Raw genomic sequence first — 60,948 nt, 5'->3', positions numbered from 1 at the left:
CTGAGTAAGGCAGGATAACCACTTTTTTTGGGCACATTGCCTGCCCAGGATTATGCCAAAGAGAATCTCCAGGGAAGGCTTGTGACAGTCATCCTGCAGATTTTCTCTATATCTCAGCACATCTGCTCCCATCCTGACCTACTAGCCAAATTTCTTGCTGAGTTGTTACTGAGAGTGATATTGCAGGCATTCCAGAAGTGGAGGAGTCCAGCTCACAGCACACAAAATGCATACTGCATTTTCACCCCCTCCTCTCTGTGTCTCCCCATGACCGCACACAGCTAGCTCAGGACCCACTAATGGAGGAAATGGCATTGGTCCTGGACAAGCCAGAAGACCCACACTCTTCCTTTGAACAGTGTGCAGTCAAAGTAGTTCCAGCATTTTTCCATGTTTAGTACAATCTCCAAGAGAGAGGAAAGTGTCTGCACTATATCAGGTAGGAACACTCCTGATCCCTTCTGTTGCTGTTAAACAGTCACTTGGCTCTAGTTCCTTACTTTTTATGCTCAGCATAGCTCAAGGCTTCACTTTGCAGTTTTTGAAGTTTGTTCAGCTGTTTGTCATCCACCGTCTTGTCCCCTTCTGACAAGCAGCCATCTATCTTTCCTTCCTTACTGAGAAAAATCCCATACTTTCCTCTCTGGCTTACAATCTTTTACTATCCATAGCAGTAATGACTTACAAGCAGGAAAATTATTCAAAACTGAAATGTTTATGAAGTCAGAGACAGTCTGAAATTTTGGGATGATTTGAAGGAAAATTCGATTTTATATTCAACACGCCTGGGAGGAATAATGCTTATTCATTTTTGCTGCATCAGAACAAGCTGCTGATTTGTCCCCACCACACAAAAAAGCAGGTGATGTATGGCACTATACCTTGTGATCAGTGTCAGCCCAATGGATGCCCAGGACAGTGCAATAATTGTTCTGCAAGGGGATTTTGAGGACAGCCTTATTAATCTGCACCAGCAGAAATGGAAGTGACATAGCTAATTTTCTTTCTTTGGAGATGAGGTATACTAAAGGATATGTAGGAAGAAGAGTTCACTTCACACATCACTAAAAGTGTTTTCAAATGTTTTGTGAAAAGTGTGCAAGCATCCAGGAGCCGCTGTGCACACAGCAGCAACTCACACATATTTCAAGATGCTCAGTTCTTTAAGCTTTGCTACCTTGCCTGGGATGAGTGGAATGGAGCCTGAGACTGTTTTCTCCCGCAAAAGGATGCTAGCTCTAAAAGGTGGAGCTGGGAGAAGCAGAAGCTGTTTGGCACACAGGTATATGCACGTTCTGTGCTAAGGCAGGAGAACTCACTTCTCTGATGGGAGCTGCTGGGCTGTGGACCTTCCCTTGCTGAAGCAGGTATCTCAGACATGCCACCTAGCCACCTGCCAGCTGAATGATGCCTGGTGCCTCTCTTCCCTCCTGTCTGCCCAGTGCTGAGCAGCTCCTTGTTTCAGCCTGGGGTGGCAAGGAATGGGAGAAACTGCCTTGGAACTGTTTAATAACAGTGATGGTAACCTTTGACCTTACTGAATAGCAGCGCTTTTGACCTTTCATTTGTTAAATAATGCAACCACTTACTTCCCGATCCTTATCAGTGTTTAGTAATTGGGGTCAAGACAAAGGGGAGCAGAGTTACCCACCCGACTTTACTGAACCAGGAAGTATTTCCTTAAGCTATAGATATTATTTGTGATAATCTTCAGTCAGGGCAGGCAAAGACTAGAGGCTAGGTGGCTTGGAAGATCCATAACAGGCTAAAGAGCCTCTCAGCTGTTAGCATCTGGTTTGAATCCAGCTGTGGTTGACAGTGGCAGAAATTCATTATGATCTTGTGTTGCCTCTCTGACTCATGTGAAATGAGCCTGGCTTGCAGTTCTGCTGTTCACTGGACAATCATAGCCCTAACATAAAATACTAACCCGCACTCCTAGAGAAATCAGTGATTAAATGAGTCTACAAAGCCTGAAAATTCCTATTCCACTGAGCAAATCAGGCACAGGTAGGTGGCAGCGTGGACAAAAAGTCTGCGGTCACTCCTGTATGTTCTGCCTGATTCCCGTCAAAGAGAAGGTGGTTAATCTTCAGAAATCTGAGTTGCCTTTTTGTACAGGGTAAGTAAAGCTAATGGGTCAGCTTGTGTGCTGTACAGCCCATTAAACATCTCACTTGACAAAAACTCAGGTAACAACTGTTACAGGCAGCGGTCCCAGGATCAGTGTTCTCCTTAGAAGTGAACAGGAAACGGATGAAAAAGAAAGAATTTATGACTTTACAATGGATTGAAATGTAAGTGCATGCACATATTTATTTATATAACACACATATATAAAAGCTTAAATTTCCTGAAGACGTCAAACAGAAATTCTATTTGTCTAAGCAGCTGCACAATCTCATTACTTATTTATTGTATTTTGTGTTAAGCCAGACGGCAAGATTTTTTAGGGCAGGAGCTGTTTCCTGGATGTCTGTGATTCAGCAAAATGAGCTGCCAAAGAGCAATCCAAATGCTGTAATTTATAAATAAGCCATTTATTTATAGAGGTACATGAGCTAGATAAGATCACAGAATGATGAAATGTTAAGGGAATGGACCTTCAGCTCATCTAGTTCCAACACCCTCTGCTATGGGCAGGGGCACCTCCCACTAGACCAGGCTGCTCAAGGCCTTACCCAACCCTATCCAACACTGCCAGGGTTGGGGCTTCCACAGCCTCTCTGGGCAACCTGTTCCAGTGTCTCACCATGCTCACAGTAAAGAATTTCTTCCTAATACCTAACCTAAATTTCCTTTCTTTCCGTTTGTACCTGACACTCCTTATCCTATCACTACAGTTCCAGATGAAGAGTCCCTCTCTGGCTTCCTGTTGGTAGTGGAAGGTTGCTATAAAACCTTCTCCAAGCTAAAGAGTCCAAACTTTCTCAGCCTGTCTTCTTCGGGAAAGTGCTCAATTTCGTGGCGCTCCTCAGGATCTCTAAGAGTGACATTGTAAACAGTCAGTTTCAGAAGGGGTTATTTTTCCCTGTTGTTCGTGTAAGAAATAAAGCAAATGGACCCCTTTGATGTATCCCGGTGAAAGTGCAATACAATTGTACGCCCGCCTGATTTTGGACTTGGATTTGGATTTAGGCCTCCTGAAACTGGGAACACAGCGCAGGCAGACACCCATAGCCGCATCCCTGTTGGGATGCTGCTCGCCAGCGCCTCAGGGTCCCGGGCGGGGCGGGCTGAGCCCGGCAGCTCCGGCGCCGCCCGCCTCGTCCGTGGCAGCGGCGGCGGAAGCGCGGGGTGACCCCGGCCGGGCCGCGGTCTCCCGGCAACGCGGACGCGGAGCCCATGGAGGCGCTGTCGCTGCCCGCGGCGCTGTCGCTGGTGGCGGGCGGCGGCGCGGGGCTCAGCCCGGAGCTGCGGGCGGCGCTGGGCGCCTCGCTGCCGCTGCTGCAGCGCGACTACCGCTTCGATCGGGTCTGGTTCTGGGGCTGCATCCAGGGCGTGCGCGGCGCCTACTACATCGCCCAGGGGCTGGGCCCCGACCGCGCCGCGCCCCGCAGCCGCCTGTACAGGTGCGGGGGTCGGGACCGGGGAGAGGGGCCGGCCTGGGGCCGTGCGGGTCGGGGGGTGCTGTCCGGATCCGGGGAGGGAGTCTCAGGGAATCCCCTCAGCGGCCTGGCGAGGTTGCCTCGAGCCCTGTTCTTTACCGGGCTCGGCCCTGAGTCGTGCTTGTCGTTGGCAGCTTGAACTGCTTGGACTGGAGCCTCCTGACGCCAGCCACCGAGGAGATGCTTGCACTGGCTGAGGAGGTGAAGGGCCGCTTTCAGGGGGATCCTTCCTTTGAGTACAGCTTGGCTGAGATAAACCCAGAAGCTGCTGCAAGACTGGTTCAGAGTGGTAAGGAGGTAAATACAGCAAAACGTTTTCGAACTCTGTTCACTACATTTGTGCCCCTCACACTGCGCAGGTGGTGGCTTCTCCTCGCTTGTAATGAGCAGCATGAGCGTGTGGTCAGGCAAAGGATACCCAATTTCCTCTTGGGTAGAGCACAGTGCTTATAACCAAGGTTGCTTATAACCAAGTGCTTATAACACCGAGGTTGCAGTTTCAATCACTGTATGGGCTGTTCACCTAAGAGTTGAATTTGATGATCCTTATGGGTCCCTTCCAACTCAGAACATTCTCTAACTCTGGTCTGTAATTCCGTGCTGTCATTGTGTAGCAACAGCTTCTTGACTGAACTCTTACTTTGGTTTTTGCTGGAGTTCAACAGGCCTCAGAAATACTAAATATGCTTCATTATGCACAACTGGTATAGATCGTCACTGCGGTTTCTGAAGTTTTAATAGTAACTGCAGGCAGCATTCTTTATAAATGAATACATAAGTCATAAGTAGGTGAATTGAGAGGGAGGAAAGAACAGATGAAGGGATGGATAGTTAGATGTCTGGTGAGTCTAAACTTTCTGCTCCTAACTGTGTTTTCTGTCCTATGTGATGAAATGTCTTTTGAGGTCCTCTTAGTGCCATGGGACTCCAAGATGATACGTCTATTGTGTCACCTCAAGTTTATTTTCAGAAATGAAAACAAGGAAAGCCCTGCCTTTAAAATTTCCCTATTTTTCTTTAAAGCCTGTGATGAAGGAGGAGGCCCGCCTCATAGCTACCATAGAACAGATAGACAGAGCAGTTGGTATCGTTCCCCGGGGGGCATTTGTGAAGACTCCTCTTGGGTCTGTGCATGAAAACAGACACTTTGAAGGTAAATTCTTGATTGTCTTTATCAGGATCAACTGTACTTTGATCATAAACTAAGATGACTTTCTCTAACTGATGTTTTGATTTCAGTTGGGTTTTTTTTCCCCTTGGATAAGACGAACAGGGAGGAGAAAATCCAATGCCACTAATGTTCAGGTGTATGAAGGTGGGAAAAGAGTCAGTAATAGTTCTGAGTCATTAAACTGAGTAATTTGTCTGTATAAGCTGTAGTTCATTGCAGTGTTTAGCAATTGCAGAAGTAGTGAATTGTCCATTTAGATACAGGATATGACCAAATGGGCACAGAAAGTTGTCCTCAAGTCAGTACCCATTGGTTTATCTGGAGCTGCAGTCAGTATGGTCTCCAATGCATCAGGGAGTGCTGACCCCTGTTTCTGACAAGCCTTCTGTGGAGTCTATTAGAGAAAGATTGTGATTCTGTTCTGGGCTGTGGGCATTAGAGAAACAGTGTTATACTTGATAGCATAATGTGTGTTATCCTGGTTCATTCATGTATGTAGTAATGTTCACCAATGGCTGTTCACAGGTCTGTCTTTGGTGGAGGCAAAAAAGTTAAGTTCCTATTTCCATTTCACTGAGCCGACTAACCTGAAGAATAAAACCCTGCTGGAAAAGGCTGACCTGGACCCATCCACCGACTTTCTAAATTCTCTGGAGCATGATATCCCACAAGGCAAAGGTAGTAAAATCAACAGATGCAATGAGAGGGAGGGCAATAGGGATGTTGAGTAGCCTTGGAAACACAGGGGACTGGTGTGGGTTACTGTAGAGGTGGTATGAGAAGCTTCTGTGACTCTGTAAAGGAACTTTATCCTTTACTAAATATTGTCATTACTTCCAATTTTAAGCAATTCTAAATGCTTAAAATGGAAAGATGTAAGTGTACCAGGGCTGTCACATCCTCTCAACAGGTCTGATCACACTCTGCCTCTGCCATATTCCCTCCTGACTTCTGTAAAGCCTGTGGCAACTGGTGACCCTATTGGGAGAGATAACTCCACGAGTGATAGAGAGAATTTATGTGGTTTGAAGTATTTCACACCTCTTGTTCCACCCAGTATTTCTCTTCTTTATCTAAATGGGCTCTCATTAACACCAAGCTGATATCTCAAAGAGGGTGAATTCAAATGTTCCTTGGATAAACTTTGTTGGAATAGTCTGCACTGTGGCAGAATTATACACCGTGAAAGGAGAAAAAAAACCAGGCATACTGGATTGTATCTTCAATTTACATCTCTGCTGTTCTGCTGGACAACTGCAAATATATTTAAAGTCTCTTCCAGGGATCCCTCTGGCAAGATATTTCTCTAAAGAAATGGGAGCGGCTTGTTATTTGTTTCTGTCTGGCTTTGCTGATTTGCTGCAGTTTTTTGGATTGGACTGAGTGTTTTCATGTCCTCTGTTGAGGGAGATTCTAGGGAAACAATTAAAACTTAGATTTTTTTATTTTATTCCTGTCGAGGTGTAGTAGGATAGGATAGTAGGTGACTGTGTCAGATGGAATTGAGTGGATGGACAGTGAATTGCCAGTGTTGTAAATAGCTTTTGAGATTCTCCCTCCCTCCCTCCCTTCCTCTCTCTTCTTACCCTCTCCTCCCAATCGTCCTTTTGGCAAAAAAAAAGAACTGGGAATGTGAGCTCCTGCCTGAATTCTGAACATTTTTGACAGAGCATAAACTGCTAAAATCTAAACCGCTCTTCAACTTACTGGGAGTGTCCTTATGCAGCCGTTTTCCAGAGATGTAGTCTGGACAGACGGCACATCTTTACATACACTGGCTCATTGAGGTGGCCCTTTTGACTCAAAGCAGAATTGCAAGAGGGATTAGATCCTGGATAGCTCCTAAGAAAATTTTATCTGCAGTTTTGTATGGTAGTTCAGGTTTTGCTACTGTTTGCCTTCCCACTGCTCCCTCCCTCCCTCCCTCCCTTGTGGTAGGGAGACACACCATGTGTTAGACATGAAGATGGTGGCTTTGTTAAAGTCTTCAAATCAAATTAGTCTTGTATTTTACCTGGTAGCAGATAGAAAGTAGGGCTCAACTGTGCCACTGTTGTGATGGTGTTCCTGTGGCAGATTGATGTCTGTGTAAGCATGAACCTTTAGCCCCTTCCTGAGTGGATGTTGCTGTTAGTGTAGATTTCAGTATCCTTGAAAAAGTTGCCTTTGAAAGACTACCCGAGTTAAAGTGCAGCTGAGGCAAGAGAAGATTCTTCATGGTGCCCGTGCAGCTCTGCTTGCTTTGTCCTGAATTGGGGGATAAGGTGAAGGAGGTGAGAGAGCTAAGACAGGAATTGGTTACAGGATCATCAAGGCATGTAGCCTCTCTAATTGCATTCTATCACATGCAGATGGGAGCTCTGACATTAAAGAAAGATCAACCCAGCATCGTTTAACAAGCATTCAGTTTGCCTAAAAGTACTGGTTGCTTGTGAAAATGGGGTGGGGGGAACCAGGACAGACACAGGCTTTCTGCTGATTTTATCAGCATGGCTTAGCCAGATTCGCTCCTGGTTGTGAGATACTCAAACTCTGGTTCTCAGATTACTTTCCTTGAGCTCTGACAGTGCATGTTGGTCCTGACAGAGACGAAAAAGTAGACAGTGCTTTTTCTATTTACTGACATGTTCATAGTCTAGCAAATCCCCTCATTTTGACCTGAAGTTTTTCTTGCCTTTCCTGGTTAGATCCTGTCTTGAACAGTTACTGTCAGAGCAGAAGTAGGAATTCTCAAATTTATTGCGTCTAGAATTGTGACTGAAGCTAGATTCATCTCTTTTCTCAATAAATACATAAGAAGTGATTTGGGAGTAAGCGACATTGGAGTGACGCTCCCAGCCTGCATTGGCTAAATTCCCCTAGCATCTCAAAAGACCTAAAGAACAGAACTGAGAGATTAAGGGCTGATTTTAACCTGTCTAAAAGTAACAACTCTGTTGGAATAGTTTTCTCTATTAATTGGAGACAGCATCTGTGATGGCTGTCAAGGGGGTAACTGTCATAAGATATATGGTGTGTCATTATAGGAGAGCAGAGGTGTCTTACAGAATGGAAAGTTGGAGGCAGAGAGAACATTTTATATGACAGCTGAGAGGTGGGAAGAAAGGAAATTAAAATTGGTTGAATAAAGGCAACAATGGTAAAAGCAGAGTTTAGTGCAAAATTGGAAAACCTGGAGTTTTGTAACAAAACTGTCTGCCATTCTTATCTTTACCAGTGATATGTGGTGTTTGCAGGTTCCAGATTCTGTCTGTGTGTCTATCAGGTTATCTGTGTACTTTAAAAGTTCAGAATATGTTGCTGCTCCTCCTTTAATCATTCTGTCTTTTTTTTTCTTGGTGTCTCAGCTCCCACAGACAAGTGACTGACTTAGCTTTTTTTTTAATGCATATTTAAAAATTATTCTAGAGAAAAGTGGGAAATGAGAACCTTGTCTCAATAGCATGAACATGGAGGGGTTGTGATACAGATCTTCTGTCACCACAGTATCAGATCATGTAATGCTTAATCCTCATCCAAATGGCCAGCTGGCCAGAACGTTGCATGCTGGGATCTGTAGGTTTTGCTGGCCATATGTCTGCATTAAAGATAAGCTTGTTTGCTCTAGTCTAAGCAGACAATCTGCTCAACTTTATGCACAATTAGATGTGGCCTTTCAGCTGCTGGCACATTGCCTGAGCTGTCCTTTCTGCTGCATGGAGTTTGGAACCCTGGACATAGTATTTCAGGAACTAGGGCTGTGGCAGTTTTACATCTGCTTGTAGATAATGGAATGGCAAAGCAAATAGCAATAATTCCTAGCATGCCTACGGCATTTTCACTTGATGACTTAGTGTTGTGAAGATATGAAATAATAGACATATTTAAGGCATCGATAATAATGGGGGAAGTGAAAATGGAGGGGGAAGGTTAATCTCAGTGTGACCCTGGTATCAGATCAAACTGTGCCCCATTCTGCAAGGATAAAGAAAGGGGATGAGTGAAAGCCTGAGGTAGGAGTGTAGAATGGAAAGCTTGGAAGGAAGTGAGACAAGGGATGGAGAATTCAGGTCTTTGGCACTTTCAAACTGCAATTCAGAAAAGCAATAACTTGAGTCTGAGGGTTTGTTACAGATTACTGAATCAGATCACTTTGATATGGAGATAAGGGACACCAACAGAACACTGATAAAAACTGATGTAGGCGGGGAGGTATGTCTAGATAGGAAAAGATATGAGTGGAGATAGGCTTTATATGAGAAGACTTTCTTCAAAAGTCATGACCCCCAGTTAGTGAATAGCTGCTTTTGGCTGAAAACCTACCACAGTTCACTTGTAGATTAAGAGTAGAAATTAGAATAAAAAAGACATATAAAAGGAAATGCAGAAGGTTTGGAATGATTAATGATTGATATAAATTGGAATTTATAATGAATAGAGAATGACAAAGGGAGCCAGAATAACTATAGTAGTCTGTGACAATAGTAAGGCAGATATTTTTTTAAACTATATTGAGAAGAAAAGAAAGCATAGTAAAGGTCCTGGTAACTATCACTAAATGGTGATGGTAAAACGACTGATAAGCATGTGGAAGGGCAGAAGAGCTCGATTTTTTTCTGTTTTCTTTTTGGAAAGAATATGGACTTGTATCAAGCAAAGACAATGAAATACTGTTTCAGACAGTTTTCAGACTGTTTGCTAAGGGAGGGTAGAGTTAAACAACATTTACTGTGGATCAAAAACATTAAAATGGCAGAGTCAGATCAGTTACTTCTGAAATCATTATCTCAGGAGACTTGCGGCATAATAATCTTTAATAAATCCTGGCATTGCAGAATTATTCCCCTAAATTGAATCTTCCTTAGCAGCTGTGATTCAGAATTCAGTGAATGGGTGTTTCTGGGAGAGGTCAGAAAGGGACCAGTGCCAATATTAATATCCTTCAACTTATTTATAAATGATCTAAAAGTAAAGGGTTGGTGGAGAGACAAATAACGACAAGGCAGGATGGATACAGACATCTGGAAAACTGGGCTTACTTAACTACAGTACATTTTGGTGTTCATACCTGCAAAGCCACATGAGGCAAGTAAGGACTGAAAGTCAGAATCTGGGAATTGTATTCTAGAAACTGTGGCTCTGAAAGGAAATCCAGGCACAAGCCACTGAACATCAGCTTCCAGGCTGATCCTGAGACTTAAAAGGGTAACTTGATCTGCAGACACATAAACAAGGGTGTAGCAACTAGGAACAGGGGGGTGACTTTACTTTTGCATATACTGTTAGTGGAATCATAACTGGATTACTGCACATTGAAAAACTGGAAAGAGTCACAAAATTATTCAAGGGCTGGTGAGAGACATAAACAGTTCAATCTGTTTATCTTGAGGAAAAGCCTGTGAGAATGGCTGTGTTACACTGTGTAAATACTCTGTGGAGTTTAAGTATTAGGTACTGAAGATCTATTTATTATAGCAGAGAAAGGCATAGCAGGAATCAGCAGCTAAAAATTATATCCAGAAATGAACAATGAGATACAATTTCTAAGAGTGAAAAGATTACCAGTTAGCAAGGGTAATGGATGAGCCTATGTCTCTTGGTATCTTAACATCACTCTGGATGTCTTCCTGGAAATTGTTTCAGTCAAATGCAAATACACATTGATAGTCCCAGATATGTGTAAGTGACTTCAGTTTAATGGGCAGTGGTTTGTAGGAGTCCAGATTCCTGGTATGCCTGGCCATAAACTTGATGGCAGCCATGGAGGGTGATGTTCAGCTTGGACTTCTTCATTGTCAGTGACAGTAACACAAAGGTGACAATGGGTTCCAAGTGCAAGTCAGCTCATTTCAGCTGCATTGCTTTCTGAACTATGATATGTGAGGGCTCAAAAGAGGGCTGAGGAGATTCCTGACTTACTGCCTGACTTATTGCTGGGAGAGATTTTATAGCATCAGTCTAAATGGGTATACAGTGGCAGGATGAATCAGTGAGTCTTGTCTACTTGCCATTTCAAGATGAAGGTAAGGTAGAAGAAGTGCCTAGACAGAAGATCATTCCAGCTCCTTTACCATTTGACTGTGGAGAAAGTGACAGCCACTTGGATTGTAGCTTTTTCTTCACCCAAAAGTGCAGTAGTTTTGGAGCACTCCTTGTACAGCATTACAGACAAAGAGATTTGTGGCCATTTCTTTAGCTGAAAACTTTGAGCATGAGCTTTTCTGTAAGCTTGCTGAGCAGTGGCCTTGGTTAGAACAGTAACCTCCTGTCATCTGAGGTTCATTAGCACAGTCTTTATCAGTTTAGGAAAAGCTGGTGCCTAATGGGTCCTTGAAGATGGAGGGGCTGCCTTTCTAAGTGGGAGAGAGTTTCTGTGGCTGCTCTCAAGGGCCATTTTGGTAGCCCCATCATGGCTGTCCCAAAAGTCAGGGTGCAGGAAGGAAGAAGGCCAGGAGGCACGACCCTGCTTTATCTCCGTACATTAACACAGCTAATTAACTTGCTTTCGATCCCCCTCCCTCCTCCCTCCTCCCTTCAAGGCGATTAATCCCCTATCAGCCTCGGTCTCCAGCCATTTGAAGAGTCTGTGTCTGCAGAGGTATTTACAGCCCCCAGCCAGCCACCAGAGGCAAGGGCCCTTTATCAGGGCTCTAAGACAAATGGCTGCCTATCTCCCTAGTGGCCTTGCAAAATCCAGCGAAGTGCTACGCTGTGCTGGCCACCTACTTTCACCCAGCCTCCCTTCTCCACTAACATTTCACAGATGTGACCTGAGCCCTCCCCTTTCATTGCTTAACAATAAGCAGCACCTCCCCAGCTCTGTGAAAGCCGAGAGCAAGAGCACTTTACTCCTTAGCCTGCCAAGAGCCACACGGGGACAAGGCTTTTCAAGCTGTCTCACTGAAATCCAAACGAAAAGACTCATAATAAATGAGAGGGCAGTACTTGTTGTTTGCAAGGACAAAAAGAGGTAGCGAAAATGTAGACTGAAATACCTAGCATGGCTCACAGCTATCCTCATTCTTCGCTGGGAGATGTGATCCTTAGGCTTGGTGAATGTGTGAAACTGAGCTACAGAATCCCATGGAGTTACCTGACATTAATACAAGTAGTTTTGACAAACAAGCTTTAAAATACAGTGTTAGAGATTGAGAAGACCAGATGACTGTGCATCAGAACAGTAGGATTTCTGATCTGAAAATCGAACCCAGTAGCTGGCTTAGTGGATTGTTAGTAAAAGCATTGGTACCTGAATGTCCCTGTTCAAACTGAAGTCAGCCATCCCTAGAAAGAATTCCAGCATGACTCTAGCTGCTGCCTTCCAGCAGGGTGCACTATGGTGCCAGCATTGTCGGTGCTGAGCACAGAAAAGGAAACCACGAAAAAGTAAAATGAGAAAGAAAATCACCCAGAGCGGCATCAAATCAAGAAAGAGGTATGTCCTGAGTTTCCAGACTGTGTGTGGCATACTGGCCTCCTGAACTGAAGGTATAGAGAAGATATTCTCTCCCTTTCAAGCTTAGCCAGTTTCAGGAATGGTCACTAAGCTTTTCTATGGCTTTCTCAGCATCCTTAGAGATCACATGCATGTGAATGGACATACACAATATATGTCCCCTACATTCTTCAACAGTAGGGTCACTCTTAAGTTTTACCAGTGATATGTAGAGGCTGTTAGGGGGATTCCTGCAGTGACCCAAGAAAGTTGTCTGGGAGCAAGACAAGATGCTATTCCTCCTACCAGCTGGGGTGCTGCCAGTTCAGGAGTTCAAGATCAGACTGGAACCTCTCATGTGGCAGCATGGTAGGAGGACTCCTGGGCCAGCTAGTATTAGAGCTTCTGACTGGCTGATCATGGTCTGCTTTGATTAGGAGCTGTTTTCCTTGGGCTTTGTGACTATGGATAATAAAGCAGCATATTCACTGCTTTTTGGTCCTGGGTCTGTATCACCTCAGGCTCTTGTTTAGTCAGACCTTGGATGAGTTTATACTGGAACAGGGCTGCCCATCAACTGAAAGCTGTGGTGGAGTCCTTCACCCTTCAGACTGCTGTAGGGAAAGAATGAGGACAGAAGCAGAGTTTTCATAGTAACTTTCCGAGGTTGAAAAGGTTTTTTTTTTCTCCTCAGTGAAAGAAATCATGACCCACCCTGTCTCCATTTAAGCTGCTGGTTCCTCGGACGTGAAAAGGAGATGAACTTCTTGCTAAAATGATGGGAAATGCCGGTAAAGCCTTATAGAACCAGAAGCTGCAGGTTTATCACCACATCAGTCTGCCTTGGCCTAACCTATTCTCTAGGGAATGATGAAAAATTACTTGTGGGGAAAATCCTAGGACAGTTTGTGTGTCACTGAAGTCAGAACGAGGTCAGCTTTTGCTAGGAGGGATCTGTTTCTGAAGGGGCTCCAAGGAGTGGCAGCTCCTGCCTGTGCAGTCATTGGCATTGGTGCCAGCCCTGTGTACAGCTTTGCTTTGCTGTTTGCTGCCCATTTGGCCGCAGTGCTTTTGAAAGGAAGAAACCACATAGCATCATCTTGTTTTACTGTACACAAATGTCATATGGATTGAAAATCTACATGCTGAAGGGATGTGTGGCAGTGTGTAAAGGGAAAAGGACAAGTGACAGTTCATCTTTGGTTATATTTGTAGAGCAGTTATGCTGAGCAGAAATAGCTAGGCTATCACAGGCATTAAAAGATGCTTAGCCTTTAGTGTTCAGAATTAGCACTGCGCTGTGCTATGTGGAAATGCTCAGTGTGACATTTTTCTCAGAAACTGGTAAACTCTTTGGGTAATTTGGTCCAGAATCCGTATCTAGTTTAGTACAAAAACATCAACAGTTTATAATCCATGCCATCTGTTCCTCATCCCAAGCTCTTTTAACTAGGCTTGCTAATTTGATGATGAGGTAAGAATTACAACTGGGGGACTGAGAGGGCTTGTGGACTTGCCCCTCCTGCAGGAAAGCGAACTGGATGTGCTCTAAGCATTTGGTGGGTTTTGAATCCCAGCATCGACTCCTTTGTGTTTTCTCAGAATTCAGAGATCAATGTGAGGTTCTTTGCCCCTAATCCAGCCCCTGTTCATCATTATCACCTCCTCAAAGTGGCCAGTGCTTTGTTACCAGGAGAGGAAAAATCTTACAAGGTGGCCATAATCTCCTCTGAGAGTCAGACAGATATTCTCCCGTGGGTAAGAAAGTGACAGTGACCAAAAGCTCTAGGGGAAGCAGGCTAGAACAAAGCTGCGCATTGCATCCTTTCATCAAACTGTTAATCTTTCTTTCAAAGACATCACATTTGTTTGGTGACAAAAGCCCCAAAGAAGCTGAATTGAGCCTGAAATCCTGTAGCAAGATTTAGAGGAAGCGTCTTTCATTCAGAGCAGGGAGGGGCGAGAGACTCCTTTTTCTTGCCACCAGCCAATGGGCTCAGAGAAACCCACGAAGGTGACGGATTAATGCAGGGGCTCCCCAGGTAGATGCTACGTGACTCCTGGCACGCTCCAAAAACGTTTCCACAGCGACCAGCTGAACAAGAAATATGGAGTGTGATGAGACCCAGCATAACTCGTGCTTTGGAAGGAGCTGATTTGCCACTCTGAAAGATTTCTAAATTTACTACAGAAAACCTAAGATTCAGTGATCTGTACTGTAATTGTCAGAATACAAATAGCATGGATTTTAATCAGTTTTTCCTACTCTTTATAAGTTTTGATTTCATATGGTCTTGCTGTTTCCTCTAGTGCACAGCCCTATTCCAAGTCTTTATTCTAATGCTTTCTGTGCAGTCTATGTCTTTCTCTTAATTAGAATCTTTTTGTTTGGTTTTGTTTTGTTTTATCAGGTGGATTTAGGACTAAAGGGCAAACTAACAGGGCAATAAGGGAGGCTCTAATTTGATGTGTATTACTTCAGTGCTAGCTTTTCCAGTCCTTCCTATTCTCTGGTGCTCATTTATTTCTGTGTATTGTCCCTTCTTTTGTGTTGGCATTGCTGGCTGTGCAGATTCCAGCTGGAAAAATAATGTTATTTCTCTCTAGTATATTTTTCAGCCAGATTATTTTCCCTACCTGACTCACTAAGGAGTAAATAAACACTTTTGTGGTCTCTGTGATGGAAGAATGATGAGGGTGGGGATAAGGGCAGAGGTTGCTTCAGCTGGATTAAGCAGCACTGTTGTCAGATGTCTAAATATCATTTAGGCCTGAATTTCATTTTTACTTGGAGGTGCCTGAATACCGTGTATCTGGGACAGCACTGCAATCCCTGGGTCTTCCTTGTCAGCAGGAAACAGGTTCTTCATGTGTAAATAGAAGGCCTGGGCCTGTTGAAATCACTTCTACTGCACAGGAATCCCCAGTGGAAGAGGATAATGGAGAGGAAAAGCCTCTAGAGTATGACCATTTTGCTTTGAGTTTTGGGCATGGTGATATTTGTGTGTCAAGGACATGGCAGGCATTAGGACCATGCAAGAGCCACTTGGCAGCATCTGACTGTAAGCTGTGCTTTCTTGGCTCTGGAGGCTTTTAAAAATAGTACTGAACCTGCAACCAGTCTGTGTTTTTATTTAATTATTATTAAATAGTTATATGGGGAATTGGAAATATTGACAGCAGTGTTAACATATGGGGTGCAGGTGGTGTGTCAAGCAAATGGAAGAGATTTAGTTTGCAGCCAGTAAGTGGCACGAAGGAGTTTGGGCCCCACACAGGACTGTTTGGATGTGTCCTTATGGCTGGTAGGCTGTGCGTGAAATGTCGGTGTGGCACAATTTATTGAGAGCCAAAGCACGGTGACCTTTGCTTACAGCTACTCGGTTTGCAATTTGTCTTTGTTCCCTACAGACAACAAATTAGAAGTAGGAAGCTCTTCCCCGTGTAGGATTTTCTGTTGGAGGGAAATGGCAGCTAAATCCCACGGGTGTAGTGAGGCTTTGTCAGCTCTAAGTGCCTGGGGTCATGCAGCCAAGCAGCAGCTGCTTTTGCAGAGGGAAAGGGTTATGTTGTCCCTCTCCGGGTGTTAATATTAGTCCTGTGACTCCATACTTCACTCTCACTCAGGACTAACTGCAGCAATAGATGTTGTAACCTGCTCTTGTGGCAGCATAATGTGTTAATGGTAAGTGCAACCATGCTGTGGCTGCTTTTCCCTTGAGACATTTGCTCCTTTGAAGAAGAATTGATAATGTCACTTTTATGACCCTCTGTGAGCTTTTGCAATGTGGAGCCTCTCTATCAGGCTGTCTAGCTCTTAAAGCTGTTTCTTCTCAAGCTTGCACTGAAATGAGGCACTGCTGAATCACCTCCAAAGCAGCAGTGTTATGAGAGGTCATACTGCAAGTGGACCAGTTACAGCAGGAAAGTTCTTCTGCAAACAACCCTCTTGGAAGGATTTTGTTTAAAAGCTCATGTCTCACGCACCTTATTGCTTCTGTGGATTACAAGATTCAGCCCATAGCTGAGGCAGACATGGGGGATGAGACAGGGATTTCTATTGGCGACTGGAAAGGAAGAAGAAGCTGAGAAGGAGGTTGACTTTTGAAATTCAGCCCTGGTGTTCTGGCAGCTGTTGAAGGGCCATAAAAAAGGCAGTGGTTTAACACAGGGTGAGCATCAGGATCTTCAAAGCACTTTCTTGTTTGGGAAAGATGTAAGGAACTCCTCAGAATTCCTGCCTGTGTTTGGAGGGGTGGAGGCTGCAGCCTGATCCAAAGTGGGATAGGAAGCTCCAGATCTTCATCCAGCGGATACTTTTCCCATGCTCTTTCCTCCCACACAGCAGCTCCCTCCCTTCCCTTCTGGAGCAGCAACAGGCAATACTTTCAGCACAGAAAGCCTGTTTGACTTTCTTAAGTTTGCTGGGTGCAGTCTAAATATTAACTTGCTCTTTTAAGAAACGTATTTTGAACTTTGGGAACCTCACCAGAGCAGTGTTACTGGTAGGAATCTCTTGTGTGAGAGCAATGAGCAGTTCCCTGCACCTCAGTGAGCTTTACATGATGTGTGCAGTTAACTCTGCTGCCTGATTTAGAGACAGCACACATGGAGATGCAAGTTAAAATCGGTATTTAAGTCTAGGAAATCCAACCTTAACTTGTTGTCTCCTAGTTTTAGTTGTATTTTCTCCAATGAAAATAATAATATTTTAAAATCTTTTTTTTCTTGACAACTTTTCTAGGAATCTTGGTGTACCTTACAGGCTGATGGTTTGAGCTTCACAGTCTCTCAGTAGGAGACATATTGTCTGACACAGGGACTGCCATGGAATATTCTCAGCCAGTGATGGAAAGGATTTGGACTCAGCAGCCTAATTCTACATTTTTACAGTAATACAGACCTGAAGCTATCTATGTGATGGTTTTACCACAACAACCATCTGTAATAGCACAGAAGTTTAAAAAACAAAAGAGAGAAAAAGAAAAAAAGAGAATGAAAGTAGCATTTAATTTTCATAGTTCTCATTCCTTTTTATATTGCATTATTAAATGCATTTCTAAGACTTTCTCTTAAGGAAGGAAAGGTAGTATATTTATTTTAAGCTATTATTGCATACTGTTCAATAGTTACTTTCTAGAGTGATTTACAACATCAATATTTCAAACTTCAATAAGAAAGGTGGGCCCTCCCAAAAAAAGGTAGGCCCTTCCAATATGCTCAAACAGCATGTTGTTTGAGTATTGTAGTATTGTAAGGTTTGAGCTGTGACAGAAGACAACACAAGTGTCCTGTATCTTTCTGAGAAAACAACTTTCTCCATGTCTCACGAGTTCAAATTTTGTTTTATGCAGCACCTCCTCAAATAGAGCTGATGTGGTGAGGTGTGGGGGAAAATAAGTAATGAGATAACAGGCTCTAATTTTTTTTCCTTTTATGAAAAAAAACTAAAGAACCCAAAGAGGTTCCAGAACTTTAATGTAATCTCTTCTTAGAAGATACACCAGCATTGTGTATCAAATGCGGTTTCTGAATGGGTTTCGTGTATTACACAAGTCCAGTCTGGAAAAGTATATTGAAAAAACACCTTTGATGATTAGAATAGAAAAAGGTCTCTAGGGATCCAGTTAGTAGAAGGTGGAAGATGGCACTGCTGCTACCCTTTGGCTCTGCAGAATAAAGAGCAGCTCTAGGATTAATCATCATTCTGGCTGAAAACAGGATGCCAGTGAAAATGACATTACAGTTCCAGACAGTTTTTTGTAAATTTTTCCTGTTCTCAACCTGTGTTGTGCTGGTCCAGATGGGATTGCCCTTACGTAACCTGCCTGTTTTTGTTCAGGCCCTCACTTCACAGGAAGGCTTATGCAGCTTCAGCAAAACTTTACTGTTCATATTTGTGTAGAACTACATGCAGAATGAAGGGCCAGAGAAGAGCTGGAAAGTATAACAATAATAATTAATATTCCCCAAAGATCTCACATTTATGAAATGACATATTCAAGCTCTTTGAGAATTGGCAGCTTGGACAGATGATAGGGAAATGTAGAAACTGTACATCACAGCCTTCAGAGATGTAGGTGAAAGTGAATGGAGCCATCTTCAATTTTATCTGTACATTTCTGCCAGGTGTGAAGGTGCATGGGAAGTTCCTTTGATCGGCAGAGTTAACTGCTGATGAATACTCTGCTGAGATTGATAAGCCTGTGTGTCACTGGGTAAAAGTTCTGAGGAGATCATGGATCCGTGTACTCTATTGCCCCAGAGCACAGATATGGGCATTTAATTATGTTGAACTTGATTTACTCTACCTCCTCTGTGAATTTATCCAACAAAAAGATGTCTAAACCCAGATACAGTTCCTAAGAGCATTGAAAACCCTGTTTTCCCTCTTACCTTTCCCAGTTGTCATGCTCCAGGCATTTCCTTTTGTTCTGTAAAAATGGTTTGGGGCAGAGGGTTCATCTGTGTAGGTGAACATATATAAGCAAGCTATCACACGTACCCAGGTTGTTAGATGCTTCCAGTATGTTGAGAGGCATTAACAAATTAGATAATCCCTAAAGGTTTTCACCACCCAGCAAGGCAAGGCATAGTCCTATTCTTGACAGACTTGCTTCTCAAAGGACTGGTCCTAAATCACAGACATTTAGAGTTCCTTATTGACTTATCTTTTTGTCAGAGAAACTTTATTAAAAGTTTACAGTGTGTCATCATCCCCTTCCCCAAAAACCAGTGTGTAAAGCTGCAGCAAGTACCAGCAGTATTTGGAAGAAAGACTTGTAGGTCATTTATACAAATTCAAGCTGAAGAACCATGTGCTGGGAGCAATCATTCAGAGGAGAAATTGAGAGTTACTTGTCGCTATTACATTCAGACCTAGTTGCCTGCTACTTGTTGATTAACACTCCTACACATGGTCATGCTACTGTCAGTAGCAAATGCTGGAAACTTTTAGAGACAAAGATGAAGAAACTGAAAGCTTGTCCTTTGACAGCAAATGGCTGCAGTGCTGCAGTCACTGGATGATCTGCCTTGTAGCAGAAGTGTTCCTCATATGGGTTTCCATGCTACCCAAGTGGTGGAATTTCTTAAGAACACACTGATCCCCTCAGTCAGGATTTGTAATCCCAGTGGCTGAACCATAACAGGCATTTTTACTCCAGGTGTGAAAAAATCCAGACCAGTTTGTGTCCATAAGAGTGGCACTGGAGAGACTGGATTGGAGATTGGGGTTGCCTTGTATGTGAAACCGCTGCTTGTGAAGATATTAGCTCATGTTGTATCTAGGACTTGTGTAAAGAATATCACAAGTGGAAGGTGGAAAGATGGCACACACCTGTATTGACTGTCTGATATTAAGTAGTCCTCTGTTTTACTGCAACCCTAGTTGTTTGTCTTTAGTGGAAATGTGGAAGAGAGTGAGTTAGAAGTAAGTTCTCCAAAGCAGAAATCTCCTGACTGCGAATGTCTGTTTTGTACTTCTGTCCAGTCTGTCAGGAAGGAGGTAGGCATTCTTGCTGTTCACTGAGTTCCACATTTGCACATGACTGAAGAGGGTACTTTGAAAGGCAGCACATCAGAGATGACACAGGACTTGCATATTATAGTTTAACAAACGTGGAATTTACTGAAGAAGGAGGCAGAGGAAACAGTGGTGTCCAAGAAACTTTTGAGAAGTACAGAGATAGGAAGTGAAGAGTTAGGTAACAGGTGAGCAGCACAATTCAACACCTGGTTTTACAGGGTTCTGAACTGTATTGTTCCTTTCTAATTCTGTAGCCACCTCATTAACATTTCCCCTCAACTTCCCTCCTTCCCTCAGCTACTGTAGTTTGCCATGAACTGCATGTGAGACAACATCTACTGCCAGAGAGCACACAAGAGCCCGAGGCTGCACGAACGCGGATTGCCCAGCTAGCGGCTGCCAGGCAGGCCTGACAGCCTGTGCTTCCTTGCAGCTGCTGGCAGACCAAAGCTCCAGGAGCTGCAGTCAGCCCTTGGGCCACATCCCAGGGAGACCTGCTGTAGGAACCTGGGGTGTTAAAGCCCTTCAGCCCTTTGCTGGATGTGACTAAAATTGGCCCAGAGTCACGAGTGAGTGGGAGCAGGAGGACACGCAGCTGACAGCAATCACAGAAGCCCTTCCCCAGGCTAACCATGACATGAGTAAGCATGAATCATAGCATAAATTGATGAGCCTAAAATTAATGAGCCTAAAATTATCTACAAAGATGAATACTGCCTAAATAGCTCAACACATTATGTGCTTTCTGCTTATTCTGGAATTGGCAGATTTTGGCTTTGGGTACAGATAGGCTGATTGCTTGACTCTAGGCCAATGGTAGCCTGACAGTTCCAACTACATTTTTTTTTAATTTGGGCCTGCTCCTGTTTTTTTTAGATGGAGATTCAGAAGCACCTTTCTTCCCTACTTTGTAGCCTCTAGGTATTACTGATTTGGTGCTGAAGTTGGTATTTTCTTCTCCTGGCAGCTCCTTGCCCTCCAGCACTGAATCCAAGCTGATTCTTCAGCCCCCTCCCTCTGGCACAATTCCCAAGCTGTCATGTCAGATGCAAAATAAATACTCAGAGGCTCTGAGCTCCTTGTATCCAGAAGAAACTGCATTTTCACACTGGCTCTGAACCTCTTCTGTGGAGCCAAAACAAAATTAATGTGGAAACTAATCCCTTTGCCCCTACCACGCACATCCTCTTCAACGGTGGAGCCAAGAAAGACTGAAGAGAATTAACCTTTTCCATATATTTCTCAGATAGGAAATACCCTACTTTTCATTCTCTCATTTTTTTTTAGTTGCTGCATCAGAGAAACCAGTGTTCCCTGAAGGAGGAAAGCACCTTCTTTCTCTTCCCACTACTAATGCTAGAAGTTTATTTTAAGGACAAATTTAATTCCTATGCAGGATTGCTATAGCTCATCTTGGCTCTCTACAGCTATTAGCTACACCAAGTAGGTGGCAGAGCTTGTTGGAGTAACTGCTGCCCACTCAGATAGAGCCAAGAATAGCTGCAGCCTCTCCTGGGGATCAGCTGTACCAGTCTGGAGCTTGAGGGTCCCTTCCTGTGACGCAGACATCACCACCATAGCCATGGGAATATGCTACGATGTGAACCCAGACAGACATCTGGAAACGAGGGCAGCCTGCAGGGCTGAACTGACAAAAGGAAAACAGAGCATCGACGTTTAAGTTCTCCCCGACTTCCCTCCTTTCAGGTGTCACAAACCCCAGTGCAGCCTTGTGCACTGTTAACAGGTCAGGCAGAACCCATGGCAGCCCTTCTCTCAGCTTAGGTTAACTTGCTGCAGGAGTGCTGCCTCTTCTCTTTTCCAGTGATTCACTTGCACATCTTCTCACACAGGCTCCTGGAGTATCCAGCTGGAGAAGGGGGGCAGTGTGGTGGTGCTGCGGAGCCTGCTGTGGCTGGGACTCACATTCTACCATGTCCCAATGACCAAGCAGTTCGGCTACGTCTACTTTGGCACTGGTGAGAAGAATCTCGATCTGCCCTTCATGCTGTGACTCTTCTGTCTGGGAGAAGGACTCAAGAACTAGAAAATATCTACATTTTATACTTAGGAAATTTTGTTTACTGCTTGTTCTAATAAAAATGTGAAACCTCTGCACTTTGAGCAGGATTCTTCTGTGCCTGGATGCTGGCCCTGATTCTTTTCCTAGGACTTCACTGTATGCAATCCTCCCTGAACTCCAGATGGAATTCAGAGAATCACAGAATACTCTGAGTTGGAAGGGACCCACAAGGCTTGTCGAGTCCGGCTCTTAAGTGAATGGCCCATATGGGGACTGAACACAACCTCGGCATTATTAGCCCCAAGCTCTCCCTGTGATGTGTCACTGCAGATCTTATAGATAGTGACAAGTGGCATTTTCTTCCCTGACAGGCAAGCTCTAGGTCAGAAATCAAACCTAGGCCATCTGTCTGATTACAAAAGCACCTTGCTTACACAAGAACTAATTTGGAAACATGAATGAATACCTGCTGTCATCCATGAATGACAAAAGCAGAGGGAGTCAGGGCAGAATGCTGATGTATACTGTAAGAGATCTGTATTAAACCCTGAACTCTAGAAAGGCATACTGAAGACAGTATTTTGCTTTTCAGATGTTAAGATTTCACCAGAATTAGAGGGGTCTTTCCAGCTCATGTCACTAAACTGTAGAAAAAAAACAGCTGTAGGCATCACCTGGTCTTGAAAAATGTGCTTTTTCAGGTTCATCTCAAGACAGTGGTTTAATCCAGTGCTTTTCTTTTAGCAAAGCTCACTGAGTAGAGCTACCTGGGCTAGAAGACAGAGTAACTTCTGTGTGTATAAGAATAAAGAAAAATATTTTCCTTTCTGAAGGGCTGTAGCTTTCAAAGCTTTATAAAACAGATCCAGTCAGCCAGAGATTTTATCTCAGTATGGTTAATGAAGTCTTGGCTCTGTCTCCCAAAGCAAAAGGTCTTGGCCAGCTCAAGGGGGCTGAATCTAGGGCTTTTATTTCACAAAATAAGGCTAAAAAGAACCATTTAAATCTAATTTGATTTCCTGGATAATACAGGTTTATCCTTACCTTTTGTTCCTGTCCATGCTGATGGTATTAGCAGATGATTCCAATAAAAGCAATACAAGGTTAATTGGCATAGTAGTACATAAAAATTTTGTATTGATTTGTAGCCCCCAGATAAATACCAAAGAAATGGAGCCAAAGCAATAATGACCATGATAAATTTAATGAGCCTTTCATACCAGGCCCATAATTAGCAATGGTGAATAGGTGGAAGATCTGTATGTGTACTACAAAGGAAGAGAAATGGTGCCACCTTTTAGTTACAAGATGGATAATCAGTTCCAAACTATCCCAGGAAGCAACCATATCACTGATATGGAAGATTTATGAAAATTTATTTGCTGGGGAGAAAAAAACAGGCGGTCATCAAGGATGTCAACACTGTGTATTTGCCAGATTCAGGAGTGAAGAACAAGCCAGGAATTCTTAAGGGGACAAGTAAAATGCACACCTCTTTGCCACTGCCACAGGTGTTCTGCTGAAAATTATGGATAGAACAGATGATAATTTAAAAAAATTAATTTCAGTAGTCAGTAACAATTTCTGTTACTGCTGAGAAAATACAGTGCTGCAGAGAAATTTTTCTTCCATCTGTGTCACAGGTACAAAAGCCCAAATGAGGCAAATCTGACTTGAAACACACCTTAAATGGGGAAACACCAGTCACTGCTGGGAAGAGAAGGGAACATCCTTTTCCAAACCTATTTGTGGAACATAAAGAAACAAAAGCCTACAGATGCTTTCTGGCTTTGAGGTAAAAGTCTTTGACCCTTGCTTTTATCAAATCATCCTGCACACTGAACTTTGCTTTGATGGCTCTTGTATTCTCCCAGAGGAAAAGATTACAGCTGTACACAATAGAGTACTAAAGACAATTTTGGAATAAGAAAATTGGAGATATTAACAAACTTGAAAAAAACCCCAGCAGAACAGTGGACAACATGTGCTTACTGACTATGCTAGTTCTGGCCACTAGTGGTTTAAACAGAGAGGCTTTTGTGTATATTTGATATTATCCTTCAGCAAAGGGTGTCCAACTGGATAGGGCTTTTTGCACCACTTAGGGCCCCTCTTCCAAATGGGCTTTGCAGATCTGACGGGCCAGCGGGTCAGGTACCTGTCAAAACAACACAAACACAAACAGTTTGAGACTGATCACTGAGAAAATGTTCCAGCTGAAGCAGAAGCAAGACACTGTAGCCTTTGCCTCCCCAACATGCATCTTTATAAAAGGAATAACCATGAGCAGAGCTCCCTCAATTCAGAAGGGACCACAGGAAAGGAATTTTTGTTTGTTTTGGAATTTCTAAGCTCATCTCTCCACTGAACCCACTGGCACCTGCTTGCTTCCATTTTCACAAAACAAATCAGGTGTAGTCTCCAGGCTGCTGGCAAGTTGTCCACCTGCAGCTAAACAGGAGTGCCAAATCCCTTCATTGCAACTAAGTCCAAGACTGAATGCGTCCAGCCTCTAGGGGAAGTGTTATTTCAACAGCTGGTCTCAATAAGGTAAACTAATTACAAAGGCTAAATTCTGTGAGAAAGCTTCTAAAAATGAATACATTTACTTTGGGGGGATAATTAGCTATTACTTCTGCATGCAATGGGTTTCTGGCCTAGTCTTGTATTTTTATATCTCCATATTTGCTCTAGTGTTCTCTGTACAATGCTATAAGAGCTTGCTAGTGCACGAAGTCAGCACCCACAGTGTAAGAGGTATTAAAATGGAATTATCATCACAACTACAAATCTCTGTGAAGAGCAGAGTCTGGCAAATATCCTCTGCTTTTTACCATTTGAAGTTTTAAACTTGGCTTTGCAAACAGGCAGGGGATTTCAGATCCAGAATCAGTTACTGGAAATCTTACCCTGTGGCTGGGTGGCCTGGAGTTTTGTTAGGCTTTAAATCTTTTGCTACCAGTAGAGAGGGGAATAGAGGTCCTTAGAGAAAGAGGAGTCTTTTCAGACAATGAAGATCCAAAGTAAAACCTTAGCATAATCTGCACAAACAATGCTCCAACAAATTAGAATTTGGAACAGACTGATAAACTTTGTCCAGCGATGTTTGCACGCCTCTGTTGAGTAATCCCATGGTCTTAATGTAACCTCAATCACTCATCCTCTCCACAAAAAGCTTTGTTACCTTTTATTTGCATCGTGCAAATTTGAGATATTAAGAACTTTGGACAGAGACATTTGTTTGAAGGCATTTGGCACATTCCTGAGAGCTACAAAGAAAGCCTGCTATGCCAGGCAGCCACAGACTGCAGAACAGCAGCCCATTTAGCACTTTTCTTCTTCCTCAGTTCTCCCTAATATCACAAACTGGAAAATTAATCACATGTGGAGCTTTCTGCCTCTGAAATCAAGGCACTTCCAAAATGCTTTGCTTTGAGGACTTTATGACAGTTAAAACACCTAGAAGCACCAGCAGGAGGGGTCTGGGTGACGACACATAGCAAGATCCAGCCACTTGTTTTCCTATGTGTGCATTAAACTTGTCCCTTCTGACCTGTCATGCTATGCTAGTGCATTAGTGGAATCCCTTACATAACAGCATTGGGACAGGAAGTGGGAGAGACTTTCCTGTCTCTAATTTCACATGCAAGGGGAGTTCAGAGAGACCAAACACAGTCCCTAGTTTGGAATGTGGCAAAGGACCATGGCAAGACAGCTTCTTTGGGAAGCTGTAGAGCTATTAGAGCACATGGGCTAGGTCTTCCTTTTCATATTCCCCTTGCTGCAAAGGGGGTGTAGCACAAATTTTGCTATTGCAAGACTACACTTACAGAAAAGGAGGGAAAAAATCCCAAATTGTTTTAATGCATCAGTGTGCCAAGTGCAATTCTGGTCACGTGTCCACATGATTACGGGAAAGTGCTCCTGTGATAATAAATGATCTCACTGGGAGAGTAGTGAATGTGTGAATGTGAGATACACATCAATGCTGCATGCAGGTTTAGACAGACAGTGGCTTTTTAAGAAATCCCTCTGTTTCTGTGTGGGGGCTGGAAGTGCACACCCCAATTCTGCATAGGAAGGAGGATTTAGTAATGGCCTGATTTTAAAGCTTTTGTTATTTCTCTTTTGAGCAGGTCTAATCCAGCCCTCTGGTCCAGGCTTTTGGCTTCCTTTGGGGACTGCAGGCTGGGGCTTTTCATTGTTAGCTGAAACAGACATTTGGACGCTTTCCCTTCCTGGAGCACATTTGCTTTTAGGGTTTTTAATACTTGCTTTGTCCCAAACTCAAACTTGTCCTATTTTGTTTGCTGCCTCTTTTTCTTTTTTTTTTTTTTTTTTTTTTTACCTTGATTCAGCAGTGCAAAAGCCTGATGCCTGGGAGCAGTCAGCCTACAAAGTTCCTTCTCCTCTTTGACTAACTCCGTTTCCTACTATTTCACAGATTTGGGGTTTTTTTTCTGTGAGTAAAAACAATCCACAAAACTCACAGAGGAGAGCTTCAAAGCTCAGCACACACGACTTCCCTGCAAACTGTGCCATCCATGTAAGGTAGGGCACACCCTTTACTCACCAAGTGCCCCTACTTTTCTTTGTATCTAATAAGGTTTGTCTTGGGGAGTTTTTATGATCACCTACAAACACACACTGGCAGAGTGTTTGAATTTTCTCAAGCAGCTGAAGGTGGTCAGGAAAGACTCTTCAGGTGGATGCCAAATGAGGCTGGTCCACAGTGTCCTCACCTGTCACTTCAGCGTGCACAGCTCCCACTCTAGGCAAAGGGGACATAACTGCCAGTCTTGGGAATTGTGACTCACCTCAGGGCTCTGCTTGCCCCCTTGACTAAGGCAGGGTTCTGAGCAAGAACAAGAATTCCTGGACTCCAAGTGCACAAATTTATGCAGAAAAACTGTGATAGGAACTCTGGTGGGATTTCCCTGATGGGAAATGGCAAGATATAATCAGGATGGAAACAACTGTGGTTAATTCACCTGCAGTCTTTGTAATAGCCTAAAATCTCTGTAGCATGTGGAAGTCTGTTTTCATGGATTCTATTCAGTGGACAGGCCTTCCCACTAGGAAGCTGCCACTTCAGACCTAGGAGTAGGCACAAGGCTTTCATGTGCAGGGTAAGGGAAATGGGAAAACCACATACACAGCTCAAGCAAAGGCCGTGTTGGTACAATTCAAGCCTGAACTTCTGAACCCTCACTGAATTTTTTCAATATGGCTTTTGTTTGGATTAAGAGCAGAAGGCAGAGGGCTACAGACTGCAGGAAGCACTCGATCAAAGTGCTGGCGAGACTGCCTCCTCCCTGCCACATCCCTTCCCATGACACCTCTTGGCTTTGCTCACCTGCAGCCCCTCTGGCTCTTTGCTTTTGAGTACACATGCTATGCACAACACAGTTCCCATGCAGATGAGAGGAACCACATGCTGCTGGAGTGAAATGCTGATAGCAGGGAAACCAGATTCTGCTCCCAGGGACAAGAGGTGTCCACAGAGCCTGAGAACTTTGTAATTCATGAGGAATTTGTAGGGAGCCTGCCTCTTGCTTAACACAGAACAACTCCTCCAGTTCAGGTGATGCAGGCGGGATTGACTAAGATACTATTTGTGCCAAGTTATGCTCTTCCAGTAGGAAGCTGGAAATGGAGAGGCAGCTGAGCAGTCAAAATCAAGTACTCCATAATCTAACAGCACCTCTTGCTGACAGACCCCAGAGTCAGGGAACCTGTGATATCCCCTCGTCCTTTTGGATAGGGAACAACTTCACAACACAGTGTTGTGTTTTAACCAATACTCCGGACTTGCCAGAAGAACATGAGTGCTACATTCATATTAAAAGAGCATCTAGATGCTGGCTTGAATTCAGGGACTGTTCTGGATAGACTGTTAGTCCACATTTTCCATGCAAAAACTTCCATGCTGAAAAGAAAACTGCTGAGCTATTCAGGTTTCCATTACTGAAAGGAAGACGTTTGACCTACAGCTGAGCTTGACTGTTTCCCAAATGGTTCTGGTGTGTGGTGGCCTGCACATACATTACTCTGGAGTATGAGAACAGTCTGTCACCCTACACAATACTGGTGAAATCGCTTAGAACTTCCTCAGCCTCACAGGCTAGTGAAAATATTTTGTTGCTGCAGCACTTAACTGGAACATGCCAGGCTGGAGCATGAACAAATGCAGAAATAACAGCAGGAAGTTTTGAAAGGGAGAATACAGGCTGAGGATGAGGGAACAATCCTTGGCTGCATGACAAATTTGCTTGTGAAATGATCCCCTGGAAAGAGCAAAAGCCCCAGACTGGGCCAAACATGAGGAAAATTAACTGTAGGGAGTAATTCTGCATTGACAGGGTAAACTTCATTTGTTTTCAATGTCCAACTTCTGCAGACAAATGATACATAAGAGAAGGTGAGGACATGAGACTCAAGAGTTCATGGATGATGTGAGTTACTCCCACGGCCAATTCTTCAAAAGCAGCATAGCTAGTAAAGTGGTAACATTCATGAGCTATCACTGTCAAAAATGAATCAGGCAGAAAGCAAAAAGGCAAAGAACTGAAGTCCAAGAAATGAGAAATATCATGGCAAGTCTCACCTGGACAGTGTTCCAACTGCAGAGGCTAGAAGAGGGAGATTTGGAATGCTCCCCAGTTGAATTCTGACCACAAGATGCTCTTATATATCTCCTACCACCCTCAGCTTAGCTGACCACAAAGCTTAGCATTTCACTTTCATCTTCTGCCTTCTTCTGCAGTTCCCAATCTCCTCCTTTGTGTTACATTACATCATGGATGAATGTTCCATACTATGCTAGACAGCTATATAACCAAGTACAAGGCAAGATTTGCAGGTCAGATATTCTCAAAGCATTCTGCTCCTCTTGAATTCCAGTAGTGGAAACAGGATAAGGAGATGGAGTGGGTAGAGGAAGGCCAGCTGCCAAATGACCCAGTGCAAAGCAGGGAAATCCTTATCGCTTTGCAGAGAAATCTGGGGCATGTAGAAGGGAATGTCCAAAGTTCGTACAATTGAGATAGTACAACCAGTTCAGAAAACAGAGCAGGAATTCTGCTTTTTGGAAAACATCACTGAATAAGCATCAGAAGAGCACCTTCTTGAGAGGCAGAGGGGTTCTGCATGATAAATCCACACTTCACAACACTAAATCAATGGCATGTCAGCACCCCTGACCCTTGTTAAAACAAGGCAGTTTGCTGATAGCTCCATATGGAGGCATGATACCTTTTAATCCCAGCTAGGTGCTAGCCAGTGCATGCCAGACTCTTTGGATTTGAAGTAGGCTCACTTTAATCAGGGTGACTGTGACATGGGCCACACATTCTGGCCAAGACAGCCACAACTGCAGTAAAAATATAACTGAGGAACAACTTTTATTTTAGTGCTTTCAAAAGTATACATTAATGCAGCTCCTCAATTCTTTATATACTTCCTTAGTACATTTGCCCAGGAGCCATAGAGTTCATCCTGTGTAGCTGGCCTTAGACAATGCACACATTGTCTAAGGGACACATCAGTTTTTCATCAGGCTCATTTGTCCCTCTTTTGGCAACAAATGAAGCTGCTCTCAAAAATAATGACACAGCCTTGGAAGAAGCCTGGCCACAGGGAGCACCAACCAGAACTTTGCCAAACAAGAAAAAAAATCCAAGAGATGGCTCATCCAAATGAAATAATCTGCCAGACTTCAGCCAGGCCAGAGTTGCTGCTCCTAGTCTACATGCAGTAGTTCAATGCTCTGTATCATGGCAGAGGCACCGGGCTCTGAGTCCCAACTGACACTGAAGTGATGAATCTCCTTCAATCTCAGGTGGTGTGAGTGGAATCAGTCCCTAAGGCTATCTTAGGCTTTAGTTCTGTCATTCTAGCCATTGATGGTGTAGTATGTCAAGAGCTCTACGATAAGCAAAACATTCTTCACCTCAGTGTAAGATGGCAGGCAGCTCCCAGACACAAATTCCCACAGAAGTGTGTGAGGTAACATCTGGAGTAGACAGGTCTTCTCAGAAGCCCTTCCTTTACAAAAGTGAAAACTTTCTCCATTCAGAGTAAAGAGACAGACAACAGATTACTTACATTACCTGTGCTTGTCTTGGAAAAGCTTTAACAAACTAATAACAAACATATTATGAGGCATCTCAGTTTCTCCCTGTTGACATTCCCAGGGCCATAGCAGCAGTGCAGAAAGGCACTGCTACCTCTCATCTAAGCAGAGTGGTAAAGATGGCTAGAACAGCCAATACAGTGATCTCAAAAAGAGATGAAGCTCAAAGATTTGGAAAACACATCACTTAACTGTGTAATGCACTGCCTGCTATAATGGGCTCTCTTTAGATCCTCTTGATGTCTTCTTGGCACTTAAAAATCCAGTGGACATAAACACAATGAAGGAACAAGCTAAGCCAGGTGAATAGTCCTGATATTACATGGTTAAAGGATGATGCAGACATGTTCTGATGGCATTGAACAAGGCAGCTTGTTTGACTCCAGAATTCAAGCCCACTTCTGCCCCCTTTCTCCCCTGTCAGTTCACTTGCATTTAGCAGCACCACAGATTGAGTGCTTCCCAAGTTACTGCAGACTCACAGGAAGCTTTGGAAACAAGTACAGAGGCAAAGACAAGGTAAGCTTGGACAAGTCATTTATGTGGGAAACTTCTGATAAGAGCTCTGGCTTCATTCCCAAAATAAGTACCAGCTAAATGACTTCAGCCATTCAGCATGTGGGTGCACTTCAGGCTAGAGGAAGGAAGCAATTTGTAACTCCTGCCTTATGCCATGCCAGCTCCTGCTCTAGAGAGCAACGAGGGAAGTACAGGTGGGGGTTCACATGGTCAAAATCCTTACAGAATGGCCAAGATTTTGCAAGGCTCCAAAACACAGAGCTTTCCCCTTCCAACAGGCTGATAAGACAGTATCATGAGGGACCAGGAGAACAGAACTCCTGAAGTACTCATGCACTTTATCCTTATTCTTGGGACGCATTTGTATAGAGTCAGCCCCACCATCAAAACTTTCAATCCCATTTCTTGATCTTATTCTCTTATCTCCACTCAGACCCCAAGGTCTGCCTACTTCAATGCTACTCCATATTGTCAGCAAACAGCTCTGCTCTCTTTTTCTAAACTGCTTCCACTGGGCCTGCTACATTCCCTCTTTGGGAAGAGAAAAACAAGGGTAGTGTAGGGAGGGGCTAGCAATGCAGTAATCTCTAATTTAATAAATTTAGAGGTGTAGCACACCTACTTGCATGCAGAATGTATCCGGAGGTATTCATTCTTTGTTCTTACTAAAGGTCTATAGAACAATTTGTAAGAGTCAGGGCATCAGATTTGGAGTCCTGGCGTGATTTCAGCAAGATACTGCATTTACCATTTCCAGTCTCAACCTGCTACTCAGGGTTGCAATGTGAATGCTAACAAGATAATATGCTCCACCCCACAGCTGCCAGATAAGACAGAGCTACTAAAGAATACTCAAGACTTGTAAGACACAAGGAAGAAGTTATTACAGTTGAAGTATCTGATGGCTACAGGGCTGCATCAAATGTGGAGTTCTCTAATTTGACCCTCACTGATACACATTATGCAGCCTGCCAGCATTTCCAGGAGCCTCTCTCAAATCTCCACTGTAGAGTCAGACCTGAAATGCAGGAGTCTCCAGCCTTGCAGTCTAAGCTCTCCCAGCGACAGCCCCATGGCCTCTGGTAACCCCACGGTTTGCTAATGCGAGGTTCCTACACAGCTCTGACATCCCCATGGAAACAAAGTGTGAGGTTATAAACAGGGGATTAGCACCTCCAAGCGCCCAGCACGGAGCAGGAGGCGGCTGCAGGCTTTCCCTTTGCCCACCAAAGGCCAGGGGCCATTCAGGCTGGGGAGGGGGAAGAGCGGGCAGAGGGCAAATCGCTGACTGGAGGAAACCAGAATGGGGCAGAAGGGAACACGCCTGTGATGGGCCCCTGCTGGCTGCTCAGCCTGCCCTCCTCACTGCTGCTATCATTGCACCCTCCTGCTGTTGGGGGTTAAACAGGCTAGGAGAGAAGGGACTGCTCAGCCTGCAGAGAAGAAGGTTCAGTGAGGTCTTACCAATGTTCCCAAGTACCTGAAGGGACGGTGTAAAGAGGAGAGGGGAGGGCTCTCCCTCGTCACTGGTGCTCAGTGACAGGACAAGAGGCATTGGGCACAAATTAAAAAAGAAATTCTGTCTGAATGTAAGAAACACTACCTTTATGAGGCTGGTTCTCTGGAACAAGCTGCCCTCAGAAGAATCTGGGGAACGTCTATCCTTGGATGTACTCAAAACCTGGCTGGACATGATTCTGAGTAAGCTGCTCTAGGTGACTTGGCTTAAGCAGGGAGCTTGGACTAGACAATCTTCAGAGGCCTCCCTCTTCCAACCTCAGCTACTCTGCACTGCTGTGACTCTATCTGTGGCATCCTCCTGTGACTGCCTTACTGATTGTTAGTGATGAGGAGGTGAGCACAGCTGAGGAAGGGCAGGCAGACTCTAACATGTGTGGCAGTTTTAATCTTGTGTGAATAAATGGTTTATATGAGATACGACTTGTCCTTAAAAGACTGCCAAGAAAATATTGTGACAGATCTTCTCCAAAATCGTGAGTACACTTGATGAACCCTGCTGCCTGAGGCATTTCTCACCCAGTTGTAAGGAGCTGCTTTTCCCTTTCCAATTTATTCCTGAATAAGAGAAATGTGGAAAGACAAGACTATTCACCTGTTCAGCTTGGGTTTCTTGGGAACATGCCCTTCAGGAAGTGGAGGCCTATGGTTTGGCAACAAACCTGAAACAGAAAAAGATGTGAGAATATTTTGCAGTGTCTCTTTGCTTCTACTGCATTCAGAAGTCACATTACACCTCATAAGCCAGGCAACAGCACAACAAAAGCTTAAATACATTAGAAAGGGTAGTTTATCTTCAGTCACTGCTGACCCTGCACCCCAGCCAGAGAAGCCGAGAAGTTGTGCTGGGTATAGGGAGGAAATATACACTAAAGACACTGTCACTTGGGCTTATCACAGAGGCTTTTACAGAGGACACGGGCCACTGGTGTCCCGTCAGATTCCATCTCCAGGATGGAAAATCTGACTATTAAAATTCTCAGTCCATTTAACTTGGATACAACTCAGGTACCAGGCACAAAGATCAGCACAATACTCTTGACTGTGTCAACCTGGGAAAAGTAAAAAAGTCATCACATGGCAGATGGCAGAGTTGCACGTTACTAATGGGGTAGGTCAAGCTTAGGTAAATCAAGTAATTTCAGAAGCAGGTGTTTAATCATTAGTTACTGGAGACTGAGTCATTTCCTAGATCTTTCTGCAACATTTGTCTCATCTACAGGGATAAATGTCTTCTGTCAAGGCAAGAGTCAGGACACAGAGAAAGCAGAACAAGTAGTCTCTGTTCCATCACCCTGTCCCAGCACTTGGACCATAACAAGTTTGCTGGGTGACTGGACAGTGACATCTCACTGAGCTATACCAACTGGGCAGGAGACCCCTCTCAAAGGGTTCAGTAGGTACCCTACAGTCAGAGGTTGTGTACCTGCACGGTGAGCCATCTGCACACACACAGCAACCTTCTTGTGCTCCTCCAAGCAGAGGCCTGTGATCCTTCGTGGCAGCATCCCTCCATCTGAACGGATAAACTGACTCAGCAGCAAGACATCCTGAGGGAGAGAGAAGGGCAAAACCATCAGTTCTCCAGCTACCTTCACTGCTGTGACTGCAGGTGTTGTGCTGAGCCTTGTGTTGTGTACAGAACTCAAAACAATGTAAAACAAACAATGATTCCTCCCTACGCATTTTGTCTGCAGCTTGGCAACAAGTGGCTTTTGCTTGCTGTCACTGCCTGCCAGTTTAGCTTAGTAAGGTCACTCAGATGGTTTGAGTCTTCCCCTGACTTCACTAGTGTAAACACATGATGTCAGCTGCAATCCCTGCTCCTTCACTGTTTCTCTACTTGCTCCAAGATTCTTGCTAAGATAATGTGTCCTAGGTACTAAGAGTTGCACAAGACCTACAGATGCATATTGTTTACACAACTTGAAATGCCATCACAGCTGCTGTCCTAAAGTTCACAGATATGTTAGATCACCTCTGACTCCCTCCTTGTTCCCTCAGAGCAGGATTGTTCTCTGCTATCTCCTCTTCAAACTTTTATCTAGTTTCCCATAGTGGAGCTTCCCTCAGGTCTCTCCAGAGGGGTGGAGATCAGGGAAACAGTCCAAGATGTTGTATGAGGAAGCTTTCTGTAAGAAAAGAATATGTGCTGATGAGAAAGGACTAATAGGATAAATTGCTGCAGTCAGTCCTTCAACTGTGCGTGCATTAGGTGGGGCTGTGACAGTCATGGTGCACGAAAGGAGCACTCGAAGCATGCTGAGGGCTCGTCTGTGATTCAAGAACAATTTAGACTACACTGCTGTTGACCTTTACAATTAAAAACCCTAGAAATGTAAAGCAGCCCTTTTAATAAAAACAATTTAAAGGGATCTCTAGGATCAGATAGTATCACAGGGCTGGAATGACGAATTTTTAAACACAGCAGCAACAGCTATTGCACAAGTGTCCCATTAACTGTACACAGTACAACAGCCCAGGATTCAGATCCATGCTCTCCATTTCCACACCAGAGCTAGATACCCCTCAAGAGGGTATTCAAAGATACCCCTCAGGTCAATATAAGTAGGCATTCTTGACATCCTGACATCAGCATAAGTTGGCACAAATGGACTCCAGAGACTTCCCACTTGTTATTTCCCCTTCAACAGACTTGTTGAGAGTTTACTTCTCCACGGCTGTTGTAAGTATGTTCCTAGTGGAGGCAGCAGGACCATGCAGAGGCTGCCAGCAGGCTGAGGGGAGCAGCCAGCAAACGAGCATCCTGACAGAGTGAGTTCAAACGGGGCATGGCAGAACTTTGCACTCCTCAGCCAGGGCAACAGGCAAGAACAAAGAGTACTTGTTGCTTTTCATGTTGGGTGATCCTGACTGCCAGTTCACAGATTCACAGACCTGCTCCTAACCCCCCACCCTTGCTGTTCTACAAAGAGCTCCCTGGAGCATTCTTACCTTCATATACTGGCCTTGCAAAAGCAAACAATCACGAGTGAATGTAAAGTGAGTATTCAGAAATCTAGGTAACCAGGAATTATTCACCCAGCCCACTGCACAAGACCAGCTCAGCTGTCAAGGGGGCTGCTGGAATTTAGGACGCCCTTCTGGTAATGATGGATTCTGACAGATGCTGTCATAGAATCATAGAATGGTTTGGGTTGCAAGAGACCTTAACAATCATTGAGTTAATCCCCTCCCTTGCCCTGACGGGCACTCTTTGTTTGATGCAGCTCAGGACAGAAGTGTGTTTCTAGCCTGTGAGTGCACATTGCTGGGTCATGTTCAGCCTCTCCTCCATCAGCACCGTCAAGTCCTTCCCAGGGCTGCTCTCCATCTGTTCATTCCCTGCCTGTCTTCATAGTGAGGGCTGCACTGACCCAGGTGCAGCATTTTGCACATGCTCTTGTTAAACCGCATGAAATTCCCACAGGCCCACTTGAACTTGTCCAGGTTCCTCTAGATGGCATCCCATCCCTCAGTTGTGACATCTGCAAACCTCACAAAGGTGCACTCAATCCCTTTGTCTATGTCATTAATGAAGGTACTAAATAGAACTGGTCCCAGTAAGGACCCCTGAGTCACACCACTTGTCACTGATGTCTATCAGACCTGAGCAGTTGACCACTACTCTCTGGATGTGACTATCCAACCAATGCCTTATGCATCTAACAGTTCAGCCATTGAGTCTATCTCCCCTCCATTTAGAAAGAAAAATATTGGGGACCACATCAAAGTATTTACAGAAGTCCAGATAAATGATATCTAAAGCCTTTCCCTTGCCCACTGATAGAGTCACTCCATTGCTGAAGGCCACTGGGTTGGTCAGGCAGGACCTGCCCTTGGTGAAGCCTTGTTGGATGTATCAAATCTTCTCCCTGTCATCCATGTGCCTTAGCACAGCTTCTAGGGGGATGTTCTGTGATCTTCCTAGGCACAGAGATGAGGCTGATAGATCCGTAGTTCTCAGGCTCCTCCTTCCTACTGTTTTTAAAAATGCATTCAAGTCACCTGGGATAAAATGCTGATTACAAGTGTTATAGACAAAATGTTGAGGGTTTTTATTTGTCTGGGGGTTCTGTGGTTTGTTTTTGTCCTTCCCACCCCCAATCAATACCATCCTCACTAATATCATGACATGGAGCTTCCCTCTTCCCATGGTTCCTGCTTTCTGCATCCACTTGTCTACAGTGAACACATTCAGACTGATTCTCAGATCCAGCTCCTTTGAAAACATGCCATGTCATGTGGGACCACTGACATTTAGACACTGAATTTAATACCTCACTGACACAAAATTACTGACCAGGCACCCTGCAGAACTATGCTACATCCAAAGGAGAAAAGCCAGCTGAGCAACTAGGAGTGGGCTCCTGGGAGGCCATCCATGGTTAAAGGGAAGCAGAGTATCCCTCAGCCCAGCTAAACATGGCCCTGCCAGGGAGAACAGTAACCAGGGCACCAGATGGTGCCAGCTGCACTAGTAGAAACTGGATGGAGGCCAACCAAAATGTCCAAGAACATTGACTTTTGACCACTCCTGAAATACACTGGATTGGATTCAGGAAACCAGAGCACGACTCTATCCCCCTTTTTCCTCTTTTTTAGCTGTCTGGATCTTCAAATCACCAACAGCTCAATCCGCCATTTAGCACATAACACTTCCCTAAGTGAAAAAGGACTGTTCAGCTCTAAGTACCTAGAAAGAGAAAAACTTGCAAGACCATGCTACTAGCCTGCTGCAGTACTCTGTGGAGAAGAGGAGGAAGAAAGCTGATGGCAAATTTGAGGCAGTTTCAGTCTTTGCAGCCATGAAAGCCTAAGTAGGCCACACACTCTTTTGAAGGGTGTGTGTGTGGTCCAAGTGATTTCTCATATTACCACCACACCTCATGGAGTCACAGGCTTGTTATCAAGTGTTTCCATGCAAAGAGGGTGGTGGGAAGCAAATGGAGATATTTTTTTTCTCCCTATGGGGAAAAAAAAAATCAAGAGAATCTGTTCTCTGTTATCATCTCTGACCAACAGTGTCACCAACTGACCAACACCCTGGTGTGGCAGTCATTTCTCGACTGAAATCACCAGTCATGTCCCAGCTGCTACAGCTCCAAATCACAGTCACGCTGCTTGGCTCAAAATGCTGCACTCTTGACCAAAGGTTTGTCCTTTTCTGAAGATTCCCCACAGTTAACAGGCCAGGTGCCTCTCCCAGAATATTCACACAGATGTATCTTACCACTGGGACAAAGCAGACAGGTACAGCCAACTTCATGGGGCAGCTGTGGAGGGAAGTGAACAAGTACATGGAGCGGTCAAATTAAAAAATATGTCTGGCAAGTTCTCATGGTGCCGTCATGTTCCATGAAATTCATATTTTGTGCTAGTGGACAGCCAAGCCTGTAACCACTGATTTGCTTTAATCACTGGACAGCTCCCATGAGGCTGGATCCAGATTCCCACCCCTGTAATCTGCAGCATTTGATGAAAACAACTTGGACTGAATTAATCTAGGGCTAATAGGCAAAGCCTGCAGTTCGATTTCCCCTAAATGTTGCCAAAGCAAGATGACATATTTACTGCCTACTCAAACTAATGATGTTTGAAGTGGATAAGGGGGGAAAATGAAAAACAAGTTTAGCCTCCACTTCTAAAAGGGCTGGACAAACTTGCTAGATGGAGCACTATACACCACATATTCTTGTGAATAGATGGTAACCAAAATGCAGAGGCACCTGCATTTTAATGTCTGCAGACACTTGGAAAAGCAGGATCCTTGACTGACACGTGATTCATTAAAACTTTTATTTACTGCAAGAACAGTTCTATCTGTGCAGCCAAATTACTACTGAGCTGTATCAGACAAGTCTGTCAGTCATTATTTCCAGTTATACAAGAATCTAGTTTTTCCTCTCTCCCTTACTCCTGGGAGCTGTACACCATTCTCCACACATTTTGTAAAATTGCAGGTTTCAATCCAGTTGCATTTGTACAATGACCAAAATAATTTTTTTATCTCTGATGGATATGAAAAAAACATCAACTGAGATCTCAGTTTCACTGGACAGACGGACACATGCAGACCACAAACTGTGGGAATTTATATATTAAGCTCTGTTATCCTGAGCCACACCAGAGGATCAGGATTGAACTAGGAAAGACAACTGCAGCCCTCTACACCCCAGCTGAGGCAGGTTGGAATCATGACCTGCTAGGGCTCACAATGCCTGTTCAATTGATTAATGACTCTGGAGACACTGGTGCCCCAGTTCTCTGACAGCCAGAGTAACTCATTATGCCACTACTTTAGACTGTGCTAGCTGCACAGGACAAAAGGAAAGTCCTGTGAGGTCATATTACTCAACTCCCTCAGGGGCTAATTCAACACTTCCCTTTTCATAGTGCCTCATTCAGTCCAATTACAAGCGTCCCAAGCAAAAAAGCTCACACTTTCCTTTCTGTGCAACAGACTGATCTCAGCTTATCAATCTCAAAGGAACCACCATCTATTCCAATCTCTCACCAAGCTCATCTTATAGGTTATGCTGTATGAATTAGGTTATATCTTTAACAAAAATAGCTGCTCTCAATTTACAGATATTTAGGACAATTAACCATCATTGAGAAAAATGTCCCACTGTTTAATTGCCCACAGAGTTAAATGCCTGCACTTCACTAAAGCATCTCAAGATTCTGCTGCTCACCACAGCTGCAGCAGAGAATAAAATAGCAGAGAGTACTTTAGTGCAGAAAAGGGAGATTTTAACATTTGAAAATCCTGAAAATATGCAACTTGTACAAAGCATTCAAAAACATAAGGGACAAGTGAGAAGTGGTCTACCCCAGAACTCAAATTTCTCCTAGTTCTAATCAGCCCCACAGAGGGATGCTTCTAAATATCAGGTAAGAAATGTCTACAATTTCAAAATACCACTTCACAGTGCTCTCTTTAGCTCTTTGTCCAGAAAGAACACTGGATATATACACACTAGATGCACATGCATTCAAAATCTATATGACAGCTGAGACGAATCTACATTCATAGATCGCCTCCCAGCACCACAATTTCTTAGATAAGAAATTATCTTAGTAATGATGCTCAAGATTGGCTGCAGAATCTCTCTTGACATTTTGTTTTCTCTTGCCTCCTTAATACACAGTAGAAATCAGGATCTAAGAATCAAAGTCAAGTGTGGAAGAAAACTCATAATTTAGTTCACCCTACAAACACATGTAAAACTCGTGTTTCACACTGTCTGTTGTGACCAATTTCTAATCCTGGAACTCAGACTCTACAGAATCACATTGTCTAAAACATCTTTGGTTCTTGATGGCATTATCTCTCCAGATACTCACTGGAGTCTTCTACCACACATGGCAGCAGGAACTGAATCTATGTAAGTCTACATATGTGTTTCCAAGATGTAATCCGCTGCCATAACTTATTTCATCCCTGAGCATCAGTTTATAGTTTCTCAATGGTTGTAAATGTGTGACTCACGGAAAGCTTTCTGTAAATCTCTAGAATTACTGAGTTTAATGATGCTGTTTATGTCTTGCATTTATAAGTCACATAAAATGATATGAACCTTAAAAAAGTATTTTCCAGAGTAAGTAACAAGTTGGTTTTGATCACTACACAATTCAGTAACCATGAAAAAGAATTGCAAGGAATCTCCGCATTCGAACACGGGCCACGCAAAACAGACATGATCCGGTTTTGTAGTACTTTACAAAATGGTATTTGTCATTTCACCTCATTTATTATGATCTGCAAATTCACTGTATATCCAGGTTTCCCATGTTGTTGAGAAACCAAGCCAGGAAACACTAAATACTCCCCTGCCCCCAACTTATTTCACTGTTTAATATTGTACCCAGCCTGAGTAAGAATCACCGACAACATCAGATTCTAAATGTCTCCATTTCTGCAACACAGGCTTGGAAAGATACTAAACGTATTTCATTTACACCTCACATCTGTTGTTTCACCTGACTGGAGTAATTGCAAAATTGCAATTTTGTCTGGTACTATTGCTGTATTCATATTCTTCGTAATTCATGAGTCTTAAATAGTCCTATCCAACAGGTTATTTGCTTTTACTCCTAGTTGACACCTTTTATTTAGAATTTGCAATGTTTTATTTACCAATCAGCAATCATCAGCATCATTCTCCCTCCACTCTTATCTGCTTAGGATGTCACTTGCAGTTTTCAAACCATTTGGTGATTCCCCAGAATTATTTTTTATGCTTTAAAAAAATCCTGTGAGTGAAGTAATGTATTTGTTAGCTAATTCCTTCAAGACCGTGAAGCAACATGCAATTCAGGCCTGCTGGTCTGTACCTAATTCAAAGCTTAAGTTATTTCTATATTTGTTTTTCCCTGTTGTTTTACATTTGCAAATTTCCATCAATATACAGATAGTAAAACATAATTTTTCCTTTGCATGTGTGCACTAGGACTACACACAAGCAGCACAGTCATTTTGCAACCAAAGTGGCTTTCAGTCCCCTTCTCCTCTCAATAATGGACTTTCTCACAAACATTTCTTTTTCTCCAATTTATTTGTATCCCCCTCTCTAATCCTATTGACATTAGCTTATTCTGAGTTTTCTGTTGCCTTATGTTAGTAACAGCATGTTCCTGTCTGGTTTTCCTCTTTTCTAATTCCAGTGTTGGGTTTTGAGCATGCAAGGAGGTAATTTAGTCCTTTTGTAAACTTGTGTCTGAGTGACCTCTTGTAAAGTTACATTCTGCATCTGCTATATCATGCTTCTTATTCTGAAGCATTCATGACTGTTGTGCTTTTGGTTTATAGCACTACAGGATTTCCTTCCCATATTCTAGGTTTAGTGTTAGTTATCCCCTCCTTAGTTAATAAACTTCTCATTAGCATTTCCTGCAAAATGCTTGAATAAAACCTGGGTTTTTTTCTTGCAATGTAAGTAAAAATGTATGCTCCTTCACACTCAAAAAGAGTTTTAGAAGCTGTATGAAACAGTTACTAACTTAGTGAACAATGACAAATGAGAAATCGTAGTGCTTGAAGTCATATAAATGACCTGGTCAAATCTTCTGGCCTCTCTGGAGCTTGGCCTGTATCCACTGACTAAATGCTACATTCCAGTTTGATTCTCTGGAAAGTGCAATGGTGAAAGACAGCTGGGCACAGAAGAGCTATGGCATGTCAGATCAGATGGCCATGTGAGTAATTCCAAATCTCCTATTTGATACAAGCTCATCCTTTTCCCCAGGAACACCATCAGCCAAGGCATGCAATTACTGTGTGGGAGGCTCTTGGGGCAGCCAAGAGAAGCAGAGCTGGAGTCAAGTATCTTTACTACACCCAGGAAAACTCGAGAGGGGCAGGTGTGTAGATCTGAGAGCAATACTTGTCCAGCAATGAGGGTTGGAGGAATTCCTCCATTAAACTTACCACATAATCGTACTTATGCTTCAGGTTCCAGCGACAGATGGGACACTGGCCAGAGGGGTTTGGAGGAGGTGGTGCTTCAGCATCCTCTATAATTCTCCCTTCAATCTAGGAAACAATTCAAAGCATGCAATGATCAGGCACAGCTTACAGCTCTACCTGCACCTGTGACTCAAGGAATACTGTTCATTGAGTCCACAGTACACTGACCAGTCCTGTGAGGATGTAAGGGGAACAGCACCTGCATCATTTAACTCACTTTTATAGAGATACAAGTCCTTTGGAATGCTTATGCCACAGACTATGGGGAGAAGGACAAATTCAAAGGGCATAAAAAACCCTTCGGCAAATTCTTGTGTATGTTTTTCTAAATGTAAACTAGTTCACCTCAGTGTGAGGTCTCATATTCACCTGAATTCCACTTATTGCAGTACTCTTGAACCACCATGCCTTGAAACTGTAGAGGCCCTTTAGCCAAAAGCTTTAAAAGAACTTTTCTTCTGGGAATATGAGAATGTCACAGAATAGCAGATGCATATTATAGCTGAAAACATATAGGAGCTTGCTGAACTATAAATCACCAGCAGGGAAAACTCTGAGCAAAATTTAAATTTAAGAAAGGATAGTTAGGAAATGTCTGTGGCGCTTGTAGATTTATTTTATAATACCAATATTTTATCCCGTTTAATTCTCTGAACAATTCTTTTACAAGATTATAAAATTATATTTTGTACATCACTATAAAGTGCTGGCATCTAATACTGAAATTTTCTCACAAGTAACATGCAAAGAGATGTACAAGGTGTGTAAAGGAAGAACTTGACAAATTTGTTTCCTATTTATAGATGTGCTACAAATGCAAAATCTATCTGCATGTGTACTTGTCTTTTTTTTTTCTTTTTTGAGGACTTACAGATGGAAACAAGAGCTATCTCAAATTGCACCCAAATGAAGAGAAAATATGGATGGATTCCAGACTGATGCTATTACACAGCAAATATATCCAGATCTCCAGGAAGAGTTATTTTCATAAAGGGCTCTGCTAATGTAATGCTTACTTTTTCCTACTTCAAGCCTCAGTTAATGTTTTGGACTTTTGAGAATATAATTTACATCCCCTTTGAAACTGATTGAGTGCAAAATACAGCAATCCACTGAGTGTGTTTTGTTGGTGTGCATACTCCCCTGTTGTTTTGGTTAAAACAACCTCAGGTCACACTTGCAAGCTCTTCTCTTCAGGTTTCTGGGCAAAGATTAGTAATTTTGCACTTGAAGGCAAGAAATAGATGCCTTCCATCGTACCTACTGCTACCCCTTAAACTTATTTTTTGTCGACAGTCTTAGGACATCTTGCTAACTGCCATATATTTTAGATATGTAGTATCAAATAGAGCAAGTTTTCTGCTCCATGCAGGTTTCAGACATGACAATGTCTACTAGCACAAATACAATAAAACTTTCAACAAAATATATTTTGGACGAAAATATTTAAGAGTTTCAAAGGCATGAACAAGCAGGTTTAGGGGAGTCCATCCCCCTCCTATTATTTATATATATACAGATTAACATTTAAGTGCACTCTCTTCTAGCTATTTCCAGATTCCTTCTTCACTCTCATCTTATATATATTTATATATGCGCATGTATATATGTATATAAAATATAAAATAAAAAACCTGTGTTATCTCTCTCCAGCCAAGGCATATAGTGCTACTGCCATATGCAAAGTGACCAGAATAATGCAATCTCCTTTCCCCTTCAGTAATTTCTGTACTTCTAAAAAATGACAGTTCTCCTGATAAAAGTATAACACATTAGATGGTGCTAACTACGCAAAGTTCTAATTCTACTACTGCTTTAATCTTTTCCTTCCTTCCTTAAACTGTAGCTAAGAAGATGCTCTTGTTTATCAGTTACTTCAGAACTTCTGTTTCATTTTCAGGAGCAGTTTTCCTTCCGTATTTAAGGTCTTCCTTTGAAAACACCCCTTTCACACTATTTTTTTTTTACCAAGTGTGTTATGAGATGTATCACCTGAAGCCAGTATGGCACACGCTGAGGTTAACAAACACAACACAGATCAAAGGCATGAGATGCGTGTGGCATGTAGGGGTACAGACACATCCTGCAATGCCTCATCCCACTGCCAGCACAGGATGAAGTGACAAAGCCAATGGCAATCTTCCCTAGTGCCTGTCCACACTCAAGACGATGCCAAATGGCACCAGTTTAGGAACAGAACCGTCTGAAGAATGGCCTCCAGTGTTTTAGACCCTGAATGCCTCTGGTCAGGGATTCCGACTTTACCCGGGCCGCAGCGAGGGGTTTGACGCTCATGAGGGCTCTGACTGGAGGTACCTGTCACCAGCAACAGGTGACAATCCTGTCCTTCAGCAGCCAAACCCTCCACTGCTAACTTGCACTCGCAGCAAATTCCTACCCTGGCTCTGCATTCACACCCTGAGAGCTCTTTCAAGCAGAAAAACGTCCCCGTTTCTCCTTTACTTGCTGGGTAGGGCACGGACACACACATGGCTGAAGGAGGGAGAAGCCACGGCAGAGGCAGCTATCAAGGAAAAGGGGTGCAGGGACTTACTGTTGTCGTGTTGCCTTCAGTCACCTCCACGACTGCAAAAGAAAAAAGAGACGGGAAGCCACAATGAGACCCATGCAGCCTGAACGAAGTAGCATTTGGGAGGGGGCGGGAGGAGAGGGCAAATTACAGTGACCGCAACCATCTCTCAAGGACAGCGGCGAGGCAACGGGGCGCGGGGCCGTGCAGAGTCGCCTGCGGACTCACCCTGGCGGAGGGCGCGGGCCGGCGGCGCGGCCCAGCCGCTCCCCAGGAGCCCGGAGAAGATCCGCCGCAGCCCCCCGCGCAGCAGGCTGGGCGCCGCCATCTTGCCGAGGCCGGCGCTGCCGTCACGCCGCTTCCGCCGGCGGGGGGGGCGGCGCTGCCGCTGCCGCCATTTCGGGGCACGTCCCGCCCGCCCCGGCGCCCGAGGGGCAGAGCCGTGGGGACAGGAGGGGAGGAGTGTGTTCTCCTGACCAGCGTCTTCTCCGCGGGGTGGTCCTTCTCACTGCTTTCTTTTGTTTCTTTTAAGTGTATTGTGGTTGGTGCTGGGCTTGGGTTTTCCTGGGGTTTTTTTCAGTTAGTTGGTTGGTTGGTTGGTTGGGGGCTTGGATTTTCTGGCGGTTGTATCAGCTCGGGATCACAGCACTACAGATTCAGCTAGGTTGGAAAAGACCTCTGAGGTCATCGAGTCCAACCCATGACTGAGCACCACCATGGGAACTAGACAATGGCACTGAGTGCCACATCCAGTCTTTCTTTGAGCACCTCCAGGGATGGTGACTCCACCACCTCCCTGGGTAGCGCATTCCAATGTCGAATCACCCTTTCTGTAGAGGAATCCCTCCAGCTGTCCAACCTGAACCTCCCCTGGGCAGCCTCAGGTTGTGTCCTCTTGTCCTGGCACTGGTGGCCGGGGGGAAGAGGCCGATCCACACTTGGCTGTGACCTTCTGGGAGTTACAGGGAGCGATAAAGTCATCCCTAAGCCTCCACTTCTCCAGCCTAGACACCCTCAGCTCCCTCAGCCATTCCTTACAGGACTTGTGCTCCAGACCCTTCACCAGCTCCACTGCCCTTCTCTGGACCCTTTCCAGCACCTCAATGTCCTTCTTGCAGGGAGGGCCCAGAACTGGACACAGCACTCGAGGTGTGGCCTCACCAGTACGGGGGGACAATCCCTGCCCTGGTCCTGCTGGCCACACCATTGCTGATACAGACCAGGATGCCACCAGCCTCCTTGGTCCCCTGGGCACAGCTGGCTCATGTTTAGGAGGATGGAGGTAAATCCAGTGGTAGTGATGCCTTTGTGTTGTGGAAGCCTGAGCTACACTCCTGCCACAGCTCCTGAATCTCCTAGCTCTCCAGTGAGGGAAGGCTGAGAGGTGGTTTTACTTCAACTATATGGCTGCTCTGTTTGGATGGGCTCTGGAGTGCCTCCTGCATCAAGGAGGGTTTCAAGCCAGCTGTGGGATTTGGGGAGGGGGTTTGTTTCGAATTACCATTATCACATCTGTATGTTCCAGGGATCCTGAGGTTCTTGCCTCTTCCTGCAGTGGTTTGTGCATTTCAGCAGGTGACAATTTGAAGCAGCGTGTTGCCCGGCTGTAAGTCTTGTAAACAGTCAGTCTAGTTTAAACACTTTTCCATTTTTGTTTGAATATCACTTGTCTTTGACAGTTTGAAGGCTGCTGAGAGATCACTTTATCCATCATCTTTCTTAGCATACTTCATCGCTTGACTTCTCACACCTGCCTTTGGTGCAAAGTAGCCTAGAGGTGCTGCTTAGACCCACATAGTCCACTGGCATTTCAGATACCAACAAACAATTTGTCTTAGATGGTAATGCTGCATCTTCGTGAAGAGCGTACTTGAGTTGAACTGTACTTGAGAGCAAAGGTCATTCATGGAGTTTCTCCAAGTGCTTGTTTGTTTTCTGTCATTTCAACTCTTTAAAAAAATCCAGAAAGTGAAAACTAACAGAGTAAATTAAAATCACTTGTGACTCATGCACGCTGATGGACATTCATGCCATTCTGTTTCATAAGGGGTCAACAGTGTTTATCCAAGATGTTCTGTATGTTCTGAGTTTGTATCTAAAATGTGGTGCAAAATGTAAACTGCAACATACACGTAAAATTTCTTGTAAAATATAATTTAATCTTTCTGGGGTAGGAGGTCCTTCCATCTCCTTCCTCTTGTGTGTTGCACTTGTTTCTTGTTATAGTCTACTTTGCAAATCTCTTTCAATTACAGGTCTAAGCTCTCAACTCTGGGACTTTCCAAAGAAGTGGGAATGAAGGCAGGGATTCTGTCCAGATTCTTGTGCTTTATGCCAAGCAGTGAAAGCAGGGCCATCCCATTTATTCAGAGAACAAATTAAGAATGCTTGCCGGAAGAGAACTCTTCCTCTCTCACTGCTTTATGCTATATAATGATTTCTAGAATCAGGGTGATTTTCAACTTGTCCAAAAGCTTAAATATAAGAGCCAAACAAAATATTTACTGCCATCCAGTCTGGGAATTATTTTCCTTATGAGGAGAAGGAACATCGCTGGGCACAGTGGTGTAGTGAAGTCACAATTTTATGGGTTGGTTGTTGTTTTCTTTTCTTTATTAAGTGAGTTTTATCCTAGGGGAAGAAACACCCTAACAGAAGAGTTTATTCAATGGCTTAAAATAAATGCAGTTTTTTCTGCTGGCTTTGCTGCCTCTTGTGAGTGGGAAAACTTAATTTATGGGATGGAAATCAACAGTTGATAAGCACAGTGCTGTCTCACCATGGTAAAGTTATGTAGACAGAGGATTAGTGGCTGTTCAAAAATTTCTCCATGTCATGGGCCTTTTGAAGCAGATACTTAAGCAGTCGTGTGGCTTTTGGTCAGACAGAAGGAGACCAGCGACATGGTGGTAGTTCAAATGCAGTAAGTACTCCACTTGCTTGCCTCACCTTCAAACAAATGCTGTCTCTAAAGGAGTTTAGGCGACAAATAATTTAATGCAAAGAAGGAAGATTGTTGCATTCTTAAAAACCTGCATGCTTGGATTGAGCTATTTGTCTCTTCTCCTGAGAATTTTTTTTTTGTCTCGTGCATATTTCTACAACTTTTAGCAGTGCAGACCATCGAGTCCCAAGGAGAAAAACAAAGCATGTGCCAATTTGAGTTGAAGCCCATAATCTCTTTCCAAATTTGGAAATTTGACATATTTCTGATTTCTTGCAGATAATTTTTGAATGTGTTTATTTCATCAAGCCCTTGTGTTCAGGGAAGAAGAAATATAGCCCTGAATACGATGTCCCCGTACATGAGAGAAAATAAAGTGATTTTCTTGCTGTAAGCTGGTTCAGCTGTAGTCTGTGATTTGTCAGCACTGTGGTGGGTCATCCAGTTTAGATAGAACTGGACGTTTCCAAGGAGCAGAATGCAATGTCACTGGCACTTGAAGAATTAGTCATTTTCCTTTTGAATAAAAATTGAACCTATGCTCCAAAATGTGGATCTGGTCAGGAGCAAGGAAGTACCATATTTTACTTGAGAAAATTATGCCCTAACTGCTTACAGCCTCCAGAGATTTTATGGGACTGTTCTCAAAGAAATTGTATTCTCTTGTTTGAGCTGCTTTGGAATTACACATTGTCGATGTTCTGTAAGGCTCCATTTTTCTTTTCATACTAATCTGTGTTATGTTCTTGTCTGAAAATGGACTATGTTTTGTTATTTTCCTTGTTTCTTGTAATGTATTAGTGTATCTGCTTCCATCTACAAAGAAACTTTTCTGGTCCGCTGGATGTTAATGGATGACATGTATATTTGCTCCAGAGCCTTACCCATGCAAATAGCATCTGAAGGCTGAGGCTGTTCCAACCAAACATGATTAAAAGTCATAGGAATCAAGATGGAAAAAGCTATTAGGTCAAGTAGTTCCCACACGCACCCCCAGGACCAGTGCAGGTTTGTTTCCAATGGTACATTCTTGGTGCTTTCCAGAAGGGGTCAGTGCAGGTCAGCGCTCACTTTGCATCCAACAGCCCTTCCCCCTTCTTGAAAAATTAGGAAACCTGAATCTGCTTACAAGCAGGTTGCAGAACGTCTAGAATTTATGTTAAAGTCTGTAGTTTGATGTTGGGCTATCAAAAGCCAAAGAAATGTGCTCCAATCCAACAACTGATAATCCATGATTTTAAATGAGGGAAATTAGTAAACTCTTCAAAATTACTTGTTAGATATGTACTTACATTAGATGATACAGATCCTGAGAACTGTTCTGGGGATGCTCGGCTGAAATGAGAGGGACACAGATTCACAGGTTTATCCTGGTGAGTTGTCCATACTTAGAAAGCACATATTACTATAATATTTTATAGTTACACAAAAGCCTGGATAATTCAAAATTCTGATCATAAAAGACAAATGTGACAAAAACTCTCATGAGTCTAAATAAGGGAAGAGAATAACAATCATCGTGCACCACAATACGGTTGTGTTGTCCTACTCAAGCACTGAGATACAGTAATGTCCTTGAAGGTTGTCCAGTGTCATTTAGGGCATGGAGGCTCCTGCAGGGTTCATCACATGTGAATCAGCTCTCTGGTCAAGAGTGGCCAGAGATCATCAGCAGGAAAGGCTGGCCCATTCCACACCACTGTAGTGTACCCCAAATGCCTGTGTCCATGAAGAAGTGACAGCTAGCTTCTCAAGCTGACTTTAGATGGTGGAGAAGAATGTCATTGGGAGAAAAATTAATAGTTGGAAGTGTGAAGGGAGTGAAAAGGTGGCTGGAGATGGTAAGAAGGAAATGCTGCAAAGGGAGTAGAGAGAGATGGCACTGAGATAGAAGAACGAGTGACTCACTTGAATACAACTTGTTTATATTTTTAAGGTTTTCTTGTTTTCCCAGTGGATATGGCTATTTTTCAAAGTAAAATAACCAAGGAATAATTTCATTACGTTTCCTTCCAAGATTTCAAGCTAAGTGTAAACAAGAAAAATCCAGTGGGAAAATTAATCTAACTTCCTTTTGCGAGAACATTTCAGTTCTGTTTCTCCCCCCACCACACTCCTTATATATTTTTGCTGCTACTGTTAATAGCCAATATCTGTGGCATTGATGACACCAGCTAAAATACCTCAGTGATGGCATTTATTAGAGTGAGAAGACTTTAGAATCCCTCAAAATTACTTCTGATATAAAAATGATAAGTTCTGAGCCACTCAGTCCTTAAAGATATTGATGACTTTTGATGCTTTGGGAATGTTCCATATGGGCAAGTTAAAATGATAGAAAACAACTGAACCACTTGCACTGGATTTGATCTCTGGCAATTCATATTTGGGCTGCATGAAAGAATCATAAGGAACAAAAACTCTGTAACAACACCATGGCAATCAGACCGGCAAACTTCCAAAAGCTTTAATTTTTCCAGATGTTAAGGGCCTTGATTTTCCAACCCAGGTAAAGGAGGGACTTCAGAAAAACAGGCAATAAAAAACCATTAAATTTGTAGTGGTTGGCTGGCATAAAGACAACTCTATTGCTGAGTGTTTAGATACCAATGTTCTGAAACACAAGCAGTCTTAATTTGCATTAAATGAAATCAGAGGCTTTATCTGAGACATAAATCAAGATATGTTTTATAAGTTTTAAAATACATTTGTATGTTTTTCTAATAAAAATATTGCTTCTTCAGATGTTTCCAGGCTGCACTGTAACAAATGCTGCATCTGCCTTCTACAACAAACACGCTTGTAAATGGCCAGGGTGAGCAGGAGGAGACCAGAATCCTCTGGTTCGTTCACATTAGGAGAGCCCTGGGGTGGTCTTTCACTGGGGAGTCATGGAAGCCTGAAGGCAGCTGTTGGTGTCAGTGTTCTCTGCTGTTGGCTGCAGCACGTAGAGCCTTGACTCAGTTTCTCTCTTGTTGCCACCAAAGCTTGAGATTTATTGGAGAGGCCTTGGGACAACATACTTTGTGAAAAGAGTAGGGGCTATGTCATAAGGATGAACTTTTCAATCCTCTTTTTGCTCATCTTCCCATATTTCACTCCATGAGATTGGAGTGGGGGAAGCCCGTGCTGTGCTCTGATGTTGGACCATGATGGGACGTGATGGGGAGATCTCCAGCAGGGTTTTACTCTTATGGCTCCTCCAGCCATATGGCTTCAATCTACTGACCAATTCTCTGTGCTTTGTGTGAGGTCTGTATGCAATTTAAATGGAGCCTGTTCTCAGCTAGTTTTGCCTTTTCCTTGTCCCCCTCCCCCACATGCACATATATTCCCAACTGACCCCTTTCATGCTTCCCTTTTTCTTTAGCCATTCGGGGAAATTATGCTGGCACCATACTGCAAATATATCAGCTGGATTCGCCTCAAAGTCCTTTACTTTTGGAGATTTTCAGTCATCTAACTCCTCCAAGTATTTCTGAGAAGAGTGCTCACTTAGCCAACTGTGCTGTTGATGTAGTTCTCAGAGTGGTATTTCTTTGTGATGCTGCTGTTTTCCAGCTGGATAGAAATTTTAAAACATGGCAGTTCTTGTACACACCTATATGTGCTACCACTCCGAGTCTCAACAGATTTGTCTAATCCACAGAGAACTGTTATCTGAATCTTGATTTATCTTTGCATTCTGTAAATCTGGAAAGAATGCATTTGCTTTCTAGGTTTTTGGGTTTGTTTGGAGTTTTTTTGGTTTTTTTTTTTTTTTTTTTTTTTTTTTTATTATTTTATTTTTTTAAATCTTCCAGTATTGTTCAGCATGAAAAGCCTCAAATATCACAACAAATAAAAGCAGGAAATGCTCTTCTCAATGCATTTTTATCACTTCGCATCAGAATTGCACTGAGTAGTAAACAATAGGGGACAGTCTTATTAGACAGTTGTATAAAGAGACAACAATAGAAGAGTGATAACAGTGCAAGACAGTAGGACATCTCTGTTTTGTTTTGTTTCAGTCAAACTTGCTTCCTGAATTGGCATGTTGGAAAAAAAGTTATATGAGCTGAAGTGATTATTAATGGTCCATTAAAATCATTTTTACTTCCTCCCTAACGGTATGTACTTTCTGCTTGGCAATCTGGTGCATTGCATTCTTAGTCAATTCTGTACTTTTATTAGTCATCAACTTGGAAGAGACCTGGTGGCTGCTGGAAAACTGTAGTGATGTCCTCCTTGCCATCAGGTGAAAACACAATATGATCTTGCATTTCCCTTTGTCTTCTAGGGTGGATGGCTGGATGCCTGACCTGTTTAGAGACAGGTAAGGGAAAAGAGAATTTCCAAAAGAGTACTTTCATGACACTTTTCAAATCTCCTGGTACATTGGACTGTAGGATCTACATGGGTCATGTTGTGCAGCTCAAAAAGCTATTCCACTACTGAGGATTACCAAAGTGTATTGCAGTGTCGTGCTTTTCATTTAATGTCTGTCAGTTTGTTTTTGGGAAAGATATTCTGTGCCTGTTTGTGTGAGTGATAATGACAAACAATTCCCATGTTGACATCCAATACATGGAAATAAAATCCCTTCCTGGCCTCAAAGATACTTGTTTCTGGTACGCTGCAGATCTAGTATATAAACTAGGAATTTTGTTTGTGTGTGTGTGTATGTGTTTGTGTATGTTTTTCTCCAAACAACAAAACAAAACGATTAACTGTAATCTCACTGAGTGCATCAGAGAAGAATACGAGTTTGGCGTGCAGCAAGAAAGCTGAGGCAGTGCTCGGCAAAGATGAAAGTGAGATGCTGATGGCCACAGTTTAACTGGGTTTTCATAAAACATGCTGTTCTTCACAATTTGGCTAGCACTTGATAGTTTATTTTTATGAGTCTGGCAAGACAATCAAACTTCAAACCATTTGCTTTGCAACTGAAAAAATGAGCTAGAGAGATATTCAGAAGAGCACTAGGACTCTTTGTCTCTTGTATTAAGAAGAAGCAATTCAGCAGCGAGGGAATGAGAGCCTCCAGCAAACATACAAGCACAGTTTAGCAGTAAATCAGTTCAGCTGCAGTCCTTACCACATGATATTCTGTAGTCGCCACTGGGGGGAATTCTGCTCATCTCCAGACAAGATGGTGACTTGAGTTTAATATTTATTTCCGTTTTTACAGATGTGCTGTCCAGTGATGGATGGGGTGTATTAACCTTCTACTTTTTCACACCTGGTCCACACCTGTTTGGGATCTCATTCTCTGTTCTACTGGACAGCAGCTCTTGAACTTTGTTGGATCCTGGATCTCGTGCCAGTGGAGGGTGATGAATAGCTTTGAAACTCTTGGCCAGAGAGCTTTTTGTTTTTAAAGTCGGAGAGGTTGGTAGGTTTTGTTTTGTTCTTGACTGAATATTCATTCTCATGACAAAAACATTTCACAATAAGCTATTTCCATTTGACAGCTTTTTGGCAGTACATGTGTGAAATAAGTTGTTTTTTTTGTAGTCCAGTTCTTATTGAGAGAGAATATCCCTTTCTCTAAAAGGCCTTGTCATTGACTATTTAATCAAAAAAGTTGTGGAGTAAATGTTACTCGGAGTCTAAACTCACTAGGGAGCGTAGAAGTCGATTCTCCACCACACTGTGAAGAATCTGTGCAGCTCCTTTTGAGTTAAGAAGGGAACTTTGGTCTCCAGGGCTGTGGATTCAATAGCATGAAATTCAATACCAAAATTTTAAACCAAAAAACAAATAGTATTGTTTTGAATCCTTTTATAGCATGTTTTTTTCATTTGCACTGCATGAGCTTTAAATATTACTATGTACGCACTAGCCAAATTTAGGTTGATCAAAACTAGAGAGGAGTTCAGAGAGACCCAGCTAAACTTACTGAAGAGGAGGCTCCATGGCAAAGAATTTCCCTGTAGAATGCCAGGAGACAGTGCATGGTTTGAGAGAAAACTCATTTTTTCAGATGTCTTGAATTGTTCTAATTTAATTCTATTAGTTTAGGAAAAGACCTGAGTAGTGCTACTCAGAGCACTTATAGTATTACTGTTTACTTGGTTGGGCAGTGTGTGAATGGCAAGTATGTGGAGAATCACTGTAGTTATTAACAACATAATTGAAAGCCAGAATAAACATGATGATGATTCAGGCTTCTAAGCTAAGGTCAGTTCAAATTCAAATGGCAGACAGGCTACTAAGTGGATTTTAAATCCTCCCCTCTCTAGTCTGGTAGGTTTTTCAGGAGGAAAAATACTGAACTATGGGCACCTTGAGACTGATATAGCAGAGGGACTCACATCAGAGGGTTCCACATATTCTGGTTTCTGTCTGTATGGGCTCAAGAAGGTGGTGAATTGGGACTGAAGTGCATGGAAGGAGCTGTGCTGTGAATGAGGGACATTTGAGGGAAGAGAGGGAAGAGGGAAGAGAGACATGAGGGAAGAACAGTTGGGATATCATGAGCAAAGGCCCAGGTGTGCAGCAGAGATGGGTTGTGGGATACCAGAGCTGAGCTGTGATTAATTTTTGAGTAGACCAGCATATCACTGTCACACTGGCTGTTGATCAAGGCTCAAAGACAACTGCTGGGGACAATATTGTAGTCCCAGGGCTGGAACAGTAGGGAGAGCTGCCGGTCAGCAGAGATTTTGTGGTGACATCAGGGAACAACAGAGAGAGGAGGGGAGGTGCCAGTCAAAAATTATAGATGTTAGCAGAGCTCAGTATTTGGACTAACTGGTTAATCCTGAGGTGCTTTCTTCTTCTTTGGATGCCATTATGTGTCAGGTTTCCCAGGTTTTTGGAGTTTTTTTGCAATTTTCCTTTAATAATTGGAATCTCCTTGAGCAGCAGGTGATCTAAACTATAATATAGAGGAATAAGCTTGGGAAAGTTTTGTTAAAAGAGAGTGGGTTACAAAAACAACCATCTCTGCATGGCTTGAAGCTGTCAGCGTGAGGCTGCCGACGCTGCAGCTGGAGGGGAACGTGACGGCTCCACAGCCTGAAACAGAGCAGCCCACACAGCCTGCAAATGTTATGGGTCCGACGTGGGCTTGGGGGAGGTGTGCCTGCTTTGCCAGGTGGGCCATGCATGGAAGTCAGATGCTTAAGTAGCTGTAAGCCTCTAATTAAAGCAATAATTTTGAATCACAGTTCTGCCAACAGTTTGAGAAGGGTGAGGAAAGTGCCTGAAAGTCCTGTTGGCCTCATCTCCAAAGTACAGCATGCTTTTGGGGGTCTGTTTCGAGCCTAATTTTTTGGCCCCTTGCTAGATGAAGGAACTCTTTGTGAGAACTGATAGCTCTCACTGCAAGTGGCTGCAGCATGCAGTTGTGCTAGTGTCCAGGCCTGGGGCAATCAAATAAAGCTAGAAGGAAAGTGGCCAGGGGCTGGGAAGTTTTGTGTCTCTGTGGCATGGGATGCTGGTCTGCCCAGGATGTCTTGGTGTCCGGCTCAGATGCAGTAGCTTTAGAGGAGGGGTTCCTGCAAACATTTTCATTCAGACAAATTGACTCGGTTTGTTCCTGTTGGCTTTGTTACTGTCTCCTCTGTGTTCCAGAAAGGGAGAATTTACCCTCTGCAAATGCAAGGCTTACACACAATTTTCCTGGAGCTCAGTCAGTCAGCCAAATCAGCAGGAGCTTTTTGGAAATGACAGGAGCCAACTGAGGTCAGTTTTGATCTGGTGGGAATTTTACTAAACCAGTATTGGGTAGGAGTCACTTTCATTAGACCAAATCAGTAGAAACTGCAGAGAGCTGGCTGAAAAGGTGTAATTCCTGAGGAGCTCTTGGATGAAAATCACCTCCTAGATGGAGTCAGGGCCGTGCCCATTTATTACGGCTAGGAGGGTCTTTGTTCTCAACCAGCTGAGCTAGACTAGTCTCTTCAGGATTTTTTTTTCAACTTTCCTCATTGCATACCAAGACCCTTTCCAAACAGGCAGCAATGGCCCTACAACTGTTGTGTAAGAAGCATCAGAAATTACTGTGCCCTTTGTGGGTGCCCAGAGGCCAGGCTGAAACCTTCTCTGCTCCCAGCTGCTGTCTCAACCCCAGTGTGTGGTCCTCACTCTGGCTGTGTGGAGGCTTCTCTTGATCTTCAGGGATACTGCAGGAAACTCTTTGCTCTCACTGTCCTCAGAGCTGTCCATTTGGAGAGGAGGTATCATAGCCTGGAATGACACACCAATGTAGGGAGTGTTACCCTGTGGAATATTCAGCAAGCCATGTCTCTAGCCTTGCAGCACCATGTGTAAGCATGCCCTGGAGTCTGTTGGTTGAGGTAGCTGATCCTTTCTCCCAGGATTATTTTGTGTTCTGTTTTCTGGGTTACATTCTGATGATGGCACAAATTTTCCTGGGGTTCTCCTAGGCTGTCCTGCTTCTCATGCCTTATCTGATCCATGTTCTTAGGTGACCATATGGGGACACAGACCACCTGGCCTCAATTCTCTGCTTGCTACAGACTTTCTGGATGACCTTGAAAAGTCATGAGGTGATTTTTCCAACATGTTTTTCTTGTGAGCAATTAAGGGACACATTTTTAGAAGCCAAAGTCAAACTCCAAAAGAATAGCAAGAATAAACTTTTGCATTCATGAAGAAGAGAGCACCTACAAAAGTGTGGCTTTAGTGGAGGAATAATAAGTTAATTACTCTGTGATCTGCATAAAAACATTGGCTGAGCCACCTAGGGGGAATATGGTCTGCATGTCTAGAAGCTGGACTGGGCATTATTTATTGCCTTCTTTTCCCAGCCTTGGGCCTTTTCCTTGTTTGTCCAGTGACAAAAATGGGGACAGTATAGGGTTGCATCAATTTGAAGATATCTACATGAGACATTTTGCTGGCACACACATCAGCAGCCCTCTTTGGCTGAATGACCTTTGCAGTGTGGGACAAGCCTTAGTCTTTTGAGTTTGTCAGGGACTTGACCATAACTGGGACATGAGTGTGCCTCTCTCTCCTGTAGGTCTGTATGAAGACGAGCACATTAAAATTAAGAGTTGCACAAACTGTAGCCTGGAAGGACCGTTGAAAAACTTGGATAGGTGCAGTATCATTTAACCAAGACTTCGTAAAATGTACAATTCATAAGATGACTTGAAACACGTGCACTTGATAAGTGGAAGTAAAAACAAGCAAAAGGTGTAAAGGTAGATCAGTTCAAACATTTCCCTAATTATAAATATACTTTGCAATGCTACTAAGTCACTTATGTTTGTATATGAGGAAGGAAAATGTAAAACAGAAGAGCATGAAGGTGATGTGTTTACGTCTAGCTACTCACCTGGCTTTAACATTGCTTTGGTTGTTGGTGCTCAGTCTTGTCTCTCAACCAGTAAAATCGTTGAATTGGGGATTATCAAGGAGCAAGTGTGGAAAATGCTACTTTACTGCAAATTTGAGGCCTTTCAGCAAATCTTTTTTAGTCTCTGCTACAGGGCTAGTAGTTCTGAGCCTTAGTAAGGAATTAGGTTTCTTCCAAAATAAAATTGTGAAATGGATCAAGCTTTATCCTTGAAAGCTACTGCTGGAGGAAGTTCTGTGACCTGATCCATTTCCCCACAAACCAGACTCTGTTATAGAAGCTTTTTCCAGCATGGTCTGTGAAAGCAGCTCTTTCTCATTAGCCTAAAAACTGATTGCCCAATTGACCTACCACTTTTGGCTTCCGGGAAAGGCCCTGATCCCACTGATTCCAAGAAAAATCCACCATTCCTTGTGGCTGCTTCCTAAACTCAGCATTTCACATCAGTGCATACTTGGCCTTTATATTTTCAAAGCTTTTTTTTTTTTTTCTTTCTCCTTCCAGATACTTGGGAACAGGAGGTTCAGAATGTTTGGTGATGCAAGAGCAGGGTGATGCCAGGGGCTGTATGTCTGGCAGCATAAACACCCTTGATGTATAAGCTGCTGGCAAATGAAGTTCATAGAAAGCCACGGAAAGACTATCTGGAAAATCAACAAAGGTGTAACATGCAAATTATCCACCCTCTTTTTTGTAGCTCTCAAAACAAATCCTTCTTCTGCAAGGTGGTTTGGGCATTTTAGGGAGTGGTAAGTGAACCACACCTCTTCTTCCAAATTCTTCTCACTGACCCACCACTAGGCCTTAATTCTGCCAAGCAAAAGTCTTTCAAAGTTCAATGTCAACAGACAAGTGTTGTCTGTTCTCTGTAGGGACAACATGTATCTGAGTGATCTAAAAATATCATTCAGCATTGAGAACAAGAAAATCTGTGTTCTTTATAGGCACCCAAGTTACACAGAGTAAATGAAATACAAAAATTATTAATTTGGTTCAATAATTAATTAATTGCTGGTAGCATTTGAGGACAGCATTTCAGGAAAGACCAGTTTTCATTCTTGGTTTCCTGAACTGATATAATGGAACTGTCTATCTACTTCCCTGCCTACCTCTACTGGGCATGCATGAGATTATGGTGAAGAATACAGACCTCAGTTAGATTCTGAGTTAGATTCTTTTCATATCAGCTATGCCATGCACAGAAAGCTGGGAGAGATCAGGGAGCCAAATGCAACTTTCTTGTCGTATGGGACAATCACAGTGTGAGTATGCTATGGGCAGTTCTCTCTTATAGTATTGATGGTTAAAGTCCATGGATTCTTATTCTGATGAAGAATCATGTAATAAAACAGAATCTGGGAAGACTTCTGCCCTGTTAAAGCATCTCTTCACTGTCCCTTTACACTCAGAGTCTTGACAATATGCATTGAGTTATGCAGAATGGCAGGGATGGAAGAAAGACTGATGAGTGATATGTAGTTTCCAGGCCATTTATCCCAACCCAGAAGTCTTTCCATCACACCTCACTTCCTATGTTTTTATAAATGACAGGGAAGAACTGGACTGTAGCATACAAGTCATGTTACTTTCTGTTGCTTTTTCTGTTAGTATATGTTGTACATTGAATTGTGACATAAACTGCAAATGTTCTGTAAAGGGCTTTTTTGCCCTTCAATACAAAGATTTCAGTCTGTGCCCCAGTACAGCTCTGCCTCTCTCTTTTAATGGGAGGCCTCAACACGGGGAAACACATCTTAAGAAAGCAGAACAACAGGGCAGGAATTAGTCGGATGCAGTGGAGAGCGGCTCGATACTAATGGCCAAATAGGCTCTGACAGCCTCACACCAACGAGCCACTCTCTTCTATGGGGAGTTTATGAGGCCTTGGCTTGTGTGGCCACCTCCACTTAGGAAATAAAATCAAAACCAGATTGATGCCCCCCTCCCAACAGCAGCTGCCTGTTTTTTTGCATAAATCATGCTCCCCGGCCCCTCTCCAGGGGAGCTCCATAAAATAAATGGATTCATTACATGCGGATTTCCTTTTCCTTCTTCTCTGGAGAAACAAAGAGCCTATTAGACACAATATGGAAATGCACATACACATGCACACACGTGCAGACAACATGAAAATGTGCACGTGCACATGCACTGTAGAAGCTCCCTCCCATCTCCCTGCACTGGGCAGTGCCATAAACAACATGGGCAAAGCCCCTTCTCCCCTTCTCCTTTATATGCACAGCTCTGCCGAACACACAAGCCTGCATTCATTCATGCAGTTCTGCAACTTGACTTCTAAACTAACAAGGACAGGAAAGCCCAGGGCAAGTTGCCTCCTCCCAAAAGGTGAAGGACTGCAAGTAAGCTGAGTGGGGTTTGCTTCCTTTTGCCAAAGCCTCCCCCGTGCCCAGGAGTTGTGTTTTTACCAAGAGCGTACAGCCCCGTCCTTCACAGAGCTAGGCTTGCTCATGGGATATCGTAACCACAGAAGCTGGGAGGCTGCCAGCTCTCCCTCCAGCTGAAATAGAGGAGGATGCTTTGTGGCTGAGAAAAGGGAGAGGGATGAAGGTAAGGAAATGGCTGGGAGCCCTTCATTCCTCTCATCTCCAGGTGGCGGCAATACTGGCACAGAAAAGAGCTGGAAAACACACCTTTCCTGGAAAGCTGTGTCTGTGTGCAGCAACCACAGATGCAAATCTCACACACCTGGTACTGGGGTGAGGGAGGCACTGGAAACCCCTTGCTAAGCAGGTTACACGAATTTAGGAGATGTGTATATTCACCTTCAAGATGCTGCTGTAAGATATTGGCCCCAGGACAAGACTGTAGTATGTGGGCATGTTCACACTGGGTCAGAGCCTGAGCTTGAGCATTAAATTGTTTCCCATGCAAATTATGAATGCCCTAACCCCAGGTCCAGCTCCAGTCAGAAAGCCTTTGGGGTTCCAAAAGCCAGGAATAGAGGGGAGGAGGAAGAGGAGAGCTGCTTTTGCTGCCTGGCCAGGGGATGCTGTGCCCTGAGACAAGGGAGAGAGACCAGAGTTCAACTGGAGGCAGACACAGCAGTGACATTTGCTGGGACAAAGCTCAGGGCTTTACTGAGGACATACTACTAGTGCCTGAGCTGGACTGAGTTTTGGTGTTCAAGGGAACATCAATGTCCTTCTTTTATCCCGAATCTATACTTCTGTGGAGCAGTTTAGCCTTTTAAGGAAGCAGCAGTGTAAATTTAGAATGGCAAATGGCATAGCATCAGGCAGGAGGCAAGAGAGACCCATTCAAAATCGAGGGCTGGGCAGAGCAATGTTGCCAGCAGAAGGAGTTCAGATTCACATGATCCAAGACCCGAATCTCTCAAATCATAAATGTCTCAGTAGTCTAAGAAGATACTGGTGTTTTTCTCAGACCTTCAGTATCGGGCTTTTGTGTTACAGTAGGGCCCTGTTGCCAGCTTTTCCTGGCAGCTATAAGGAGTAGGAACTTTTCCTTATATGATGTAAGTTTTCACATAATTGAGTGAGTCTGAGAGCTGGAGCTTTAAGAAAAACAGTGACTTCAGCAAGATGTCTGATGAAATCTAGGAAGTCAGCAGCATGGGGGGAGGCAGACACTGCAGAGGAGGGCTTCTGAAGAGCTGCTGAGCTGCCCTGCAAACTGAAAGAAGCTAGAAAGAACTGAGATATGAGGGAGCTTACAGCAGGTTGCATGGCCTTAAATTCAGTATTCTAAGCCCCAAGGGCTCAGATGTTTTAAGCTGGGATGACAAAAATTTGTGATAAGTGTAAAGTCATGAGCTTTGATAAAAGAATAAATGCAACATATTGTCTCTTTGCCTTGGTTTCTGAGCCCTAGAGTTGCCTTTAAACAGCATTTTTTAGTTTTTACGCACAGTGAAGACTACGAGAAACTTTCTTGTGTAGAAAACATGTTGCATTAGTATCACAATTTTCAATTTTCTTCACTCACAAACAGACTAGAAACTTGTTTTATGCAGATAATGGTTTCTCACCTAATCATCTGTCATCAGGTTCTGGAGTTTTAAGGAAAAATAGGAGCAGTATAATGAGATCCACAATCCATCACAAACACTGGCAATGCTACTTTAAATGGCTTCACTTCCTTGGTGTCTGCAAGGATTTTGTAGACACAAATATGGAGATTGCAATCTTGACCCTGGAAACACTGGAACCTTGAAATAGTCAAACTGGGTGAGCCCCAAAATCCATTTATTTCCAGATCCTGTCACTGATTATCTGATGCTTTCTCTGATGCCTTTGCCAGATGCTTCAGGGGAAAGTGCAAGAACATTGCAGTAGGCAGATGTAACATAATCTGTTCAACAACTAACATCACTTTCTGGTTGCTCTCTGTTGAGATGGCGTTGGGACCAGGAGGGTAAATTTTAGCATATTTTACAAAAGTGTTGTTAGCTATCATTAGTATGCTTTTTTGTTTCTTCTCATTCACATCATTGTCCAATCTTTTTGTAAGATTTGCTAAATTCTTGTCTTCTGCATCTTCTTGTGTTCAGCATGGCTGGTTAGTCCAGATGAGTGAAGGAAATCAGTTACTTTAATGAAGTTTGGACTGGTCACTTCCTTACCTAATTGAGTATCTGTTTGCCCTTGTGTGTCCAGGGACAGCAGCAACGCCCAGTTGCCTTTCTCTTGTGAGTATTTTGTATACTTTCATCAGAATGCCTTCTGTTTGCAAGAATAAATGATGCTGGGGATTTGTGCCAGCGAATCTCTTTGCTCAAGTCTGCCACGTACTT

General features: G+C 43.4%; 2 protein-coding genes across 2 annotated transcripts; one reads left to right on the top strand and one right to left on the bottom strand.

Annotated features, from left to right (window-relative positions):
* Window positions 1-3,345: 3,345 nt before the first annotated feature.
* RSPH9 (radial spoke head component 9) lies at window positions 3,346-22,963 on the top strand. Its single transcript, XM_058020847.1, has 5 exons — window positions 3,346-3,572; window positions 3,743-3,905; window positions 4,632-4,761; window positions 5,305-5,457; window positions 21,575-22,963. Exons 1-5 carry the CDS (start codon window positions 3,346-3,348, stop codon window positions 21,733-21,735), a joined length of 834 nt encoding a protein of 277 aa, XP_057876830.1. The 3' UTR covers window positions 21,736-22,963.
* A 190-nt stretch (window positions 22,964-23,153) lies between these two features.
* On the bottom strand, window positions 23,154-44,250 carry MRPS18A (mitochondrial ribosomal protein S18A). The gene is made up of 6 exons (XM_058020849.1): window positions 44,146-44,250; window positions 43,942-43,973; window positions 41,349-41,453; window positions 33,342-33,465; window positions 32,511-32,577; window positions 23,154-23,902 (listed from the first exon to the last, which is right to left on the bottom strand). Exons 1-6 carry the CDS (start codon window positions 44,243-44,245, stop codon window positions 23,758-23,760), a joined length of 573 nt encoding a protein of 190 aa, XP_057876832.1. The 5' UTR covers window positions 44,246-44,250; the 3' UTR covers window positions 23,154-23,757.
* Window positions 44,251-60,948: the final 16,698 nt, after the last annotated feature.

This window comes from Melospiza georgiana, chromosome 3, assembly GCF_028018845.1.
Source record: "Melospiza georgiana isolate bMelGeo1 chromosome 3, bMelGeo1.pri, whole genome shotgun sequence".
Classification (NCBI taxonomy): Eukaryota; Metazoa; Chordata; class Aves; order Passeriformes; family Passerellidae; genus Melospiza; species Melospiza georgiana.
The sequence above is the reverse complement of the archived record's forward strand: the minus strand, read 5'-3'. Positions and strand labels throughout refer to the sequence as shown.

Coding starts and splice junctions, on each gene's coding strand:
- RSPH9 (XM_058020847.1), top strand. CDS start 3,346: ATGGAGGCGCTGTCGCTGCCCGCGGCGCTGTCGCTGGTGGCGGGCGGC. Junction 3,573..3,742: donor CCCCGCAGCCGCCTGTACAG/GTGCGGGGGTCG, acceptor TGTCGTTGGCAG/CTTGAACTGCTTGGACTGGA. Junction 5,458..21,574: donor TGATATCCCACAAGGCAAAG/GTAGTAAAATCA, acceptor CTTCTCACACAG/GCTCCTGGAGTATCCAGCTG.
- MRPS18A (XM_058020849.1), bottom strand. CDS start 44,245: ATGGCGGCGCCCAGCCTGCTGCGCGGGGGGCTGCGGCGGATCTTCTCC. Junction 33,466..41,348: donor AGCATAAGTACGATTATGTG/GTAAGTTTAATG, acceptor TCTCTCCCTCAG/GATGTCTTGCTGCTGAGTCA. Junction 32,578..33,341: donor GCAGATGGCTCACCGTGCAG/GTACACAACCTC, acceptor TTTCTGTTTCAG/GTTTGTTGCCAAACCATAGG.